Source organism: Myodes glareolus, chromosome 13 (assembly GCF_982192425.1).
Source record: "Myodes glareolus chromosome 13, mMyoGla1.1, whole genome shotgun sequence".
NCBI lineage: Eukaryota > Metazoa > Chordata > Mammalia > Rodentia > Cricetidae > Myodes > Myodes glareolus.
This window is the reverse complement of record NC_142038.1, coordinates 6,750,776-6,822,864: the sequence shown is the minus strand read 5'-3', so window position 1 is coordinate 6,822,864 and position 72,089 is coordinate 6,750,776. Positions and strand designations below refer to the sequence as shown.

The following is a 72,089-nucleotide window of genomic DNA, read 5'->3' as shown; positions in this document are numbered from 1 at the left end:
TTAGTTCCATGGGTAGAGATTAATGTTTAGCAATTAGGCCCAAGGCTGTAGTTTTCAATTTTTGATGTATGAGTTTAGCATAGCATTGGGAATGCCCCTTGTATTGAATGCCAATTTCTGATATCTGAGCTTTGGATCCCAACAGCCATTTCTCGGCCTCGGCCTTGCCACAGCTTTCTTTCTGAAACTCTGACCTCATGATGTCACACAGTGTAGCGTGGGCCTCCTGTGTTCTCTATCCTCCTCACTACAGAATCCCAGCGCTTGACTTAGGTGACCTGTGGCTTTAAATGTTCCTTTATTTGGCGTCAATGATGCCCACGGTTGCCTCGCTGGTCCCGTTTTCTTGTAGGACCGGATGCTTGCATATTTCGGCTGTCCCCTTGCACGTCTGGTGCCACCTACAGGTTTAACATGCGCAGGCAGCAGCTCTCATGGCTCCGCAGCCTCCACCCTACAGTCACTTCCAACCTCAGCAGCGAGGATGGACCGATTGTGGCAACTGCAGCTCCCTTTCCTCTCCTCCCCCAGTGAGGTCCAAGGTTTCTACTACAAGTCACAGCCTTTGGTAACACTCACATCAGCTCCACCAACCTCGCTGCCAATCATCCATCATTCACCCAAAAGACAGTTTCTACTTGCCCTGTGTTTATTCTCTATAGCAGCCAGCATAGTCATTTAGAAATTGTCTGATTGCCAACATCCTCCATGCATATTGCTTGCAGTGAGATAGACTGGTCCCTGGAACACTGTGGGTTTCTCTCCCATCCCTCCCCCCAGCTTCTCAATGCACAGCCATCATGAAGAGGCCTGTCCTAGCCACTGAACCTTTTCCTTTCTATCTCTGATGTCAATGCAAAAGCACAACCCTCACCCAGAAAGAGAGCTTATTCTGGAGCTAAAGACCGCAGCCTGGAAACACTGATTCAAGTCACCCCGAATTCCTTGTCTCCATGTGGTAACAGCCTGACAAGGCTTTTAGCTATTTTTTATTTTTGTGTTCAGGGAAGAGTACAAATACAATTCCCTACTGCCACAAATTATGCAGACAACTTTCCTGCATTAGGGTAAAGCACAGGGGTCAGCAGATCTCAAGTGTGACAGATGAGCCTCATCCTGGGGAGGGGGGTAACATCTTCTTGACCATGGTATCTCCCCTGACAAGTAGGCACTGGTAAAAAGTTCATAGTAACAGAGCAAAGCCGTAAGTCAAAACACTTTTCAAATGCATTCGTGGAAACATCAGAAAATCCCGTGACAGTGAAGTGGGAGGAAACTCTGCTAGAAGCCCCAGAAGCCAACAGCGTTCTTGGTCCTCTGGTTGGCTGGAAACAAGTGGTCTCTTCCTACACTCCAAGGGACTTACAGGGACTTACACCGTGGTGGCAAAGACACCATGTAACACAGAGGAGGGCCATAAGTGGCTACCAAGGAAATGGGAGATGGCATGAAATAACCCGACTCTCACTTGTGACGCCATAGCCTCTACACAGCATCAGGGTTCTAGTCAGTTTCTCGGCCTTGAAGAGGGGTCGGAGGAAGATGTGGTTCTCTTCAGGTGCCATCCTTCACACCACAGACATTGCTCCTGTGGAGACCATGGCCTCCACTGCTAAAAGCTCCTCAGCTAGGAGCGAACTAGAACCTTTGCAGAGAGCTGTGGCAGACCCAGAGGGAAGCAGAGTGCACAGCTGCCGAAAGCGTCCTCAGCAGGGTAGGACATGGGAGAAACTGGAAAATGGGTGGCATCCCTTGAAGAGATCTCAAGAAAATGACCACCTTCACGACAAGGCTTGGCGACCAACTCCTCCTCTTCCTGGCTCCAGGATAGGCACCCCAGGTTGGTTACCCGTCTTTGAGCTCTCTGCACAAGCAGCCTACTGCTCTCTTGCAGACTGCCTGGACCGTCCTTTAGTTTGCTTATGAATAAAGTGTCCTTGTCACTTTACAATCTCTGTGCGTGTCACCAAGTCTCTGAGCAAGATGTCAAGAATATGGAAACACTTGATTCCCCCACAGCAAACCCAGTAACCCAGGGGCCTGCCAGGAAGAAATGGGTTCTAGCAAGTTCATGTTGCTACTTTGACCTCTCCAAAGTTCAGAGCCCTTGGATATTAACCTCACCCCCCCATTTTTTTCCAGAGAAGGGGTTTTTGAGATAAGGTCTCATAGTGTAGTTCAGCCTGGCCTGAAACTCACCAAGTAGCCCGTGATGGTCTCAAACATCTTGCCTGCGTCTCCTGGATGCTAGCCTTACAGCTGATGCTACCAAGTCCTGCAGAGCTCAATATTTTTAGTAAAATGATCTGTGCATAAATATGAACATCTCTACTTCTCCTCTATCATCAGGTTCCCCAGGCGGTAGTGACAGATGGCCATCATAGGAAACACATTCTTAGTAAAACCTTACTAAAAGAATACGTAGAGTGAAGGAGCAGAGAGGAGAAGCAATGAGCCAGGAGGACGACCGTGGGTATCAGCCCTTGGTCTCCCTTCTTTACCTTTTCCAGAGATCAGGAACACTCATAAGTAGCCAAGGGCCCTGCCATGTTCCTCAGGATGAGGAGAGACCAACAGTGCCAAGGGCCCTGAAGTAAAGACATTAATGACCCAAGCAGTCAGGAAAGCAGGGATATTAAATCACTCCTGACTCTGGCGAGACAAGTTGATACCTCCCCACAAACCCTTCTGTAATTGACTTTCATCTGGATTATTGTCTTACTGTCTGCAAAACTGACTGGATGGACTTCAGTAGGTAAGACACAGGGGAATTTCAGACCCAGAAAAATAATATTTGTACCAAGCAGCAAGGAACACTTAAATTGTAAAAGGAATCCATGAGACAGTCCCAATTATGAGAACTAGCACAGCCGGGGGGGGGGGGGGGTGTTGGCACAGGCCATCTGTCTTCGCATTTAGTTTTCCTTCATACAGTAATCAGGTAGGAATATGCCTTATGGGCATAAGGAAGAAATTTCAATGAATAAGGATATAATAAAAAAATACGGATGCTCAACAGAGGCGGCTGTCAAATTAAAAATAAACCCAATTACATGAGGTGCTGCAGGGAAGGCGGCCCAGAAGCCTGTCGAGAGCGCTTCAGTCTTGGCAGACCCTCTGCTGGTGTGTGCCTTAGACCACCAAATGACAATAACATGTTATTAGAACGAAATTAGATGTTAAGTGCAGTTATCAAGAAGGGGAGACCATAATAAAGTTATGTACTTGGGACTCCTATTCTGAGAATTATATTTTTAGCCTGACAAATAAATCATAACGTTCTTGGGTGATTAAGCTGGAAAGAACCTAAGAAGTCACTTCCATATTTGTCTGTTAACCAAGCCCTGAGAAGCCCTGTGGTCACCAGATATCAGACAGAAATTTGGCGGCAGGAAAAAAATGGAAAGCACTGTGTCCCCAGAAAGGCTCTGCAGAAAGTTCTGGAAGAGATTTTCCCTCTCCTGAATCCAACACAGGCTCTTTGTATTGACAAGATCTGCATGTGAACCTCACTGTAAGACAGGTTTTTACTTTGTGAGTGTGTGTGTATGTGTGTGTGTGGTGTATGTGGGATGTGCTGTGTGTATGTATGTGTGTGCGAGTACACGTGCATGAGTGTGCGGGTGTGCGTAGAGCAGGAAATAACCCTGGGTGTCATTTCTCCAGAGCCTCCCACTTGGTTTCCTTGAGTCAGAATCTTCCACCAACCTGAGCGAAGTTTTGGCTGGTCAGCCAGCTCCAGAGAGGTACCTGGAGGCTTCCCCAACTCTAAGATGTCAAGGACTTGCCACCATGCCCTGTTTTTATAGTGGGTTCAGAGGACCATCTCAGCCCGCTGCAATTTTATGTGCTGAGCCTCTCACCAGCATTGAATAGCAGGGTTTTTTTTAATCTTGTCTTTTGGAGGCCCTTAAACACAGAAAACATTTAAAGGACTTTTGCCCATGTCACAAGAGACACAAAAAGAAATCCCATCAGGTTTGATGTAGTGAATCCTATGTTGGAAGCTACTGAGTATCACTAAGTAATGTCAAACTTTTCACACTTTAGGAAATGTGAGGCTGGAATATTACTGAGAGTATGTTCCGTGACTCTCTAGCAAACAGACTTCCAAATGCCAAGGTTTCTCACCTGGGAAGCAAGTTAACATCAAAGCAGGTACTGGTGGCTCCCCATCCAGGGTTAGTTGTTACATAGAAAGCAAGATGATACACTCAGCCTCCACAGAGGAGCCTCAACTCCAAATGCTGGGGCTCATAGACAGTAACTCAACAGGACAGGAGCCAGGAGTACAGGCAGGGTTTAAAACCGAGCGCATCAGCTGAGTATGGCTGACCTATGCGGACACCCATCTCTAATCAAGGCTCATGGGGGATGCTATGAAGTGCTGAGCTTCAACACAGAAATAGTGGGCTTTACCTCTGCACAGAGGTCGGGGGCAGCTTGGGCATGTGGGGCTGGCAGGAGAACTATGGCAGTCAGCTACTCGGACATGCTGTGGGGAGGGCAGATTACTGGTACTTAAAAAAAAAAAAACCCTGAGTGATTGCCTGGTTGAGGTGTCAAAGGACAAGTCCTTAGAAGGAAGTGAGACAGAAAAAATAGAGAACCAAGTAGGTGCCCCGTGGTCCAGTAAGCAGGGCCTTTATTCACTACTCCTTGTAAAGGACATAACTACAGCGTTTCTTTCTGCGTAAGAAGCCGAGAGCATCAGCTCACGTGCTGTCTTAGTCAGCGTTTCTATCGCTGTGACAAAACACTATGACAGAAAGCAAGTCAGGGAGGAAAGGGTTTATTTAGCTTATACTTCCAGATCATAGTCCATTACTGGAGTCAGAACTGGAACTCAAACAGGGCTGGAACCTGGAGGCAGGAGCTAGTGTAGAGGCCATGGAGGGATGTTCCTTACTGGCTTGTTTCCCCTGGCTTGCTCAGCCTGCCTGCTTTGTTTTGCTTTGTTTTACTCCCAGACCGGGTTTGTCTATACGTGTCCCTGGCTGTCCAGGAACTCACTCTATAGACCAGGCTGGCCTTGAACTCACAGAGACACACCTCTTCTGCCTCCCAAGTGCTGGAATTAAAGGTGTGTGCTACCACTGCCTGCCTCAGCCTACTTTTTTCTAAAACTCAGTACCAACAGCCCAGGGATGGCCCCACCCACCATGGGCTGAGTCCTCCCACACTGATCACTAATCAAGAAAACGCCTTACAGCTGGGTCTCGTGGAGCCTTTTCCTCTCTGGCTCCTTCCTCTCTGATGACTCTAGCTTGTTGTCAGGTTGACACAAAACCAGCTGGTACACCTGCCAAGTATTGTACAGCAATTTCCTCCAAGTCTGGAACATTCCATTCCACAGGGAAGCTTGTTAAGAAAAGAAGAAATTCTTACGTACATTTTTGGTTGTGAGCCCAGCCTTTAACAGTGTGTGGGGGGTGAGGGGACAATGACAATATATTGTATGAGAATAGGAAAAAGAAAAAGAAATAAGTGAATAGCTCCATATGTTTAAAGAAGAAAGAAAGAAGAAACAACTCAAAGCAGCTTCAGGAAGTCCATAAAACTGAAAAGTATGGCTAGGCCCCTCCCTTCCCAAAGTATGTAAGTAGCATGTGAATAGGAAGGACTGCTGAGAGTCGCTCTCAGAGGAGCCGTGCAGCCTGAAAGAAGCTGAAACGACCAGCGGGCTGCCTTGAAGAGGGTCAGATCAACTGAGCCCCCCAGGAAGGGCACCTGGGAAGGGCACTCTCCAACCTGCTGGACCATCTGCATCTGTGTACCAAGCTCCAGGTTCCCGGCCTTTGTGAGCTGTCATCAGTGCTGGGGTGGGTCTCGGGAATGCAGCTGTCTTTGAGCCAGTTCTCTTCCTGTAAGTCACCCCAGTGAAACTCGTTGGTTCACCAAGTCGGCCTTGAGCGGTATCCATGCTTGGGTCTGCCATCAGCTCCCTATCTGGGAGGAACAGACGTCTGCTCACATCTCACACACTGCAGCGGCGCAGTTTCCTTTCCTGTTGACATTTGCTAACCTCAGACACAGACCCACATGAAGAAATGTGTGGTAACACATGTGGAGTTGTGCTTCTGAGCTTGCTTTCTGCTTCTCGAATGAATAGTCATGATCCCCTTCAGGTAAGATCATCATTACCTATTAATTTGGAAAATGATGGTACCAAGGGGTACTTACAGGTGATTTGTAATTACCACCTGATCTTTTTAAAGAACGTATAAGGGAGTTGGGAAGATGATTTAGTTGGTTACATGCTTGCTGCACAAGCGCGAGGGCTTGAGGTCAGATCCTCAGGACCCACAGAAAAAGTTAGGAGTGGTAGTACTTGTCTGTCACCTCATTGTTGGGGAAGCGGATGTGGTCGCTCCCTGGGGCTTCTTGGCCAACCAATCTAGCTGACGGTTCAGGAAGAGTGCCTGGTCCTGAAGTGATGTGGAGAGAGAGTGTAATTGATGAAGACACCCCACACTGACCTCTGGCCTACACACACACACACACACACACACACACACACACACACACATATAGAACTGTTGGTGTAGCTGAGGGGTAGAACCTAGCACGCACAAGGCCTTGTATTGTGGAAAATTATTTTAAGGTGTGTTTCATTTGTTTATGTGGTGGAACACTTGTTTTAATGATGCAAAGATGTGCTGCCTTCTTTTATATTGCATTTGCTTCACTCTCTGAAGCTGTGATCTTTTGCCTGTCTTAAACACCTGATGGTCTAATAAAGAACCGAGTGGCCAATAGTGAGACAGGAGAAAGGCTAGGTGGGACTGGCAGGCAGGAAGAATAAGCAGGAGGGTAAGTCTAGGAGGAGAAGAAGAAGGAATAAGACAGAACAAGGAGAGGAGGACCAGGGGCCAGCCACACAGTCACCCAACCAACCATGGAGTAAGAGTGAACGTAAGATACAAAGAAGTAAGAAAAGGTAAAAGTCCAGAGGCAAATGGTAGATGGGATCTTCTAAGTTAAGAAAAGCTGACTAATAAACCTCCATGTGTGTGATCTATTTGGGGGCTGGGTGGTGGAATGCTTTCAAAAGAACAAAAGAGCAGAAAAGTAAAAAAACAATCAACTGCCACCTTAGATTCTACCCTCAACACCACAAAGGTAAATGTATGTGTACACAAACACTTTACGTGTGCACGATAAATGTGTTTGTAACAATGTGTGTATAAAGATACATTTATAAAATTATATTAATTATCAGCTTGCCCATTGTGCAAGTGGTTGTTGACGTTCATGGGAACAATGCCACACTGACCCATGAGCTAGAGTCAGACCTGTTTGTTGTCTTAGTTTCTTCTTCTGCTTCTGTGATTAAAATACTCTGATAAAAATAACTTAAAAGAAAGTGTTTATTTTGGCTTACTGTTAAAGGGTCAAGTCCATCATGGGAGGGACACCAAGGGAGCAGGAGCTTGAAGCTACTGATCGCGTGATATCTACAATCAGGAAACAGAGTGGTGAATGCATGTGCTACTCAGTTCCCTTTCTCTGTATAAAGCTCAGGATCCCAGCCAGGGAATGATGCCACCCACAGTGAGATGGTCCTCCCCCACCTAAATGTGTTCTAGACAATTCCCTATAGACAAGCCTAGAGGCTCATCTCCAAGCTGATTCCGTATTCTGTCAAGTTGACAACATTCAACATCACACCTTCTTTCTTCCCAGGCCTGTCCTAACCCCCAACAGTAAGAAGCAGTTACTGCTGTAGCCAGCACAAATCTTCAGCTACTACTGTTGCCAGCTGATTCTGCAGTCATTAAGCATGCTGTTGTGACAGGAGACTCCCAGGAGTAGTCTTGTGCATGCTTTGTGATGGACGCTCTCTCATTCCCACTACCAGGTATGTTGGCGCCTTCCCAGCTCTGCTGTAAGCCAAGTCATCACACGACCCTCACGACTCCAAGCTTATCCAAACACATGATTAAATCCTACATGTCCTAACTTCCTTTATATTGTCTTATTAAAATGGCCTGTCCAAAAGTAACTTAGGGAGGAAAGGGTTTATCTCATCTTACATTCCTCCATGGTCTCTACTGGGCATGTCAGGCCAGGAACTTTGGTCAGGAACTATGAGGGATGAACTACAGTAGAGACCATGGAGGAATGTTGCTTCTGGCTCACTCCCAGCTGCAATTCTTACATAGCCCAACCCACCTGCCATAGGATGGTGCTACCTGAATGGGCTGGGCCCTACATCAATTAGTCATCGGGAAACTGCCCCCATAGACATGCCCATGGACCAATCTGATCAAGGCAGTTCTTCCTATGAGGTTTCTTCATCCCAGACATGTCAAGTTGACAGTGAAGGTTAACCATCACAGTAGGTTTGGAGAGGAACAAAGGTGGTAAAAGAGACTACACATAGGTCATAGTGCTTTTCAGAAAAGCAGCTCATGCTGGTACAGTTGAGTGCATACATCAAGTATTTCCACGCATGAATGCCTCTATGGAGCCTGCAGGCACATGCAGAAGTCAGATCACCGTCAACAGGAAGATCAGTGCAGAGCATCAGATGGCTAACTCCTAGGATTTCCTCACAGATGTCTGTTGGTCTTCCTCGCCTAGATCCTTGTCCTACAAGGACAAGTTGAAGCTGACACCATCTTTGTTCCTTTCTGGTGAACTGGTTTCTGTTCTTACTTCCCTTTATATAGTCTCTGAGGTCATCACACTAACATCACAGTCTCCTCTTGTCACTCCCTTAGCTCTTACGCTGTCTCCTTGACTCCTTCCTCCTATGGCTGAGGTTTCTTACATCCTGCTCAAGGATTCCAGCTGGCTAAAAGTTTTGTAAAAAGACTTGTTAATCTTGCTCCTTTGGTTCTCTGCGGTCGTTTCTGGTCATTGTCTCTGAAGAACACAGATGGCTGTGTAGTTCTGTAGCCAAGTGTTGGGGCGACATTTGTCAGGGTTCAACCTTGACAGGTTCATACTTTCTAGGGTAGGGGCATGTGGATTAGAAATGTTGTACAAGAAAAACAGAGATATGAAAGAAACACAGAGACGTAGGATAGTACCAGGAAGGCAACCCAGTGAATCCTGAATATTGAATCTGCCCGTGTTTATTTTCCATATGCTTACATACCCCAATCCAAAAAGGGGGGAAGAAGGCAAAAGACTGCTTTAACATGACATGAAGGACCCACAGAACAATTACTTGCTTCACTACCTGAGACATCAAGCCACTCTTTCCTGAGTTAAGCATTCTGATGTATTGGGCAGGATATGCAGCAAATACACCTTAGACCAAGTATCCTGTAGGAAGCCACTCCCTGGGTCAAATCTCCTGTCTTAAAATTGAAGGAGCAGGAATAGGCTTGAATTCTTTGTCCTTTGGTCATGGTAGAGTGGACCCACTTTTAAAGGCCATCTTAATATCCAAAATACCAAGTAACTATACCCTAGGTCAGGATCTCTTGTTTGTAGCCACTCCTTAAGTCAGGCTTCTTGTTAATGACTTTGAAAGAGCAAGAGGAGGCTTAAGCTCTCTGATCTTCAGTCAAGGGGGAGTGGGCCCACTCCTGTGCTCCGCCCCCCCCCAGTGTAGCTCAGGTTTATTACCTGGTGGGACACATTTATCTCTCACTGTACAAACCCTTCTTCTCCAAGAAGCTCCAGGTGTAGACTTAAAAGTCTTCTTCCCTACCATTTGACCAACTCTGTTCTCTGAGTCAGAAGCGAGGGCAAAACTGTGCAAGACTATGCCCGGACATTTTCATCAGCTGTCTTAGACACACAGAGTTCTCCTGATCCTCCAGTCTGGACCACCAGGGCATAGAGTAGCTCTTAGTATCATTCTGGGTTTCCAGCATGTTCCACAAGGCAAGGATTATTTTATAGGAAAAACAAGAAAATTGTGATCAGAAATGAACCATCAGAGTAGCAGTCCCACTTGTTTGGCTTGCCTATTTTGAGAGACATTACACTGCAGATAATTACAGGTATCTGAATAATTTATTTAAAAAAATAAAAACAAAGTCTAAGATGAGTTGAATGGCATTAGAATTCCATTAATTTTTGGTTGCATTACAAAGATGTCATTTCAATGGTGAGAAAATTAGTTCAAGGAAAAAGTAACAGTGAATGTCCCCTTAGGTTAATTAGGTTAATCAATGCAGTGAGCTGATTTTTTATATTTAAAAAATAAAGCTCTATGGAGCAACAGTGCATATAATTATTCCATCCTGTCAGTGAGCTGGGAGCCTGTTTGATACTACACAACCTTCCCAGGTACTGTGAACCCTATTATCTGCCCCTAAGAAAAGTGTTCATCAGAGGCTGAGGTGATGCTTTAGCTGGTAGAATGCTTAGAATTCAATACGAGGTTGTGATTCAACACAGAGCCACTGTGAAAACACCAGGTGTGGTGGCACACACTTGTTATCCCAACACTGGGGAGGCAGAGAAGGCAGATTTCTGGGGCTCAGTGGCTGGTCAGCCTGACCATATTCGCAAGACCAAGGCCAGTGAGAGACCTGTCTTGAAAAAAAAAAAAAAAGATGAACAAAAATCTGAAGATTGCTAAGGGTCTTGCAAGACTGACTTCTGGCATGTACAATCAAATACGTGAAAACACATACACATACATATGAACACGTATACATATATACATATGAATAAAATAGAGACCAATTTAATGACCCCTGAAGTCTCTTTGGCCCTTGTCACGATTTCTTCCACTTATGTGATCATTTTACTTTATAAATGACTAGAATGTCCATAGCCAGCCATGTCTACTGCAGCAAGCAGGAGAGATTCATTTCTGATCCGTGTTGCCAGTAGGTCTTACATGAGACCTTTTCATCACTCAGGAAAGCAGCTGCCAGCAGCTTTGGACTTTGTTAGCAGTGAGACTATAAGGTCACGACTGAAGGGTTTATGAAGAAAATTGGTTCCTAGGGAGACCTGTTCCTCCATCTTTCCTTGTACCTGCGGAGTTCCTGTTCTGCACTACAGACGTATAATGGTTATTTTTCCCATCCTTGAACAGACACTTGACACAATAACTGAAAAGAATTTGTATCAGCTCACAGTTTGAGGGGTACAATATGTCGTGGCTGGAAAGCCTTGGCATGGTGCTGGTTGACTCCACAGTACTGGAAGTGCAAGGTTGAGACTCCTTACTTCTTCATGTCTTGGCAGAACAGGAAGCAGAAGCAAAATGCTGATGAAACTTTTGGTTTCTCCCTTCTACCTCCTTTTTCATTAGGAGTGATGCCATTCACATGTATGGTAGGTCTCCCTTCCTAAGTCAATCCTCCTTGGAAATATTCTCATAGATACAACCAGGAGTGTGTGTCCTGGGTGATTTTAAATCCAGTCAAACTAAGAGTGGGGATTGACCATCATGAAGGAGCATGAGTCCTGCAGGTTCTCACACTACCATGTGTGGTTCTGGACAACTGTAGTCATAGGAACCTCTTTGTGATGCTGAAGTCAGAGTATATGTGGAGACAAGCATCGACAAAAATACTTGCCAGGATAAGGGTGTGGGGATTTAGAAATATAAGTAAAGTGTATGAAGATGCAAAAATAATAAAACAGAAAACATAAATAATACCTGGAGGGAGTTTTAGTGAGTACTGAAATCACCCTTGTTTAATTTCCAATTGCTTAAGATACCCCAACCCCAAGAGGTAGGAGTAAGACAGAAAACTGCTTTAACATGATACAAGGAAGTGAACAGACCAGTTGAAGGACACGGGCTACATTCATAGTCAAACATTCTGTTGCTAGAACAAAACAAGTCACGCTCACACCCTAGACCAAAACATTCTGTAGGCAAACTGTAGGCCCATATTTCTATATGGTATGGCAGCCAGGCTCTGAAGCCATAGGCCCCACCTGAGGTGGTCACGTATCCTGCCAGACAGGCTGTCATTGCCCTAACAAAAGGTCAGGATGTTGTTGCTCCTTTCTTTGTAATTTGTAGGATGCCTGATAGAGATGCTGATTCAAGCCTATGTGACAGCTAGCATACACAGCAGACAGGTAGATGTGGACGTGACAAAACCATTCACCTGGTTACCTAGGAGACAGAATGCTGGTGCATTTCCCACTCAGTTTATGTTTTGGTATAAAAGCTGTTTAGAGAATAAATGAGGAATTCTTCAGGATGTGAACTCAGGACTTCATGAGGGATCACTGAGAATCTCCCTCCCGATAAAACCATGTGAGTTGTGTCTTTATTCCTGCACCCCCACGCCGGTCCAGAGAGAGTTTATGTTGGGGTGTGGTGGAGAGAAATAATTTATGGTCCAGGCTAGCACTGGACCCTGACAGCAAACCACTCCCTGGGTGGAATCCAAAGCTATCTCCTTAAGGGAACTGGAACTTAGTTGGATCCTTAGACTTTTGCTTGAGTTAGAAACATATCTACTTCTCTATTCCTGGGGTACAAGGTCTGGCTATTAGCCACAACTGTTGACAATAACCTTGAGAGAACAGAACTGTCAGATCAACATCTAGATGGGGCCTTTGTTTGAAATACAATAACCTTGAAGGAATAGAGGTAAGTTCCAACTCTCTGACCTTAGGTCAATGTGGAAATAGGCTCACATTTTTGGGTCTCCACAGTAACAAGCAATTTCTCCTTATTTTCATAGAAATGGAACTAAAAGTCCACATCTCTAGCACTGTGTCTGTGATATTCTGCCAGTGTAGCACTGAATGAGAAGGCACTTTAAAGTTCTCAAACGCTTTATCCCCAAGTAATTCTAAAATGTGAAATCTGCTCTGCATGCACAGAATGGGGGAATAAAAGAACAATATAAGCAATGTTTCAAGCCTTCTACTTGGAATTCCAAAATTTAATTGTAAACATTAGAACGAGCTTGGCAGAAATGAGGATATCCTAAAGGGACATGTATACCCTCCTTTTGACCAACAGACTACTGAAACAATGGATTCGGCTCCCATTGTGTTGCTGCGATAAAACACTCCAACCAATGACAATTGGGGAAGAAATGCCTTATTTAAAGTCACAACTGTACTGTGTGGCTTTGTGTGTCAACTTGACCCACACTAGAGTCCTCATAGGAAAGAGCCCCAGCTGAGGAGATGTCTCCATGAGATCCCTCTATAAGACATTTTCTCATTTAGTGATCAATGGGGGAAGGCTCAGCCCACTGTGGGTGGTACCATCCCTGGGCAGCTGCTCCCGGATTCTATAAAAAATAAAAACAGGTTGAACAAGCCATGAGATGCAAGGCAGTAAGCAACACCCCTCCATGCCCTCTGCATCAGCTCCTGCTTCCAGGATCCTGCCATGTTTTGAGTTCCTATCCTGACTTCCTTCAGTGATAAACAGCAATCCTGAAGAGTAAGGCTAATAAACCCTTTCCTCCCCAACTTGCTCTCTGGTTGTGGTATTTTGTCCCAGCAATAGAAACCATAACTAAGACAACAACCCATCAGGGTAGGAACTCAGGGCAAAAGTCACAGAGATAGCTTATTCCTCTTCAGTTAACTGTCCTGTACAGCCCAGATCCACCCATCTAGGAGTGGTGCCGCCCACAGTGGACTAAGCCAACCAACATCAATCCTTAGCCTAGACAATTCCTCACTGGTATGGCCACGAGCCTCTCTGGTCCAGGTAATCACTCAATTGACAAGCCCTCAATTGATTCCAGGCCTTGTCAAGTTGAGAGAGGAAGCTAACTAGGTCAAGGGATCACCAAGAGAATGAAATTTCCTCAGAAATCTCATGCTGGGAGAAGAAGGCTGAAGTCTGATGCTGGCTGGAGGAGGAACTTGTCTCTCTGTAAGAGACTACACACATTTCTGACACCTTGTCACACTGCTTTGTGGGAAAGACTGGAGTCCAGGCAATGGTAAGCCAAGGATGGATAGGGCCACACCTTGACAAGGATTAACAAGAATGCAGATTCCTTGCTTCTTACTTCAACTTAAATCTTCCTTCTGGGCCCAGAAGATGATCTTGGGAGGAAGAGCCACTGGACTTCTCTGTCCCTCTTCCCAATTTGGTCACAATGAATCTTGCTTTTTACTAGTTTACTGTTTCCTTATCTTGGTTTTTTTTTTTTTTAGTATTATTTGTTAGTTTATTGTGCTTATTGAGGGTATGGCCAAATCTGCTTGCCAGAGGGCGCGGCCCTGGCCCTGACTCCTGCCACAGCACCACACAGGTGAGTCACACACAGAATTGGAGGGGAGAGGGATGTGACATCAAGCAGTTCTTGATGACATGCAGAGCCATGCCCATGTCCTGCTGTCTGCTTCCAAGACAGACTCATAGGTTTGCTGGATTGTTTTCATTCTGGACTCTCCGGAGGGCATCAGTCTTAGTGTCCTGTTCACACTTATCAGGGCTTCATTTAGCACTGCTTCTGGCACACGCCAGGTATCCAAAATCAAGTGTTGAATGCATTGGTGGCCACGGCATGTTGGGGAAAGCTTTGCAAAGAATGACTTGGAGCTTTAAGGGCGCCCATTTTTTTTTCATGTTTCTAAAGGAACCGGACCCCAGCTGGGATATTCTCTTGAGTACAGAAAATCCATCTGCCCATGACAGTGACAAATACATTAGCCAATTTGAGAGGTGCAGGTTTGACTGTGATGTTTCAATTATGCAAAAGTGACAGCGAACAGAGCACGGGCAATCATGCCACAGCCTCGTTTGTCAATGCCTGCTGCTGCTGAGCCTCCTCCCTTGAGCTGCAGGGAGGCCAACAGGAGGAAATGATGGGACTAATTAAATATCTGGAGGGTTGGTGACACGGAATGAAAACCCATGCAAAGTTAACCACCAATTAAAACGGATTTATAAATGCCAGGCGTGCCGCCCAAACAATGAATGATGCTCCAATTGGGAGAGAACAGGGTGGGCTGAACGTGCAAGGATCGCCTCCAAACCAAATAATTCACTAAGCTTCTCTTGCCTTCTGACTCATTAGAATGGAGGAAGGATGCCTTCACCAGTTACACTTCCTCCAGGCAGCATGACCACAGGACCTACTGTGAGAGCAGAACACGGTTATCCACTGAAGCGGGCATCTTTTCACACAGAATCGAGAGATTTTTAATAAGCAAATGTTTCATTACAAACCACTCATACCATATTGTTCAACAATAATGTTAGCACAATAACTTTTTTTTAATGTAAAGTTACTTGATTACATCTTTTTATTAAACCAAGCGTGCCCACAAATACTGAAATTCTGCATGTAAATTATCTGAAATCACAAAATCCTCAGAGCAGAGTGCAGGTGAATTTTGATTAAGGAAAGACCTTTCAAAGCAAAAGACAAAAGGACTTAAAGGAAAATATTAATACATTCAGCTGTTTAAAAATGGCATTTTAATCAAAGCTACTTCCAAATTGGAACAAAAACACAGCAAACTATATAAAAGCAGTGTCAGGGAAAATAAGGAAATAGAGAAAATAGTCACACCATAACCCTGGATTCTCCACTACCGCTGCCTCCTCCGCCGCTGCCTCCTGCCTCTCCCACTGGATCACAGCAATCTTGTCTGTCACTTGATGGCTCCGGTCACTTCAGCCATGATGATCTTCAGTGTTCCCTTGCCTTCCTTAGACCAGGGTAAATTTTTCAATCTGATCCAGTCATCCCTGTGTCTGCTCCGTGCCTCCCCGCGTCTTCCTTGACTATCTCACTGGGTCCAAAAATCCCATAATGAGAACATGACTCTTTCTTCCTCTTAGTTCTAACAAACCACACCCTACTCCACTCATAGTGAACTTCTTCATCTTTGGATTTCACCCTCAAGGTGACCTATCTATCGCCTGTGAAATGCTGTCCTTCGGCATGCAATGAAAGGCAATCCTTTCTTTCCTTCTAAACGTCTCCATCGTAAGGCCCCTCCCTTGCTTACATTTATGACCCTCTGCTCCAAGTCTGTCTACTGCCGGGGGCTGCCCGCTCTGTGAGAGAGGCATACACTCTGGGTTTTGTTTGTTTGACACTCTGCCCACAATGTGAGACTTTTTCTAATGCACCAAGAACTCCCAGAGGTTCTGAATGAACACTGGCAGAATGATCTCACAAGTGTGTGGTACACACCAGCCATCAAGACCACACTAATCTATGCACGTTGTCTCATTGGACCCTCCTGGATCCTTATCAGTAGAACCCTGAGGTGTTGCATTTTCCAGCTGTGCTGTGACTCACTATAGACCACAGAAAGCGGTAAGCCTGCTGTAGATCGATGCGAGTCTTAATCAGTAAACATACTCTCAGCCAGGATACGTATCATGTCTTCACGTCTGCAAAACACACGTAAGGATTAACATCCATATATCTTTCTTTTAAATATTTTCGAAGTCTACTTTTGTTCTAAGTGGTTCCTGGAACTGTGTGCTAGAATCAGCTGCATCTGACCTGGCATCTGTCGATCTGTGCACAGGACACAGGGCCTGAAACACAGGAAGTGCTGTGCAGCCCTCACAGGCATGACCCGTGCCTTTCTTAAACGAGGTTTCCCTGGGACGGACTATGGAATATTCTTTTACACTGTGTAAATTACATTATGATTGATTTAATAAAGAAGCTAACTGGCCAATAGCTGGACAGGATAAGGTTAGGTAGGAAACAAGACTAAGGACACTGGACAGAAGGAAGGTACCAGCCAGACAAGGAGAGGAACCAGGAGGTGCAAGATGAAAGAGATGTAATGCCACATGACAGGATGTAGATTAATAGAAATGAGTTCATTTAAGTTGTAAGAGTTGGTTAGTGAGCTATGGGCTGAGTATTTAGAATTTATATTAAGTCTGTGTATCAATTATTTGGGAGCTGGTGAACAGGAAAGTAAAGTCTGCTTACAACAGACTCTGACCTGGAGAGTACTGCAACCAAGGCATGCCAGAATGATGGAAAGATGTGCCATTATCTATAATGCCTCCCTCATCCCCTGGGGACACCAGGAGAAGCACAGCCTAGCCACACTTCCTCAGGAGCATACTAGCTGTGATTCTGGGCAGGTTTGGTGGTAGAGAGATGTTGTCTGTGGAATTCTTTAAACAACATCCACTTGGTGTTGCAGACTCAACCCCAGATGAATCAGAGTTGAGTCCTTAACCTCCAGCGTCTGTATTTGGAGGAGGGGTTTTTCAGAAGGTCCTTACGAGTCGGTGAGTCAAAAGAAGTGAGACCTTCATGCAGGAGGATTAGTGTCTGTGGAAGCTAGTGAGTTTTCTCTCCTTATGAATGGAGGAAAGGCTGCCTGATGACACAAGTCAGCAGTCATCTGCAAGGAGAGCTCACTCTGGAAACCAGCCTTGGCACCCACGTGACCACGGCCTCCTAGGCTTCACAACTATGAGAAGGAAATTTCTATCTTTTAAGCACCTGTCCCGTGGAATTCTGTTAGGATCTTTACCAAGATGATTAAGACACTTCAGTGGGTAGAGATTGCTGGTGGCCAGGCTTGTGTGGTGTAGCTCCTTGAATCATGTACCTATCTGCCATGCAACTATCCAAGTAGCAACAGAATATTTTCAGGACTAAAATAAAACTACCTCTGTGAGTGATGGCATTCATGTTTTGATGGGTAAACTGTGTTACATCTGGGCCACTGCATGATCCATGATCATCTACCTCCCCCAAACCACTGAGTAGTAACCCCAAATTTCTCCAGGGCCTGCCACATGGTGCTTCTAACACGTTCCTTTGTAACATGAGGGCCGGCTTGTTGGGGTTTCTGTCCTGCCTGGTACCCCATAGGCGGCAACTCCCAAGGAAAATCACACACAAGACTCCATAAGATTATAAACTGATTGGCCCATTAGGTCAGGCTTCTTATTAACTCTTATAGCTTATATTAACCCATTATTCTGATCTATGTTAGCCACATGGCTCAATACCTTTCTCAGTGTGGCAGCTCACATGTTGCCTCTTCAGTGATCTGGGCAGGACAGCAGGGCAGCTTACATCTTTCCTCTCCGGTGGTCTGGGCAGAACTGGTGGAGGGACTTCCTCCTTCCTGGAATACTCCTGTTCTCATTGTCCCGTCTCTACTTCCTGTCTGGTCGACCTGCCTATACTTCCTGCCTGGCCAATCAGCGTTTTAATTAAAATACATGATTGACAGAATACAAATAATTCTCCCGCACCATTCCTTTAGGGTACAGAACTGAGCCTCCGTATGCAAATGCAATTCAAATGTAATTTAAGTAGCAGTAGTCAACCTACAGTGAGACTCTAAAAGGTGCCAGGCACTGTCTCAGGAATCTGGTACACATTATTTAAACCTTCCAGAAGCTCTAAGACACCACTGCAATCTGACTTAGAAAAACGGCACACATCTGGGAAGTGGTGAGGACACCTGATCCCAGAGCCAAGCTTCTCATAGCTGTGTACAAACAGGGGAAGGGGGAAGGTCCACGTGGCCCTGTATATCTCCTCCAGCTTCTCCATCTGCCCACAGGCTAGCTGTGCTCTGGACATTGGTACATTTTCTTTTCCGGTGTCTGCTCTGCGAACACAGGCTAGCAGTGCGGCACTCACCTTTTAAACTCCCTGCTTGCCATCCCTTCCTCTTGTACCATTATGGTCATATTCATCTTTTCAGTGAAGAGGGTACTTGGTGCAGCCTGTTAGGAAAGGTTCTAGTAAAATAATCCCAGAATTCAGATTCAGTTCTTGGCCAGGCATAGTCTTTCCATGGCTTTGACTGAGATTTTTTTTTTTCATCCTTGATCTCTGAGAGGACAGTCCCAATGATGCCACCGCAGATTGCCAAGACTTGCCATCGATATCCCAAATACCTCATCCTGTCACAAAGGAGAATAATTTCTTTGAACTAGGAACTATGAGAAGGAATGGCAGGGGTGTGGGTAAGGGAGAGGCTATAGGGAGAGACTGGCAGGGGTGAGAGGAAGGGAGAGACTGTGGAGAGACTGGCAGGGGTGAGAGGAAGGGAGAGACTGTGGAGAGACTGGCAGGGGTGAGAGGAAGGGAGAGACTGTGGGGAGAGACTGGCAGGGGTGAGAGGAAGGGAGAGTGCCCGCAGCACACATTCTGTTACACCCGCTGCTAACAGCAGGACTATGGAACAGTTTTCAACACACTCATTCACACCTAACCCTGACTGCACAGCTTGCTGAGCCTGGTGTGTTTTCATTTACTCCCTATCCGACCCTGTGATACAGGTGTTAATAACTCTCACCGCCTGCAAGGAAACCCAGGCTCATAGAAGGCACCGGACATAGGAGGAGACGCTCACAGGTAGTTAAAGTTCTGATCCAGGATCCAAGTTCTTTTTTTACTAGAGCTCATGCTCCCTAAACTGGTAATCTAGGCCACCAGAGTCCAGAGTCCTCAGGGTTGAGGTGAGCAACACACGAGTCAAGAAAACATAAAGCCCAGGAATTAATGATCTGTACACCACACACACACACACACACACACACACACACACACACCCCACAATGGCAAATAAAACAGCTTAACTGGGGTGAGCTCACTCCCAGGAATTTGCAAAAGAAACCTCACCTGTCTGCCCTGAGCCTCCACATCCACAGAGGGAGGGCCACAAATAAAAGCTAGGGAAAGGTGAGATGGATCAATGGCCTGTAAATCCCGACAAGTTCAAATGCTGCTAAGGCTGACACGCTAGCCTGCATGCCTAATGAGCTGTGTGGAGCGGCCATCAAGATAGAGGCATTGATTTTTACACCCCTGGAGAGCAGACAGACAGCACCCCAGTTGTGGTTGCTACACATTAGCAAAAACATATGGATTTTTCTATTTTAACAAACCAGACACCTGGCATTGAAAATGTTGTCACACTATGGCCCACAAAACCCAGGAAGAACAGACAGTAAATGTTTAATGCTCACAGGATAACTAGGTGCTTAAAACTAAAACCTGACAAAAAAACAACATATAAAAGAACTATTTCTCAATCAATAGGGCCTTGACTTTTTAGCCGTTTGAAAAAAAGAAAGGAAAAAAGCTATGCCTAATGGCAACTCCACATCTCATCATATTCCTTTGTGGATTTAAAAATAAGTAAGTTCATTTGGATTAATCACCAATAATCAATAAAATTACTCCAGCAGAGTAATAAATATCTATGATATGTACATATGTATATATATTATATATAAAATTTTTATATTTTTAAATTTTTTTATTTTATTATTATTTTTTTTATTTATTATTATTTTAAATTTTTATATTTATAAAATTTATATATTTTAAAATTTTTATATATAATATATATCATATGCATACGATGCCAACAAAGATACAGTTTAACTTACATGCTCAAAGTAGGGACCTATTTGGTCACCACTGACCATACTGTCATCAGGGTATCCTACAGGCTATGCCTATGTGTACAGCAGATGTCATGGTAACCAAATGCCACTGAGGATACCAAAAAGTCCTATCTCGTGTCCAAGGTTACACAGTTGCATACCAGGTTTTGTGTGGAGATCCAGGCTGCTAGACACTTCTGCAGGGTACCCTTTGTATGTAGGAGATCCATGCTGCTAGACCCTTCTGCAGGGTACCCTTTATATGGAGGAGATCCATGCTGTTGGACTTCTGCATGGACTTCTGAGCACTGGATTTCACCCACCCATGCCTGCAGCTATCTACACCTGATGTCAATCAGGTACTCAATGAGCACTAAGCACCCTCAAGGCTTAACACGTTGTGGTATATTCTAGGGACACAGGTGTGAAAGTGATGCCACAGACCTTGATCTCCCGAGCTTGCCATTTGGTAAGCAACAAAAATGGCCAAGAAGACTTCACTGAGTGTGGGATCAGAGTCACCCCCCAAATACACCTGATGTACCACTGTCCACCTGTGAGTCAGAACAGGCTTCCTGGCAAAGTGCCTTGCAAACTGAGACCTGGAAACCATGGGGGAATTTTAGTCTATAAATAGAAGGGGGAAGGAGGATGCCGGCAAAGAGGAAGCAGAGGACGCATGGTGTGTTAAGGGGAGACAAGAACTTGTGCAGAAGGCCTGGACTCCTGAGTCATCATAGGATAGGAGACACACCTGGTGTAGGCAGTGTAGGCAGAAGTGTGAATCCACGAGAGCCTGAAAAAAAGAATATCAAAGATTTATTAGGGAATACTCACAAGTAATGACAAGGTAGAGAGCCTCAAAGAAGCTCTGCCTCTATCGGGCCAGATAGCCCAATGTCATGGGTAGGGCTAATACCCACTGCAGACCAGAGCAGAGACTGTGCAGTCAGAGACAGCACCAAGGACACTTTGGACCCACAGTGGGAAGGAGGAAGACAGAAGACCACGGTAAGGAAGAACTTCCACTTACCTCAATGACTAGCCCTGAACACTGAGCATGAAAAAATAGCCTCCCCACCCCACCCCGTCCCATTTCTCTCTCCCCAGAAATAACTTAGAAGTGAGACAGGAAAGAAGACTTGTTACTTCCACAGTGTGACAATTAGTGTCGAGTGTCAACTTAGCAGGATCTAGAACCCCTGCGATATATGCCCCTGGGCATGCATGGGGGTGGGGTGGTCTGTTAGTTGGGGTAAGAAGACCCACTCACTGTGGATGGCACCATTTCCTGGCCAGGATCGTGAATTGTAGAAAACAAAGGAAACATGAGCACCAGCTTGCTTTCCGCTCTCTTTGCTTCCTGTTTGCGGATGTCATGTGACCAGCTGCTTCAAGCTCCTGTTCTCTTCTCCTCCAGGATGGACTACACCCTTGGTCTGGGAGCCTGAATAAGCCCTTTCTGCCTGAAACTGCTTCAGTTAGGATACTGCCTCACGGCAATGAAAAAGAAACTAGCACGCAAGGTGTGCCAACATCCCTCATATGCCACTGGGAAGAGTTGGGATGGTGATGATTCTTGAGTGGTACTCCACACGCTTGAACACCCTTCACTATCCTAACCTTTCCTAGCTACCCAGTAACCCTGAAGGAACAGACTTACTGGTGCATTTCATAGTGTGACATTTTTGCTCCCTTACACAAGGGCAAACTACATAGCCATTGCCTTCATGTCACAGTTTCTGAGTTAATGGGTATGGAAGGCCACCCTTGTCGCTGAGTAACCGTACAAACAGGAGAGCTGACTCCGTGTTGGCTGTAATAAAGCTGTGCCTACCCAATGCGTACTTAGAAAATTGAGGTTTTTGTTATGGCCCAAACACACACAAGGTTTCTGAAATGATTCTTGGCAAAAAAAAAAACCCAGCTTTTTAAAAATTCAAACGAAGCAATACTGAGCAAAATAAACAAATGTAAACTAAACAAAGCAACAGATGTCCCTGGCTCTTCCTTGCTGAAGGAAATTGCACTTGAGGATTTAAAGATCTTTCCAGAGAAGCTTCCTTTGCCAAACACTGGCTTTGTGTGGTAGAAAACAATTTATAAGTTTTCATTCAAGGACAAAGGTCTCCCATGAAGGAGTTTGAATTGGGGTTGTTTGCTCACGTCTAACACAAGACAAAAGTAATCAACCTCCAACACATGCCTTTTTTGAAATCAAAGGGCTGCCTTCCAAGCCAGTCTTCCCTGACAAAGGGAGTTAGGTAAGAACAGAGAACTCTCTGGGTGGCTGGGCAGCTGTGTGATAAACTAAGATAGGGTGCAGAGTCAGCAGCCAGTTCTAACAGCAGTCTGGTTTTATCTTGAGTCTTAGTCTGTAGCTTTCAATCCTCTACAACAAAAAATCCTCTGTTTTCTCGTCCTCTAAAACATTATCCAGGACTAAGGAGATAGCACAATGATTATAGGATTTTTTTGCCAATGTCTCTACATCTTCAGACACTTCCCCACAAACCAGCCCATCCCACAGCCCAGCCATGGTCCTTACGTCATGGTACATTGTGGCTTACAAGTCTCCAAGATGTCATTATTTATCTCATTCATCCTGCTCTTCCTGTTTCTTTGACTTCATCATCAGGATTGACCTCATATTGAGTTGGCTGACTCTTTTCTTGGAGGCTCTGGTCTGCGGCTTCACCCATCTAGCAAGGTTTCCATTTTGTGTGGCGTGCTTTTTTACTTCTTAATTTCTGTTTGTTTTCTTTGTAATCTCTGCCATTTCCCCAACACTCTCTACTTCTTGAAATATTATCCATGCACTTTGTTTTGTTTTGTTTTGTTTTGAAAAATCGCCTTCTTCAAATCTTTGAATATGTTTAAAATGGCAAACTTCAAGGCTCAGCCTAGGCTATGGTGTCATGAGCTTGATGCCCCGGCTGCCCAGGACACTGAGTCAGGAGTTTCACTTGAGCTGAGGAGCTTGAGACCAACACAGGCAAGATAGTAAAAATCAGCTTCTCAAAAAATAGATAAAAACTAGCTTTAATCATGAACTCCCAGCAGCTGTAGCTGCTTACATAGACCCTCCCCCCCCCACACACACACATACAAAACAACAATCCGATCTGGAGGGGAGGACTCAAAAGACCCCAACCTTACCTGAGGAGCTATTGACAAGTGTTGGCTCAGGGAGGAGGGACAGTGTGGCTCCAGGAAGGCTGGCTGTGCTGCAGGGGATAGCGACACAGTCTTGAGTATGTTTATATAAATGGATGACATTCAGAGGAAGATAAGAGAGCCAGGGGGAGATCTGGGAGGAGCTACAGGGAGCAGTGGGAGCAAGCACAGTCAAAATACCCTGGATGTACTATGAAATCTTCAACAAATTAATAGATATAATATATTAAACACAGCTTTCTTCAGGGAGCCATATGCCCGGCCTTCATCGGGGATGGTTTTGGCTGAATATTTTTCCATGTATAGCTCTTCATTCTTAGTACTTCTCTTACCTCATTTTTATTGAAAAGTAGACACTTTTAATAATAAGATGTGGCAACTCTGGAGAGCAAATCTTCCCTCCAAAAGCTGGTCATGGACGCTGTTAACTTTTATCGTTGTTTTGTCACTGAGTTTTCTAAGTTAATTTTATAAATAAATTTTATAGAGATAGGTCTCAGATTCCCAGGACTAATGAGTCTCCCATTTTCATTGCCGGGGATTTGGTGAATGTCAGGTAATACTTCCGGTATCCATTCTTGTATCTGGATCACTTCCTACTCATTCAAATCCTGAGATCAGCTTGAAGGGAGAGCTTCCCTGGTTTTCTTTGGTTGTCTTTTGAGCTCTGGGCTTGTACAGCGCCCTCTCTCTGCACACAGCACTATACCTGGGCATGGCCTCCGAAATCCCAGGTGTCTGAGCATTTCAAAAACATGTATAAGCATTTGTACTAGTTCCTTTTCCTTCCATTGTTAGTACAACAAGACACCCGAGGCTGGATAATTTATAAAGCCAATATATTTATTTAGTCTGTCCAATCAAGGTAGAACCTGCTCTATATCAGGACGTCCCAATAGCACACCCAGCAAGAGCTAAAACATAGTGAGACAGGAAACCAGAGAACCTGGAATGCCAAGCTCACTGTTTCATAACAATTTCATCACAGTTCACTCCTAGAACTAACCAAGCTCCCACAAGAACTACTGTACCCTTTCTGAAGGCAATGTCACAACCCAATCACCTGCACCAGGCCCCACCTCTTAAAAACAAACCGAGCAAACCATAGCTGCATCTTATCCCTCAGCTTCTCCTGAATTGCCTCATGCAGATGCAACCGGAAGGCATTTCACAGAGACTCTCTCAGCATTTGGGACTGGAGTTCGCTGGAGCTCCAAGTGAAAGCCTTCAGAGGTCTTGCATCTTTGCTGCTGATTCTGTGTGAGCAGCACCTTGAAGTTCTTTGCCCACTGTCTTGGTCACTATTCTATTGAGGTGAAAAGACACCATGACCATGGCAGCTTAGAGAAGAAATGATTTAATTGGGGGCTTGCTTACAGTTGCAGAGAATTAGCCCATGACCTTCTTGATACGGAGCATGGCAAGTCAGGCGGGGCACTGGAGTAGTAGTTGAGAGTTCACATCTGATCCATAAGTGGCTGGCAGAAAACGCTTACTGGGAATAGCATGGGCTTTTGGAACCTCAAAGCCCACTCCCAGTGACACAGGTCCTCCAACAAGGCCACACCTCCTAACCTTCCTAAACAGTCCATCTCATGGGGTCCAAACATTCAAACACAGGAGTCTATGAGGCCCATTCTCATTCAAACCACTGCAGCCACCATGGTGGGATGTATCTTGAACTGTGGGACAGAATAGGTCCTCCCTTCCTTACCTGACTTTTGTCAGAACAAGGAAAGAAATGGCAGGTTGTAAGGTAGTCTGGTCCCTGCCCTGCTCCCTCTGGTCCCCAGAAAAGGAGCTGTCATTTTTCCGAGCGGTGACTTGGTAAGGAAGCAGAGGGACCCAAGTAACTAAATTCCACAAGTCTCTTCTAATTTGCATCTAAAATTCAGGACTGTTTTGTCTCATTAAACTCTCTCTAGATTGCTGCAAATCTTTGACTGATTTTCACAAGTAGAAAACAAAACAAAAAGCTGGTTTCCAATCTTTCTTGACAAGGAGGCAGAGGTTTTTAGAATTTCAGTCTAATGACTCATTTTATCTTCTGCTTTTCTTAACTGATGCCCTTAATCTTGACGGGCACATATTTAAAAGCTTCCAGAACACTGAGAAGCCTCCCAGCACTGAGTTGCCTAGCTTCTGCTGTCCACATTAACATGTCTGAGTGTGCAGCCCCAGCTTCTGTTTTCTCAAGCTGTGTGAAGAGAAGCAAGGACAGGCCTTGGAGAAGGTGTGTCTGCGACCTTGCAGTTCACAGGGCTTTGCCACACATTTGTGTATTGAATTCATAGGCTTAGAAGAGAGACCTTTGCCCCTGCTCTTTACCCGTGACTTTGGCTAACTGGATAGCCACTATCTTTTCAGCTGAGGTAGAAAGAAGATCCCACTAACTTTCTAAAAGTCAAATCTGCTGAGGATGCCAGTGGCCAAATTCATCCCAGTCAGCTTCCTTGAAACTACATAATTGCATTCACGGGGGACAAGAATCAGGTATCAAATCCACCCTGCTCGTGCCTGTTTATTGGTTGACTGATGTAGGAGGGTCATCTGTCTATGTGTTACTTTCATTGGTTAATAAAGAAACTGTCTTGGCTTTTTGATAGGGCAGGATTTAGACAGGTGTAGTAGACAGAACAGAATGCTGGGAGAAAGAAGCAGAGTCAGGCAGACGCCATGATTCCCCTTCCCAAGATGGATGCTGGCCTGCTCCTTTTGCAACAGTTGACTAAATGGATTGAGGGTTCACTTCCATTAGCTACTATCTTTGTGTCACAAGTCACTAGACAATGTCACCTTTGCCAAGTTGTATTTATCAAAAAAATTATCTCATAAAAGAAAAGAAACCATAGGAAGATATTTTGTCCCCAATCCTATATACTAGTTCTGCTCTCACTCGGAAAGCAAACCTTGAGACTTACACAGCTATCAATGTACTATATGCTGTATACACAGTGTGACAAATGAAGAAACATGAAACCCCAAGAATTTCATTCATTTTCTCCTCCCTTCTTAGGAGAAATGCATCAGATCGCCTCTGAATAAGAAACAAAGGCTAGCAAACCACATTTCACGCCTTACTGGGATTTTCTCCTCACACAGCTAGTCCCATAGGTCAAGCATGCTCAAACCACATTCCACATAATAGCATAAAAAAACCACGAGTACCTTTAAGCATGATCATTTAAGCTTGCAGAATGAGCAAGAGTAAGTACTCCTCAGAATAGCTGTATTCATATAAAAATAGCCGCAGGCATTTTTTACCAGAGACAGCCTCTCTGACCTGAAACTGCAGCAGGTGGCTGCAGACCTGGTTGTCCAGAACACAACCTCATCAACAACCCGGCAACACCCTCAAGGACGCAGCTGACAGAGAGGCAATGGCCAAGGTAGAGAGAGCAGCAGGAACCATGGCAGGAAGAGTGTGCCACCCCGGGGGTCTGGACAGACAAGCCATGCCTCACTGCCTACAGCTTGATGGGTGCCCTACATATGGAATTCCAACCCTTCTGTCCCTGTGGTTAAAGGCCTCAAAAATGCCATTAGTGTAACCTTCCTAAAGGGAGTGAAAATATTCAGCAACGCTTGTGCCTCTCCCTTTGGCTATCAAATTACCGAAAGGAAAGATCTCCAAGGAACTGGGATTTCTGCAGAAATCTCATCCTGGGAGAAGGAGAAGGCTGGGCCAGCCAAAGGAGGGTCTTGCCTCCCGTGAAGAGATTTCACAAAGATCTGACGTCTTGTCTGACCACTAGGCTAGGGATAACCATGAGCCCGTGATGGGAAGGAGGAACTCCCTTTTACCAGGACTGCTTCATCATCCTGCCTCTCACTTTCTGTGTAAGACTGAAGCTAAGGCCAGGATCCCAAAGAGGGACTTGGGAACCACTGGACCTCTTTGGCCCTTTCTCAGTGTGAATGGCTCCCCTGTCACGTGGCATTACTGTCACGTGTCTCTTTAGTTCACCTGTTGAGGATGAGTGACTGAAATGGCTTCCTGGAGCTGCCAGCTCCAGTAACATTAGGAATAGATCTTGTTTTCTCCAGTACTAAAGGAAGATAACTTTAGATAGCACCTTTTTGTATTTATTTTTATTCATGTGTATGATGTATGTGCATGTTAATATGTACATGTGGGTGCAGATGCTTCTCATGCTCTGTCATGCTCCCCACCATGATGGCCATGGACTCACCCTCTCAAGTCCCCAACAAAGTCTTTCTCCTATAAGTTGCCTCAGTAATGGTGTTTTGTCACAGACATTGAAAACTAAGATAAGTTGTTTTGTCAGGATATTTTATCACAGAAAATAAACCTAATTTATTGCAATAAAAAAGATAAATGTGCCTTGTGTCCTGACTGAATCATTACACTGTGTGCTCACTCATCAGAACATCACAGTGAACCTCATAAATGTGTTCAACTGTTATCAATAAAAACACCCACATAGGGCCAGCACCCTGAAACATAAGTCAGTCAAAAGGCAGAATTCAACACACAAAAAGGGTTAATGTAAAAGAAAAAAAAATGTCCAATGTAAAAGAAAAAGAAATCCACTGGTAAGCAATCTGTCAATTTGTATAATACAGAATCCGTAGATAACTAAGGTTATAATAAAAATTAATTTTTTATAAAATAGGAAAATTATGATCTAAATAAAAATGAAGGCAAGAGAAGAAGGGATGGAAAGAACACTGTTTTCCATAGTAACCTTTAAATTAAAGTATAGTAACATCATTTCCTTCATCTCTCTCCTCCCTACAGCCCCTTCCATGTAGCCCCTCTTGTGCCCTCTGGAAATCATAGCCTCTTCTTTTTTAATTCTACATGTATGTAACCTGCTCAACCCATTTAGTGCTACTTGTATGTATGTGTTTCCAGGGATGACCGCTGGTTATTTCTACATAGCTAATTAGGGAACTCCATGGATATCTACATACATGAGCACACGTACAAAGTAATTAAAAATGAAAAATAATAAAAGTAGCCTTCAACAGAGCAAAACAAAAAGTAAAAATAAACAAGATGAAATAATAAAGACAAAGAAGAAAGTAAGAAAACATCTGCAAACACAGGCGTCAGCTGTCCGTCATCATGACCCCTTCTGCTTCACAGAGCATTCAGGACGAATGAAACCACATGCTTCAAAAACTTTTTATTGTGTTCTCAAACCTTAAAAAAAAAAAGACACAACTTCAGTCTGGTTGCAGTGGGGAAGTACACTCCAGCCAGGACACTTCAAAGAACAAATTTTATTTTCACTTAAAATCGGTACAAATAACAAAGTGTAAATTCCATGCAGAACATGAGGGTGTGGAGACCTCAGAGGGATTATTTGGCTTAAGTGCAGGAACACAAACTCTGGATTTTTGGTGGCTTTGCTCTGTAAGTTTAGTCGCATTCCCGCTGGAGCTGTCATTATGAGATACATTTGATTGACAGCGCCTTAAGGAACAAGGACAACAGCATCAGGTACCAGGCAACTCACACCACTGTTTAATAGCATCATTTAAGCAACATCACTAGTAAGTGTCAAAGTAGAGCATATATAGAACATTTTTTTACTTTTCCTACTTGTTGAACCCAAAGATTTAACTATAGAGAACCACGGGCAACATTATATGTATCTCTTGGAGATAATAATATCCGCAAAGACATGCACAGACTTAATTAACAGTGAGTGAAAACACTGACTTCAAAACTTCTTGTGCAACAATGTGAATACTGTTTTAAACTTTTGTGTTGGGATGGGAGTGGGGGAGGAAGTGCCCTTGCCATGGAAGCCTTCTTTTGAAGAAGATCTGTCATCATGTCTATAGTCCCCAAGCTTCAGGGAAACCTTGTGTCTGGGGCCACCTCCATGCCAGTAGCTGAATGGATATGAAGAATCTAATCGGTGCAAACAATAGAGATTTGCAGAGATTTAAATCCCGCCTCAACTCTGTTTTCCCCTAGAGTCATGAAGTTGGATCTTAGAGGGTCATCAATCACTGTGCGTAGTTCTAAACCCTGGACAGATGCAAGCCTTCTATCCCACACCCCAAATGCCCAGGGTCCCCCTTTACCCTCTGATCGAGAAGTCAGTTGGTGGCTCTTGACCTGTGAGTCAGATCAGCAGCATGGACACCACAGAAAATGCTATATATCGATACGTTCCTCCTTGTTCCCATCCACCCACAGACTAAGACCGGAAGGCCACTCCTTTTAGACCCAAAAGGAGTCCTCCCAACCATGCTCCTCCGTGCAGTGTGCATGGCTCTTGTGACTCAGGCAGAGAGAACTGGCAAAATGCATGGAGCTGTTAAGCACCAGACACAGAACTGGGTGTCTGTTCTATCTGTTGGCTTTCCAGTCTCCTCATAATATGAGGACATAAGACGAGACACTAGAAAATTAAAACATGGAAAATAGCATTCACACACCCCCACTTATAGCTTTGGAATATGTCTGTTATAATTAGATTTCTTTCTGGAGTTGTGCTTTTATCTTTTATCCATGCTAGCTCTGTTTAAAGAATATCTCCATCCCGCACTCCACTTACTCTTCACACATATAAAGAACATGTTCCTCACTAGCCGGGAAGCCAAGAGACCCCAAGCACAGGCCCCTGAGAAGCTTGTGTGTTGCTGCCTGCTCCTGAGCTTGCTTGTTCATGGAAACTGGTTTCTTTGCCACATCCATGTAGGCAGCATTCTCTGGAAACAAAAAAGGAAAAGGGAATAAAAAGCGCTTGCTTTCAGTCACACAAACACTCTCATGGTCACCGCTGTGTGGTTTTCACAGCGTTGTGCAATCAACACTTGTTCCCAGGGATTCTTTCTGAGATGGAGCCCCTCCTAGCTCTACCTTCTTGACCCTCAGCTGCTTGTAATTGAAGTCTTTGTTTCACCAGCAACACCTATGGTGGCAAGTTCAATAGCAAGATCACCCTGATTCCCCAGGGTCGTCAGGTATCCCTCGGGTCCTAGGCACCCACAGCTCATCTTGTCCTGTGGCATGACAGAAAGAATATGACAGGGGCTATGAAAACTCAGTCACCAGCTAGGATGTTCTTACAGAGGTGGACCCAGTGAAGGGCAGGGAATTCAGGGGTCTCCAGGGCACAGCGTGGTGGAGCTTGACCGGGAGACACTAATGACATGGAAGCCAGTTCTGGAGCTGAGCTTGCTCTCATTCTGAGTCAGGGCATTTCAGAAGTAACACACCAGAAAGAAGTTCTCAGAGGTACAGCACTCTCAAGGCCTAGACCCCTCTGTAGGGGTGTCATGTGTGTGCAACCTGGCTGGGGAAAAGATTTGATTAGCCACCTTTGATCTGTTATGGAAACAGTTTGCTGTTGAAGCCTGCACTTTTCACACTTCACTGTTTAAAACATAATTCCTGCTGGGACAGCCAAGAAGCATCCTATGTCCAGAGCAAACAACGAGGGTGTGGAACGCATGGCCAAGCTCGGGATATCTCTGACAGAATCTACCCAAGGGCAGAACTATGGCTAAAGCCAAGAAAAGAGCGGGAGAGTGAAATCCAAGGGGCGTTGAGAAGCGAGAGTGAGGAAGGATGAGAAAGATTCACACGGGCCAGCACACGCTTCGTGTTTGCTACTCTCTTTTCAGAGAAGTAGTTCCCAGAAGTCACCTACCAAAGCAGGGAAGTGGAAGCTGCTTGGCCAACAATCTCCTTCCCACTGTACTCCCATGAAGAACTCCCCAGAAGAGCAGAAACCTCAGAAGAAAGCCCTGGGACCCACCTGGAGTTTCCTGAACAGTTCAGCAAAGGTTTGAGTACTTGTAGTCCACAGATCCTGAGCAGTCCCAGGACCCTGATTCCTTGAGTGCCCACAGAAGGCCCAGGACTGGCACTGATTCCAGTCACTAACAAATCTCTTTCTTCTTAGGGCATGATGACAGGTGACCACATGGGGAAGAGTACCAGGAAAGGCTGGCCCCATCCGGAGACTACTCTATACGGAAGGGTTACCCACAGTCTGAAACAGGCAGTCATTCCTCTCCTGTCACCATGTGGCTGAGCAGCTTCAATGCCCAAACAAGCTAAGGGTGGAAAAGCTTCGCAGATCCACAGGCTCTAATGCCACATAAATAAGCCAGCTTTAGTAATCGGTGTCTAATCTTTTGAAGCACAATACTGTGGTAGACAGCACCTCAGAGAAACCTACAGCACTCAAAGTTCATCTAACAAGGGGTCATCACACTGACTCCCATTCTCCAAGATGCTAGAGAACATGCATGGTGGAGCCCAGACTCTATTTAAGCTTTTCAATACTTTGTTGTCTCTGACTGCTGAGAATCTATCTGAAGCTACATATGACAGTCTACGACGTCCTGAAGTCTGTTCTCCAGCAGAAAGATAAGGCTTTCCAGCCAAGGTAACATCATAAGCCTGATCAATAGGACAGACTTTTGTGAACCGTCCAACCTGCCGGCCCCAGGCAGTGCTGTGCAGCTTCAGAAAATCTAGATAGAGTCATTTCTACAGCACATGTAGAGGTGGAAAGCTCACTCCCTTCCCTTCTCCTCACTCACTCATGCGGCCGTACTACTGTCACTGTACCCAGAGCATCACTTAAGAATTCAGAATGCTCATGGGGCCAGCAAGACATGTGACAGGACACAGCCGCCAAGACCATCGAGGAGTAAATGTGTAGGCCTGCTAATGTTTCTGCGTGCCGTCAGACATAGACATCATGCCATAGACATGCAGACATGCCTCAGACCCACAGAGCAGCGTCTGAGCCTTTCACCCTAAAAAGAGAAGCCACCACGTAGAATCAGAGGCACAACATGTGCACAAGAAAACATCAGAACACCTTGACTACTGTGTGACTTTAAACACGCTAGCCTCACGCAGCAGCAGCAGCCTACATGTGCACGGGGAGCCTATTATCCAGTTCTTTATGCTCAGCTTTCCCACTTTAGAGGGAAGATATTCAAATGGGGTGCCAATTTAAGCCACATACAATTACCACTTGCAAGCCAATCAGCCATGATGAGGCTCCTGGGCCACCTGCTGTGTATGGTCATATAATAAGCAAGGTGTTAATTAGACAGGCTATTAACACATCATCCAAGAAACCCAGCATGCAACTCTTTAATGACCAAGGATCTGACTCACTTCCCTAGACAGTCGCTTGCAGATTGAAAACATGGGAAACATTTGCAACCAATGCCGCTAAGAACTGGCACATGATAGATAGCTGAGTTTCCCCCAGGAAATAATCCCATCCATGCATTATTACAGTTCCCGTAATTTGTGACACGTGTACATGTATGTAAAAAAAAAACCCTCAAAGCCAAGAGCAAGATGCAGCCACACACCCATCATTCCAACTATGCAATGAGGTTTTATGGCAAGCTCAAGGACTCTGTAGCCCAGTACAGAAGGAAGCAGGTACTTAGGCGGGTGGCCCTCTCCTACTGGAAGCACCCTGACCTGGGGCTTCACTTAGCAGAATGGGACTATCCCAGCTGGACCTCTGTCCCCCTGAGGGGTCAGGGAGAGCCGTGACCCACCCCCATCCTGATTTGAGGCAGAATCATAAGCAGCTCCAAGCCCTGCATGACTCATGAACCCAGCAGCCAGCTCTCTCTCTTCTGACACTCATATCCGGGGAAGGTGGGTTAATCCCATCAGGTAGGGATTTCTGGAGAGGTAGGAAGTTGAGACAAAAGGATAAAAGTACAAAAGAGGGACAAAGGGGCACAGGAAATTGTTCTATTCCCACTGTGTAAATAGAACAATTTAATCAAAAGCAACAATAATTTGTCTAAAATATTCAAAAAGGAGGCTCAGGCTCTTACACTGCTGAATAAACATGCGGTCAGAATAGCATAGAACGAGTCTATCATAATACCTCTTTGGAATGCTGCTGACGGGACTCCTCAGTGGGAAGCTGGAATAGTGGGGGTGCGTGTGTGTGAGTGTGTGTGTTTGTGTATGCAGGTGTGTGCACATGCAAGCGTGTGTGTGTGTGTGTGTGTGTGTAGCAGCAAGCATTCCTGCTATTTAAATATTCCCAAGTCCATCTCTCCAGGAAAGGTTCCGCAAAATAACAGCTGCCTCAAAGCACTGAAGCCGAAAAGCTTGTGAAGAAAACAATTTTCTGTGTGCAGAGCTCTGCAGTCACCTGACTTCAAAGACCCACATATTTCCTCTTCCGTCTGGCTGCAGGAAATGTGCCTGTTGTATCAGGGAGGTCGTCATCATCCAATGTGGGATGGAAGGGAGGTCGCCAGCATCCAGTGTGGGATGGAAGGAAGGTCACGAGTCTCCAGTGTGGGATGGAAGGAAGGTCACGAACATCCAGTGCGGGATGGAAGGGAGGTCATGAGCATCCAGTGTGGGATGGAAGGGAGGTCGCCAGCATCCAGTGTGGGATCGAAGGGAGGTCACGAACATCCAGTGCGGGATGGAAGGGAAGTCATGAGCATCCAGTGCGGGATGGAAGGGAGGTCGCCAGCATCCAGTGTGGGATGGAAGGGAGGTCACGAGCATCCAGTGTGGGATGGAAGGGAGGTCGCCAGCATCCAGTGTGGGATGGAAGGGAGGTCGCCAGCATCCAGTGTGGGATGGAAGGTGCCTCCAAACTGATCTTGGTAATCACTTATCAGCAAGAGCTATACTGCAAGAAGTTTGGCACATTAATGGGCTCTCCGGATACTCACCTGGGTGACTGATCTGACCCAGGTCTTACAGACACTTTCCAGAACACTCCATTTAGTCCCCTGTCTTTGCAGGAAGTAGGCTACAGTCAGGATCCTAAGCTGTTTTAGAAGTGCACTCAAGTTCAAGGCTAAGAGAAAATTAGCAGAACAGCAGTTCACAGGAAGTGTCTTCCCGCCGCAGGAGCAGTTTGAATTAATATTTAGCAAATTTGGGGGATTGCGGGTGCAAATTATCCCTTCCTTGCTGTAGCTCTGATCTTAGATGCTGCTCTCTGGGGAGGACACAGATACAGGAGCGGGAACACACTCACACCAACATGCCTTCTAGACAAGCTCTGCCTTCGCCACGGTATTGTTGAACATTTGCAGCTAAGATACCTCTGGCCACGACAGAACAAGGGAATTATTACAGCATGGAAAATCTCTCACACACAGGGTTGACCAAGCCCCTCTGCAGACAGCATGGGTGAAGAAGGTGTGCCAACATCTACACCGACAGTTTTGGGTCCCACCTATCACATGAGCTGTCTTGTTCAAGACAAAATACGTTTGCTCCTACGTTGAGTAAAGTACAAATGAACAAAACTCCATGCAAAGAGCTTACGGTTCTCTTTAAAATACCCGCCTATCCCAGCATGCTTGTCCTTCCCTGGTGACCACTGGAAACTCATCGCCCCGTAACTTTAACAGTTCTCCATTTTCCGTGGGCCTTTACAAATGTAAACACTGTGCACAGGGAGAGGGTCATCAACAGGTGAGCTAAAATGTTCACAGACCAAAAGCTCACATTACACTTGTTTTTAACCTAAATTACGTGTTTCATAGGAAGTCTCAATTCGGCACTGACACAACATCCTTTTTGGATTTAAAAAGAAAGTGTCTTGCTTTTGTTTCCTACCTCTTAAAATATATCAAAGTCTTAAGTTGAATCATTATTCTTCTGAGATAAGACAATTTAGTCTTTTCACAGCATTTTCTATGGCAAGTATAAAGAAACTTGGACTTGTCATGAAAATTACATTAGTAGGTCAAGTAGTAAGGATTCTGACTCTAAATTAACATTACCCTAGGGAATAATATTTTGGGAAAATGAGCATTAAACATTTGTTAGGACAAGTTTAATAAAAATATATGTACATGCAAGACAGCATTTCTCTAGGCGTGTGCATTCTCTCGTATGTTTTGTTGTCTTCAGTCCGTCTGAGTCAAATGTCTCTCCTGCTTTCTCCAAGGGGCATGGATATTACCCAGGATCTAATGAAATTTTGTCCAGTTTTCAATCCTGCCGAAGTTATTGGATGACTGGCTTCATAGGTTTTGGGGGGGCATAGCTAATATATATTGCTAAGAACATGCTAAAAGCTATAACATACTGTCTTCTTTCCCAAGACTCTCCCCCTGGTGCCTCTGCCAGATTCTTGGTCCTCGGCAGATCCCTGGGCATTGATTAGTTCACTCTAAACATTCCAGTTCACAGGCTTGTTCCAAAGTAGAATCACCGCTGATCTCCTGAAATGAACATGATGGCCTCACATTCCCAAAGAGACGTCTGACCACCCATAAAGACAAAATGAAAACCCACCTCCTCTGCCCCACTCAGAAGAGGTGCCTGTCTACAAAGGTTTTATGGAATAAAATTCACTATTCTGTGCCACAGTTGTATTTCAAAACACACAGGCTAGACTATTACCTCTCCACTCAAAGCTGAGGCAAAAAAAAAAAAACTTTCCCCCTAAGTTAACTAACTTTTAAATGCAGAGTTCTGTCGCATGCCTTTAATCCCAGCACTCAGGAGTCAGAAGTAGGTGGATCTCGGTGAGTTCAAGGCCAGCCTCATCTACAAAGTGAGTTCCAGGACAGCTGGAACAATCCCACAGAGAAACTCTGTCTCAAAAAATAATGTAGATTTCAAATATTCTTCACTGCTTTACAGAACTGGCCTTGTCCCATGGAATCTGAACTTATCTGTAGAATACTGTTGGATTCTCACTCCTTGAGAGACATCAACTCTACAGAATTTTCTTTTGTTTCAGAAATACAATTTTATAAGGAAGCTAATTGGACTTCAGTGGACCCGCGAGTTCCTCAGCAATCAAAGTAGGTTAACAGCTGTGGAACATAGTTAGAGGGCTACAGATTGTGGTCAGGAGAACGAGCTCCGTGTTTCGTCATCGTCCACTGCATCCTGTTCTCTCTAACCCACATGGGAGCTGGGGGGCAGGAGGTCTCAGTGCACCTTCACACGTGGGTACAGTTGGTGGACGGCGGGGTGTCTATTCGGCTCTTGTTTTCTTTAGTGTCGCTGGGGACTGGTTCATTGCAAATGTGGCACTTGAACACTTGCTTGTACGCCTTCCGGAAGTTTTCTGAGAGAAAGGCATATATGATGGGGTTCACCGAGGAGTTGCTGTATGCCAGGCAGTGGGCAGTGATCCTTAAGAAGAAGGAAGCCTGGGTCAACGGGAACACTCCGAACTCAGCCCAGAGGTGGACGACATGATGGGGCAGCCAGGATATACCAAAAACCACAACCACCACCAGGACGGTCTGCGCGGTCTGGAAGAGAGAGGAGCAATGGCAGAGTGTTGGAGAGGAAACAGGAGTTGCTTGAACATGTCGGTTACATCAGAAGAACACAGCACTGTAAAACACACCCCAATAGCATTCACGTGTACCCCGATGGGATGAAACAAAAGTGTTCAATTTGACCTCACATAACACCTCTCTGTTCATGATCTCAAGTCCCAGCTGTGACCTTACAGGGTCCTGACTCCTAGGCGTGTATTCAGTGCATGAGGATGTGATAAACGTGGGATTAGAAATGGATCGAGATTGAGGACTATCACTTCAACTAGCGGAATTCTACAGCCAAGAGATCCAGAGCAGGAGGAACCAGAGCTCCGAACCAGTGTGACCCAGACACCAGACCCTGATTCAATGGAAACAAAACAACAACAGAACAGCATGCCTCTTCCAGTGTGTGCACACCAAGTTCCACCGAGAGCCTGGAGCTCAGACAAACGCTGCACAAACTCGTGGGAGATGTTGGTGTCTCCTCGTTAAGCACTGCTGGTGGAGACTGGAGAGCTAACATTCCCACAGCTATTCTAGTGCAGTCTGTAGGCCAACCAGGCCTATTGCTTGCTAGCTCTTGACCTTTCTCTTGCTGCTCCTAGTTCAAAAATACTGAGAAATTTGGGGCAGGGGGTCTCCACGTTCCCTAATGATCCCCAATGGAGGGAACTGTCATTGGCTTGTGATCTCAACACAAGGGAACACACAGGAACTGAGCCACATACTGTGTGCACGGGTAAGGCCTCCCTACTGCCCACCAACCTAGGAAGCAGGGCAAACTTCAGAAGACCTTTTGTAAAGGACACTGCTGACAGGGATGTCATACATGGCAGGACTTCCTCTTCTACTTCTCATGAAAGGGTATTCTATTGCTCCAGAATGTAATGCTCCAGAGGAGTGCATGGCGCCAACTCCTAAAGAGTTTCTTGGCAGCAAGCTATAACAACAGGAGACGTTTATCACAGAGAATGATTGGAACCCGAAAGGTAATGAGAGACCAGGCTTCTGACCTAGAAGGCAGAGACAGGGACTAGCTGGATTTCAGGTCAAGAATATCAAACACTAGGAGGCGTGAGGTACAGGAGAGGAAACCTGAATTCACTATCAAGAGGCACCATGGATTTTGCAAGACTCACTGGCCAGACAACAGGTCTGTCCATCACCTTTGGAAGATGACAAAACCTCCCCAAGACTTGATTTCCTCATGAACTGATTGGCCATTTCAATGAACAAAGAAAACTAACCAACAAAATGATTCCTGGATCGTGCCTGAACCATGTGAGCACTAAACCAGCTCAGCTATTAAAAACCCACAGGCAGGTGTTACAAAGTAAAAGCTTACCTATTAAGTCCACTTACTGCCTGGGCCACAGAGCAAACGTAATTAGCTCACACGTATTAAGGAAGTGTTTGCTATCAATCCATTTGCCCATTAGTGTGTGAGAACTGCCATTCTCTGGTGCTTTCATCAAACAATCTAGAAATGATGATGTCCACAGTACAGGAGAACATAGCCTCCTCCGTCTAAGGTGATCAGGCCATCTCTCTATAGAAGTACTACCCTGCCGATATTCCATGCCTTCTTTTAGGGAACATGGGCTAAGCAAAAAACTAAGAGCAGATCTACCCCTTGACAGCTTACAGGGAAGATTTATATCTTATCCAGATCTGAAATGCAAATGGCTGTGTGGCCTGAATAAACAATATTTTTTATGACAGCCTTTTCTCTGGGTATTCATCCAAACATAACCTCTAAATGTTTGCAAGTCTTCTGTTTTTCTCAGAAACAGGCATATAAGACAGTGTGTGTGTGTGTGTGTGTGTGTGTGTGTAGTCCCCTGGCAGTTTTGAATGTAAGTGCCTGATAATTGATGATACAAATATAAGAACAAATACTAGATGTACATTCATACGAACTATCATCTACCTAAGACTGCTTCTATGAGAGCTTACTAATATGCTTCTGAGTCCCACAGTGGTCCAGCTGGGTGTCTCAGAGAAGATACTCTCTCCTGTCTGTCTCTTTGAGCACCAAAGTCCACATGAATGGATGCTTTTAGCTGTCTCACATGTCTGTGTCCTTCACACAAGCCCTGGGCTTTCCCAGTCTGGGAATTATTTTTCCTTCTTCTTCTTCTTCTTCTTCTTCTTCTTCTTCTTCTTCTTCTTCTTCTTCTTCTTCTTCTTCTTCTTCTTCTTCTTCTTCTTCGTCGTCGTCGTCGTCGTCGTCGTCGTCGTCGTCGTCGTCGTCTTCTTCTTCTTCTTCTTCTTCTTCTTCTTCTTCTTCCTCCTCCTCCTCCTCCTCCTCTTCCTCTTCTCCTTCTCCTTCTTCTTCCTCCTTCTCTTCCTCTTCCTCCTACTCTTTCTCCTCCTCTTTCCCCTCCCTCTTTCTTCTACTAATACTTCTGTTTCTTTCTTTATTTATTTTTCTTTCTTTATTTATTTATTTTTCACTCTTTCAACAAATGCTAGTGTATCTGAAAAGAGTGGAATTTAGCAGCAGAAACTCTGCCCTGATTATAAACTGTTCTTCTCAATGGATGATGGCTCCTCAAGAATATAACTCATAAAACAATATGTCTAGAATACATAATCTCAAAATTAAAGATCTGATCAGAATAATGCATGTGTTCTAATCCCAGTCTCAGGAATGGGGTAGATCATTGTGCCCAAGAGAATTCTGGGTCCTGTCACTCTGACTGACTCAGTGGCTAATAGTTATTAGTTACCTTGGAGTCTGCCTCTTTGCAAAGCTCAGGAGCTTTAATGATTCCCTGATGAACTGCATAAAAGCCACAATAAAACTGGGGTTATCTCGTGGACCTCAAGTGAAAGCAATTAAAAAGGTTTCCCTTGATACTGACAGCTGCAATAGCAGAAGCATTTCTACTCATAGACAAGGGGAGAGAAGCTGCCTCTGCTGTATCCCTCTAAATATCAGTGTGGAACATGGACTCCCCTGCGTGGGAAGCACTAGGCTGTAACAGAGACACGGCTCTGCAGGTTTTTAAAGTTCATTTCTAACCTTGTATCCCTGTTTCTTGCAAAACCATTTGTGCTTACAGAGCTGGTGTGATACTCAGCGTATACATTACTGTCACCTTTCATTCATGTGGAGCACAGAACCCTAGCTACCTCTGACAGAGAAGCAGTACAGACTCTTGAGTTTGTCCTTTATTGATGTGCTTTCTCTTTCTTTCTTACACTGGACTCATCTAAAAAAAAATTATTAGTCTTTCTTGAATAGCGAGCTGCTCTCTTCAAGCAGCCAGAGACATCTGCCTTGTCTTCAAAGAGTCTCACTCACAGTGTGGCTAAGGGAACTCGGCTGGGGAGGAAAAGTGAGCACAAAGGGAGAACTTGAAAACCCCGTGCCAGCTGTGCCGGCTGTGCCAGCTGTGCGAACAACAACCAGAAAGCTCGCTGGACACGTCAGGAAACAGAAAATAGCCACAAAAATGCATCTGTTGGAAGAGCTCGGAAGCTCACAGGACACCAGTGGCCTTTGACCAGCTTTCCCCCAGAAGCCCAGCCCAATGAGCTGCCCAGCCCATTCTACCATCCTCCCTGCAGTCCCGAAGGTTCCTGTCTCAGACGAGCTAGCCTCGAGCCAGAAGCATCTTCTGCCCAGCAGTGCTTCAGCAAAATCCTTAATAGGTTATTAAGCTTTTAATTATTTCTGCAGGACTGGAGAGATGGCTCAGTGATTAAGAGCACAGACTATTCTTCCGGAGGACCTATGATCAATGCCAGCACCTACACGACAGCTCACAACTCTCTGTCCAGTCCCAGGAGGGAAAGCCTAAACCCTCTTCTGGCCTCCAGAGGCACTGCACACATATGCCACACAGATACACATACAGGCAAAATGCCTGTACATAATAAATATATATATATATATAATGAAATTAGAAATGTCAATTGTTTCTGAAAAGAAATCCTACCTTCTTCCTGCATTTCCTGCCGCATGTGGCTAACTACACAATGTGTCCATCACAAAGGGTTGGACTAGACCTTCATAACTGTAAGGACTTCATGCAGAAAGTTCTGTCTGGTGACATTCCTCATGGGTTGTAATCTGATCAGCAAGATGACAGCATCTAGGGGTAAGGCATTGAGGGAGGAGGAGGCTGTGAAGGAAGAGCCCTCCAGAGTGGGGTCATTGTCCTTATTAAAGAGTCCAGAGAGCTGCCCACTCCATCCAACAGGTGTGAATGCAGAGAGAAGGCTGGAGCCGACAATCTACGAGCACTTGACCTTGGTCCTCCAGCCTCCAGAACTATAGGAAATAGATGTCTACTGTCTAGGAGCTACACACTGGGATATTTTGTTCTTGTCACATTAACTAATGAGTACAGAACACCAACACAAAACTGCTCAGCCACTGAAAAGGCCCAGAACTTAATGGTGTCAGAATTGAGCAAACTACCAAAATCTCCATTCCACTGGAACCTATTTCCCATCATTCCATTACCGTGCTTGGAATGTACAGTGTCCTCTAACCAAGGCTCACGGGTTTGAAGACTTGGCCCATGAGACAGGGCCTAACTGCAAGAAGCCAGTCACTGGGGGCCAACCTAGAGATCTCTCAGCTCAGCCCCATTTCCTGGATTTCTCTCTGATTTCTGAACATGACGCCATGTGACCAGCTGCCTCAGGCTTCTGTCACCATGCCTTCTCTACCGTGTTGGGCTGTACCCTCTTGAACTCTCAAGCCAAACAATCCTTCCTCCCATAAATCGCTTCTTTTGGAGTATTTGATGACAGTAACAAGGTGAGAGGTACATCTGTAAGAGGAAAGTGGCGGGCTGCGCTTTCGCCTGGATCCTGGCTAGCTTACCCCTGCAATAATTATACGGAAACTTTATTTATTTAAACACTACTTGGCCCATTATCTGTAGCATCTTGTTGGCTAACTCTCTCATATTGATTTAACCCATTTTTAATAATCTGTATCTTACCATGAGGTCGTGGCTTACCAGGAAATATTTAGCATGTCTGACCTGGCAGCTTTATGGCGGGCGGCTTTCTGACTCTTTTTTTCTCCCAGAATTTAGTTCTGTCTTTTCCACCTACCTATGTTTTGACCTATCAGGCCAGGCAGTTTTCTTTATTAACCAATGAAAGTAACACATAGACAGTTAACCCTCCTCCATCAGATACAGCCATTGACCATTGAGATGTGCATTACATCAGTCTCCATCAGAGTCCCATGCTGTCCCTCACACAGCAAGCACTGAGCATCTGTATCCTGAAGACCTGTACCAAGATCCAGAAAGGGTCCCCAGCAGGACTTCTGTGATGGGGTGCTGAGGTCTGTGCTGTTCTGGGCCGGAAAGTCTCAGTCTCTCTTATTGCTCCTCCATCTTCCTTCTCCTCGTCACCTTGCTTCCCTCTTGCCCTCTCTTCTTTCCTACCTCTTTCTTACACACACACACACACACACACACACACACACCACAGTCATGTGTATTTGTTCTGTGCAAACAAAAAAAGGCAATTAAATCTGTCAGAAGAGCCCCAACACCTGTTCAGTGTCAGCAGGGGTTAGAGTCTGAGAAAGAAGGAGAAACGTCTCCCTTTCCAGTCCTCAAACTTTCTTCCTCATATAGTGGGAATGAACAAAAGTAAACTTTACATAAACAGATATTCATTTTACATGTACAATATCATGGTCCATGGTACATGCTCACAAAATAATCACTATGTTCTTCTGATAAAATAAAAGTGAGGTTTTCCTCATCTTCTCCTACAGGCCTTGTATCATCCTTTAAACACATTGTTCTTTCTGGGACCTTGTCAGCTTTTTACCAGCATCTCTTCAAAGACAGACAGTCAGCAACTGCACTTAAAGAAGAGTCGTTGCAACCTCTTCATCAGAATGAACTTGCTTTGGTTTTGTGGTTGTAGGAATTAACCCTCAAGCCTCACGCAAGTCAGGGATAAACTCTACAATGAAACTTCAACCCAGCCTTTTTCCATTTACTTTGTATCTTTAGACAAACTGTGTCTTGTTAACTGATTCAGATTTGCCTTAAGCTCCAGATTCGGTATCTTCCTGTATCAGCTCTTCAAGTAACTGAGATTAGAGGATTTCACCACCTGGCTTAAATCTTTCGAATTAATACTAAATATTTAACTTAATTGGTAGGTATCTTCTTCCCTGTTGAATCCCAGTAAACCCCCTCTTCTCTAATTTGTCTGTGTGTGTATGTCTGTGCACACAAACATGCACACACAAACGTAGGCCACAGCTGTGAGCACGTGTTTGTGGAAGCCAGAAGACATCAGGTATCTTTCCTCAGGAACAATTCACCTTGTTCCTTTCTCAGGCAGGGTCTCTCACTGGCTTGTAGCTTTCTGACTAGGCTGGCCTGCTAGACGATGACCTCCAAGGATCTGCCTGTCTCTCCCTTGCCCGTACTGGGATTACAAGGGCACACCAACTTTTCTTTTTCTCTTTTCTTCTTTTCTTTTTTCTTTTTCTTTTTAGATTATTTATTTTATGTGTATGAGTGCTCTATCTGCATATATGACTGTATGCCCAGAAGAGGGCATCAGATCCCACTATAAATAGTTGTGAGTCACCATGTGGTTGTTGGGAGTTGAACTCAGGACCCTTGAAAGAACAGCTAGAGTGCTCTTAACCACTGAGCCATCTCTCCAACCCTCATCCTTTCTTTTTTTAAATGTGGATTCTGGAGATCAAACTTGGTTTCTCCTGCTTACATGTATGCCAAGCATCTTATCAACTGATCCATCTCTCCGGAAGTTTGTTACTCTCCAAACACTCATTCTCCTGAACATCTTTGGACGACCATGTTTTTCTCTTGATGCTGACCCCCAAAGGAAGCTAATTCCTTTTAGAAACCAGGGGTTGTCTTGTTCCCACACAGTACCTACACTCTATGAAGAGCCTGCCAAGGATAAATGACATCAAGTCCTTAATTGTTCTTAAGAACTCATTTTCCTGGGGGTGAGAAGTGGTGCTTAGAGGACAAAGCAATCAATAAGAGTATGTGAGAACTGTCAAAGCCCAGAGCTGGAGCAGAGGAGGAGACCGCACTATTCAGGGCTGACTCCTGTCGTGGAAATCATACTTCATCTACTGTTATAAAGAAAGATCTGCAAGCTTAAAACTAAACCCACCTAATAACTGCTGGGGGGGTGAGGGAGGGCTGGGGCAGAAGGCTGAGGCAGTCCTTTATTCTTAGGCAGCTGGTGTGTGTGTGTGTGTGTGTGTGTGTGTGTGTGTGTGTGTGTGATGGTATCCCAAGTGCAAGAGGGAAAGAGTCTCTTTGGGAGGCAGAGGCAGGAGAATCACTGCAAGTTCAAGGACAGCTGTTCTGCATCACAGGCTCCAGGACAGCCAGAGCTGTGCAGCAAGGCTCCGCCTATAAACTCGTGAGGCTGTGTTAGGGGAGTGCGAGCTCTCCACGCTGATGAGGATAAACAGGGAAGTCGAGCAGGTTGTTCTTAAGTCAAAACTTTCAGAGCAAATAGGATTATCTGAATGATTATTTACATAATATATATAATTGATTAGAGTGAGTATTTATAACAAAAAAACAAGGTATTTTAGGATATCATTGGTAATGTGTGTGGGCTAAAATGTCTGGTTATGTTCCCTCTAATCATATTGTCTAATAATTTCATTCCACTGCCTAAACCTAGAAATCACATGGATTTCATCTGAGTAAAAGATAAATTAATCGTGGCGTGTAAAACAGCGTCTCCTCAATGAATAGAAATGCACTGAATCCCAGGAAGTTAGAAGTTCTCTCATGACTCAGAAGACAGCATTAAATGGGATTCCCTAGTCGAGAAAAATAGTTAAGGAGGGGTAGGAACCCAGCAATTTTTCTTTCTGTCCCTTCTGTACCAAAATCAGTCCAAGTCTAGGGAAGCCATAAGGTGACTCTTTATTGGGCCTGAAGAGAACAACACACCAATGCTCTCACAGTTGAGAATCCAATTGATAGTTTTGAATCACTCCTAGGATGTTGGATGCTAAACACGGAAATTACATCACGAGCCCCTCTGAGCTCTCTCTGTGCTCAGCCCTCTCTGTGCTCACCCCTGGAAGTCTGTCTTTCCTGGCCTCCCCACCCTGCCCAATGCAGCCGAAGGGTGTTTAGCGACCGCACATCTCCCTGGCCTAACTTCTGCTCCACCCAAACCCTGAACCATTATGGTTCACAAAAGTGTACATCTCAAATATCTGGCTTTTCACCTGTGAATGGAGGTGAGGATAATTTAAAACAAAAACAAGCTGAGCTCTCCAAAATCAACAGACACAGCATGTTTGTGAATATTACCTTTTTCTTGGATGCTTCTGACTTTTTTGACATGTTCTTCAACTTTTTATGCAGATGATTAAGGACCTGCAAAATGCAGACAGATAAAAACGGTTTACTTCATGCTTTCGTACACATTGTCTCTTTTTCAGTGGCAACCACTGACCATTCCACTATGATAATACTATTCTTTATAAAGCAATAAGAATAGAAATGCAGCTCAGATCAAAACAGCCCTGAATCAAAGCCACTGAATGTGTTCGGAGGTGTCCCTGGAAAACAGACCACACCCTGACATGGATAGAGCCACAGAGAATGCTAACATGCTCAGAGTTTCTTGGAGAAAGACCCTCACCTGGGGTGGGGGTGGGGCTTAGTCATGCAATCCACTGTTCTACTTGCTTTGGTTCTTTCTGCCTAAAAGCACTAGGTCTTACTATACGTGGGATGCGACATCAGCTCAGAGACACACTGGAAACAAGAAACCCGGGCTGTGGGAGTTCATGATCCAGTGCTGAAAGCCAAGTGAACAAGGAAGAGAATACAGCCTGACATTTGACATTTCGGTGTGCTCCCCAGACCTGCACCAGTTACTGTGATTGCTATGCACCCCACCCATTACAAATCTCTTAGAGCAAAGAGCAAGCCGGCAGTGGTCCTTTCTTGTATAATTCAAACACCGTGTGGGCTTCAGACACTCCCTTTTAGGAATTCGGCATCACTGGTGGCTGCAGGTTTTGCCCTGACCATATGTATCTAGGAGATAAGCTAGCTTTAATACACTGAGAAGCCATCCTGTTCTCTTGACACTGTCATATTTGGGAGATATGATTTGAATATTGTTGTTGCTATTATTTATAGGAATTCACAATCTGAACTTGTTCCACTTGCTCCATGGTGCCTACCCTGCAGAGCTGGTCCCAGGTTTGTTTTCTCTGCTCTGATGGAGACCCTGAAATAAATGACAAAGCGCTTGAAATGGGCTGCAGATTTCTGAAGAGGCACTCAGGACATAGAGGCATGTTCCAGCCACTTGAATATTCCCCTCCAACACCGCAGCATGGAAATAATTTAATTGAATTGGCCTTCCAGCCGAAGCCTGCTCCAATCCTCTGGAAGCAGCACCATCCGTCACGGCCTAATTGAGAAACCTCAGGATTCATTTACCAGCCTTCCCTCCCCTAGCAGCCAGAGCAGGCAACCTAGCAGCTGTCTCCGGGTGCGAATCGCTGTCTTCCTGCCCTGTGGAGCCCTCTTCTAGCTGCTGAAAACACCTCAGTGCCTCTCAGCCACACAAGTCTTTGCTGGCGACGGGAGCAAGTGAACAGCTCGCTGAGACACTGACGCTGAAGTAGTTCTGTTCTGCCCACAGAAAATACGTAGAAGGCAGTAAGCCAGAAGTTTGCAACAGCCGCAATGAGAAAAACTTGTAAGAGGAAGGTGAGGGCTGGAGCCAGGAGGCCATTGTTGGAGTCAGTACTAGGGAGCTAGCTGGCAGCAGCTGGCAAGTTTGTAAATGCCCATATGTAACAGCAGCAACAATATTTATATTCTTCCTCACAGGCATGAGAAGAAAACAGAATGGCTTCTAAGCAACTACTCTAGGTGGAAACATGTTTTGCAAAGATGCTAATATTTGCAAGCTTATTAAAGCTAGCTTATCTCTCTGACAGACATGCTAAGTGCAAAAACTGCAAGATAGTCATAAATCACCAGTGACGGTGAGTTCCTAACGGAAGTTGTCTAAAGACCATAGATCACTAGGGATCACAGAGGGTGGGAATGGGATAGAGGAGATGCCCCCCCAAAAAAAATCATGACAGGAACATCAGTAGCTTCTTGATATTACTAGGGTTTACACAGTAAGGCTAACTAAACTGAGTCCCAGTTCATCAATTTTGCAGCACCAAAGAATACTGAATTTTCTAAACAGTCTACAGAGATGATTCTAGATATATTTTTTGTAGCTCTGCTTCTCTTCTACAGCGCAAGCTACGAGCACAAAAGGGCACACTGTGACAGATCTTAAGGTCCTGCCATTGAGAAAGAGAATATAGACGTTGGGATCCATTATGGTTTCATCTCCCTTGAGACTGTGAGCGTAACAGGGGTGTTTCCTCACTTTGGGCCTAGGAGGGTTGTAAGCAGAATGCATGCTGAGGGAAGAGAGTGGCAGCGGGAGCCCTACAGTGCAGAGAGGAACCACCTTCGGGAACATGGGGCTGCTCCGGGGTCTTTCAGGTCTGTCTTGTTAAACATGGATAAAAAGATCATCTCTGGGATGCAACTCATTCATTGATTGTAAAAAAGAAAAACCTAAAACACTTGGTAATTTCAAGTGCTATTTTGGCCATCTGTGGTTCCTCCCGTTGGCCATCAGCCCCAGTCCTTGATCATATACAGCCAGTTCAGAACCTAGCACCGAAGTTTCAGAGTCATTGACTAGACGGCTCATACTTAGTGCTAGACAGAAAACAGCAACGCCCGGTGATTTATCTCCAGCTGTCTGCGGCCTGGGATAAATTTGCAAGTATTAACATTGTCTCAAAAGATGTTTCTAGCTAGAATACTTGCTGAGAAGCCAAGTTTTTCCGGATGAAAAAAGATTCAAATGATCATCTATTAATTAATTCTTAAACCTTGTCTTCTGTGGAACTTTGGTAGACTCTTTACTGACAGTCCTAAACGCTCACCTTTTTCATTTCTACAAAGGATGAAATGATTTTCCTCCCCTTAGGGACTGTGGGGAGAAATGAAGGAAGCTCATGTTTCCTTTTCAAAGAAGCAATTAGGAATTTCAGAGACCAATATTTTCGGTAGGGCTCTAGTTCCCAGCCCCTTGTCCTCCAGAGACCAATTACTTGTCACCTCCAGTCTCACTGTCTGGTCAGTTGCTGCATCCCTCTGAAGTCCCCTTTCTTAATAATAAAAGAGAGGTGGCAGTTCCCACCCACGCTCACAGGACAAGTTACTGGGTGTGTGTCCACACCCCGCACACAGCTCACTGTGCATAGCAGCCTTTGCTTTGCATTTGAAAAGACCAAATGAATAAACCAACTACTTTCAAATAGCTAGGCTTGAGTAGCAGCTTTGGAGACAGTGCACTCATTCACGTAATACAGCCATTCAAAAGACACACCGCTCATATAGATGTGGGGAAGATGGCTTCTTTTAAACGTATTTTTTCTGGGGGAGATGCATCTTAAGAGTGGAATGTGAGAAACTATTGCTTTTCTAGACAGGTTATGTATGGTCCTACTGTCACAGTCCCAAAGATCGGGAGTCAGGGAAAGATAAAGTTGCATGGAAACTTTAGAACTTGTCCTGAGGGATTTTTTTCCTTCCTGGTTCTGACAGCACCCTAAAAGGAAACGTGACACTGAGGCAACCTCAAGAGACACATCAAGTGGCTACTAAAAATACACTCTGAATTAATGGAACATCAAACGGTATCTAAATAGTCTAAAAGTCTAAAGACTTTTGATTAACATAAATGTCCATTGCTCTGTAATTCCTTAGGAGCTGTGAGCCACAGGTCCTTCTGGGCACATAAAGACAAGATAAGCTCACAGCTCCCCCAGCTGTGTGTTCTTGCCCTCCCTCTCCAGAGGGAGTTCACCACCTGAATCCCTAACACTATCCATAGACCCTTGCCTGGAGAGAGCACCTGTCCTTCCACCCACGGTCCCCTGGGGACTTCAGTCAATCAAGTCTCTTTGGAGAAGTAGGGCCTCCCGCTTGGAATTTAGAACGCTAAGCTAAAATCCAAAACCCTGGCCTGCTGAGCAGAGTTTTACAGAGGAAGAACTCCGAAATTTCCTGAGGTGCAGGAGCCAAGGAACTAAGTGGGAAGACTACTGCCTTAACAGCAGGTCTCAACAAAGAACTAAGAGGGGGGCAACTAGAGCCCCTGCTGGCTCTTGGAGGAAGCACAGGCTCTCTGCAGCCCCCTTTGTCCCATTGTATTACTTTCTGGGAGTCCTCGAATCTTGTTTAAAAACCGCTGAGACTGAGGCGGGGTTAGCCTTTTGAGCAGATCCGGGACACATAACTAGTACCTCTATGCTCTGCCAGGCGATTGGAGGTAGAGCTGCAGAGCCTTTGAAGAAAAGCAGGGAGGAAAATCTCTACCCAACTTCTAGACAGGAACCACAAACTCTCCCCAGCACCTCTCAAACTCGAAGTTAACTTTCTTGAGCCACAAATCATGTCTGAGCAAGCTGAGACAAAGTAGAGTGGAGAGGGAAAGAGAGTAGAGGAGTAGGCTGCGAACTCAGTCAAGGGACAAGAAGAGCTGCCTGAGAGCCGCCCAGAGAGCGCTTCCCACTCACCTTGGCATAGCAAAAGCAGATCAGCAGTAAAGGCAGAAGGTAGCCAAAGACGAAAGTGCACACCACATAAGCCTTCTTGTGGAGCTGGTTGGGCCAAAGCTCCCAGCAGAAGGTTTGGTTGCTGTTCCGGTAGAGGCGTTGGTGGTAGGCCACTGGCGAGGCCATGGCAATGGACAGCGCCCAGATGAAGCCCACGCCCAGCAGCGCATTGCGGGACACCCTGAGAGAGGAGGAGCGCCGAGAGTGCACAATGGCCACGTAGCGGTCCACAGACATAGCGGCCAAGGTGAAGATGCTCACGAGCATGGAAACGGTGAAGAAGTAGTGTGTAAACTTGCAGATGAAGGCGCCCAGCACCCAGGTGGGCAGTGCGTACACTGTGGCCTGGAAGGGGATGCAAAAGAGCAGGTAGGCCAGGTCTGCGATGCTCAGGTTGAGAATGAACAGGTTAGTGGTGCTGCGCGGCTTGCCAGGTTTGCTGCGCGCCAGCACAGTGATCACCAGGCTGTTGCCCAGCACGCCCATCGCGAAAATCAGGCCAAACACCACCAACGTGATGAAGTTCTCCACGCCGATGCCGAACAGCAGCCTGGACTCATCAGCGGGAGGCTCTGGGTCGCTCCCGTTCCCCGCGCTGAGATTCAAGGTAGCCAGTTCCATCACTTACTTGGACACCTCTTGGGTGTCTGTGCAACGGAGCGCGCTGGGAAGGTGTGCCAAGCGGGGAAAGCGGGCTCTGGTGGCAGCCAATGATCACCAGGTGGCCCGCCACAGGGCAAGGAGAGCCGGTATCTCCAGCCGGAACCTCCCGCAACCCGCAGGAGAGCAGGGGGTAGCGTCCCGTCCTGCCTGGTGGAACTGTCCTCTATGCCCAGCCTGGCTAAAGAGGGGGCGGTGCTGCAAATACGGAGTTGAGCCTTCCCATGCGGGGGCGATGGGCTCCAGAACACAAGAGGTACGAGTCTGGGCGACTCCGATCGCTGGCAGTCTGCGAGCTGGGCGGGTGGGACTCGTCTGCGCGATCCGCAGGTGGAGAATCTTCTGCGCCTTACCAGTAGGTTCTAATCCCTTGGTAGTCCTGTCCTCCGGCTCCTGCAATGCCTTGGGGTCGCACCTGTTGCTCAGAGCCTCTTCTTCCAGCCGAGCTCCCAGAGCTCTGTGCTACACACCTTCAGTAGTGGAGAAAGTGCTGAGCTTTCCACACTAACAGCCACCTCCCTGCAGCGCTGACGCTGGCGCTGCGGCTCCCTCCGACCTTATCCTAGGTCCTCTGCAGGGCACACACCTCACTCAGGGGTTCCTAGTAGTGGGCAGAGTTTCTGCTGCGCGGGAGGGACGGTGAGGACTCAGTTGTGTCCCCTCTTTGCCTCCCAGGTCCGGTCTGAAAAATCACAGCTTGCTCTCTGAGCCTGGGCGCCCTCACCCGGATGAATGGCACCCCACCTCCTTGCTGTAACTGGGGTACTGGCTCTCAATGCAGTCCTCCTAGTCCCACGAAGGCCAGACTGTTGGCACTGGGAGCCGACCTGAGTGCGCTCCTGTGCCTGTGCGCAACTGGATGAGGTGACAGGTTGCGCAGCCTTTCTGCCAATTGGTGCCTTTGGTCTTTCCCTCTCCCAGTAAGACCAGAAATAAACCCCACGGAAATCAAAGGTTGGTCCAGCTACCGGAGGTTCTGTGACATTCGCTGCCTCCTTCCCTCCCTCATCCAGTCACAAGCGAGGGAGGGAAGAGGCAGGGATCAAAGGAGCACCGCCTGGGTGAGTTTTCATTAGGAGCGTGTCCTGCTCACACCGCCTCGGGGAAGCAATCATTTCCAGCAGACATTACTCATCTGAGTGACACAAACGGAAGCCTTGACAATGGATGTGTTTGCAAAGAGTCATTTGAAAGTGTTGAACGTCCACCACCGCTGAAACCAGGGCACACCAACCAGAAACAGCTGTGTATCCGTCAGCACACATCTAAAGAAAAGCCTGCCCTTGCTGGTACTCCGTGTCGGTAGGGGGTAGTCACATCGCTTTCAAATAACACCACCATCCTCCAGCGTGTAAGTGACCACAACTGCTGGGCACAGGGCCCGAGGAAGAGCAAGCACAGAAGGGTAGGACAGGGTTCCTGGAGCAGCTGAGTCCCGGAGATTGGCATGTAGCACCAGGACTTCAGGGAAAGTGTGCAGGACTGTGAGGGAGGAGTGGCTTTTCCTTGGGGAATCTGGGGCCAAGCAGGACCTCAGTTCTCCCCCTCACCAGCTCTCTGATTCCACACTGCTTGGGAAACTCTTTAGTCATGCTTTGTATGCTGGCTAGTTCTCTGCTCTTCTGCTTAATGCAAGGAGCTCCCTGTTTACAAAAAGATTTTGTATCCATTTTATGGAGTATGGAATTGTCGTCTTTCCCAGCATTCACCTGCCCTAGAAGGATGGAGCTGTGTTACCAGTTGCCATGCCTTTCTTTCTCCCCAGCAACGCTCTGCAACCTGCAGCTCCCCGGAGTTCTGTTCTGTCCACAGTTCCACTTTAAAGGCCATATATAATGTCTTGGGGGAGTGGCTTAACCTTGGGGTTTCTATTTTGCTTTATTTTGGGTTGGGGGGGGGGGCGGGGGCGGCGGCGGTGGACCTGGGAGCTGGTTGTACCCAGGGCTTCAAGCATCTTGGGCAAACACTCTACCAGTGATCAATATCCCCAGCAAGAACTTAATGGATTTTGCTCTTGTTTTTGTTTTCATGTGATGTAAACTTTTCATTAATTATGTGAGTGTGTGTGTGCATATGTGTGTGCGTGTGCAGAGTGTGTCTCCGTGTGTACTCATGGTGGTCGGAGGAAATCTGTCAAGAGTTGTTTCCTTCCTTCCACCATGGGCTCTGGGGTTAGAACTCAGCTATCAGGTCTACTTGGGACATGCTTTTTTCCCACTGAGCCAACTCCTCAGCCCCCTATGGATAATTTTTGACATAAAAAGGCATATCATGATATTATATCATTCCTACAAGTGCACCACCCAGCTTAAAATACTTAAAAACTTACCAATATCCTTGAAGTTATTTCATAAACTGTCTAATGACAACCTCCACCACAGCCAGCTAACTGTGTGGACCATTGCTCATTTCCAAAGGTACATGTGATTGATACATATGTTCTTCAAAGACATTCTCTAGTGGGGATGGAGAGGGGGACTTCATTTTTCCTTTAGTAGCGTGAGATATGGTTTGCCTTGCGATTTACATTTTGTCTCGGTTTGCCTTCGGTAGGTTTTGTCTGTCCTTGTTTTAGATGAGCCATCATTTAGTGAAAAGCATCTGTCTCTTTTTTTTTTTTTTTTTTTTGCACTCCTCACTCATCCTGTGATAGCTTCAGAGCAGCACACAAAGGAGAGACTCAAATCCAATGTGCCCATCTGTTCCTAACTGGTGAGTTTGGTCCATTTCTGTGTGTTGCTGTCATGGATCCAAGTCCATTGATTTGTTGACATTCCCTGGACACTTGGCATCTCTGTTTTGTCTTCCACAAGCTGCTCCCTCTGGTGTTCTTTCACTAGAATGTTCTAGAGTCCCATCATGAGAGCTTTCTCCTGGCTTCTGCAAGATCCTGCCCCAAGGTCAGCTTCTCACAGGGGTTTCTCCAGACCATCCTGTCATTTCACTCCCAAGTTACTGTGTCTCCTTGCCTTTCTTTCTCCCCCTTCTGCAGTCTTTTTAGATGCCTTCTCCACAATAGAGATGGGGTTGGCAAGCATGAAATGTACAGGATAGTCTGGAAATCATGCAACACTCAGAGCCAGATACATGCATTCTATTAGAACCACTATCTTTCCATTAGATAATAGAAATTAAAAATTACTTTCTGTAATTCACTCCCAGTTCAGCCTCAGGTTGGTGTAATGCCCATCACCCCAGCTCCCCTGACTCTGTAGCCCAGTTGCTTTCTGAACTCCCCTCTGCTGGAGATCATCACTAAACTGCCAAAGCCCATTTTCTTCACCCAGAACTTGTAGCTGACTGCCTCCACCTCCTCGACTGGCCCATTGGAAGCTCTTCTCCCTTGGTCACAGCACATTTCAATTCTTCCTTTAGAGGAGAGCAGTGGTGGGAAGTGCTTGGTCTTTATTACCAGCAGCACTTGACCAAATGGTTCTTTCCTTAGCCCTTGTTTTTGTCCCCAAGACATAACAAAGTTGATTTAATACGGGTGCCTTGGGACGTACAAAGAAGAATTACACTCCAGAGAAGCACAAGGGTCCAAGACCCCAGAGAAGAACCTGCTCCTTCCTCCTGATCTCAGAATGCCAGCACAGCTCTCTGGTTTTCCTTTCATAATTTGCTTCCCTTGCTGTCTTGCTGTATATTCATATAACCCTGCCCCCCCTCTATGAGCTCCATCGGGTACAGAAATGATTCACGCCCACTCCCAGCAGGCTTTATTGCACTCAAGGAGCAACTCCCAAACTTACCATGAAAGGTTCATTTTTCAGTCCCATCAAGAATCTGCCACCGTGAACAACTCTCTCCTTCACATAGTGACATTTTACCTCAGCAACAAGTCAAGTCAATTACAACCACCAAAGGTTATTTCTTGTTCATGCAACATTTAGCCTTGGGCTAGCTAAAATTCTGTTCTTCATCCCGTGGTACCTGTTCTGCATGAATGTGCTGTCATCCGACCGTAGAATGCCGTAGCATTTCACACTATTCATTAGCTCTGCTGACCTCAGGGCAACCTTGTCATATGCCTCTAGTGTTTATTAATCAATTAGTCATCATGGGGTTCCTTCTCTAGGATTGAAGTGCAGGAAACTCAGAGGGACAGAGGAATTCATGGCACAGCTTTTCTGAAGTAGCATGTCGTACGTCAAATGGTGATGAACACATACATAAAAGTACATTAATCATAATTCTACAAGTCAACAATTGTTCGAGGGTCCTGTAAATGTTGCTGAAAGCTATACTTATGCATTAACTAAAAAAAATGCCAAATGCTTCAAAAAGGGGATTTGTACTTCAAGTCATACACTTGCACAAGCATCTAAGGGGAAGAAGGCAAGACCCCTCTGGAGATCGTGGCCTCCTTGGCAGCACGCTCCACACTCTCTCATCAAGCAATTTGAGAGAGAAAAAAGCAGGATGGTCAGGCTGTAAAACATGGAAGCTGCCTGAGAGATAGAAAGGGAGAAAACCGTGCCTTTTAAATTGAGGTCCAAGAAAGTCCACCGGACTCAGCAATGTAGCTCAGCAGGCAGCTGCATGGCAGGACATGGTAGAGGGTAAAGTTTCATAGAGAACAAATGAAAAGGCCCAGAGTGTCAGGGAAAGCCTGCCCTGCCTCTGCTCAGACAAAAAGGACAAGGCTTTCTGAGTTAGGAAAAGTAGGCACACTGGTGCCGTAGTCCTCCTGGCAAGTGGGCAGGCATGGCCAGCAGCAGCAGCAGCCAGGCCCTCACTCTGCACTGAGACAATGCAGGGGACTGGCCGGTGTTGCTGTGGCTCTTTCCAGCCGTGTGGATTCAACCACATGGTGTGATGCCCCCTGCAGTACAGCATTGACTTCCAGTTAATTAAGATGAAGAAACGACTGTTTTCCAACTTACATAAGTGATATTTTTATCTTCAACACTCTTTGGAAACAAGGTTTGTTTTTTTTTTTTCCTTTGATTTTGTCTTCTCTTCTTTTAAAGCCAGTGTGAGTTCCAGGGTTTAACGGGAACGGCGGCTTTCATCTGTCCAATTATCTTCATGAATTCACTCCCTGTCTCCTCTGTTACATGTCCAGCTTTGCATTACAGTAATTGGTGGGTGGGATGTCATCTCTGACCACAGGAAAAAAACACCAGAGAGGAACAAATCCCTCCTCTTGTTATGCTTGACAGCCTGGCACACATCTATTTTGGGCGTCCTGAGCTGCCAGTCCTGCCTGGCCTGGCGGAGCCCCTCCTCCACACACAGTAAGGGCACTGAGTCATCAGGAGGTACAAGGGATGGAGGACATGTGCACTGTCTGTTTGGAGCTTTGGCAGCTGTGGTGACATCCCTTAGGAGCTAGGCTTTGGCTGACACGGAGAATGGGGGAAGAATGTAGGGAGAAGCCATGCCTTCAATCTAAGGTTCACATTTATCTCCACTGCGCCACCGTGGGGAGCCTTGGTCTCCTCAGTGGGACACCAGGAGGGACCGTCTTGAGGTTGAGTTTCCTTGAACTTGTCACTTGCCTGTCACTACGTCAGAGTATGTTTGCGAAAACAGAAATAATAAAACATCCATATCCCATGGCAACAGTCTCTACATTCCTGAGTTTGTTTTTAATGGGTAAATTAATGAATAATTACGAATAGGGGCTGGCTAGATGGGTCAGTCAGAAATAGCTTACACTGCCAAGCCTGACAACCTGAGTTCAATTCCCAGGACCCATATGGTGAAAGGAGAGAACCAACTTTTAAAGTTGTCCTTTGACCTTCATACCCACACTGTAGCAGGCAGGCCCACATGCATGCACACACACGTGTGAACACACACACACACGGAATACAATTTTAAGTGCAATAAAAAAGTAAAGAAGCTATTTTTACAAAGTAACACAGAATGTGAGACCCTAAAATTAACACCTCTGTTATTTCTGAATTTTTAAAATATTACAAAACCTCTTTTCTTGTTTCTGTGGTGTTCTGTAGGCTTTTTGTACCTATGTGGGCATCTCTTTCTCTAGGCTTGGGGAATTTCCTTCTACAATGTTACTGCTGACATTCTCCATGCTATCTGCATGGTATTCTCTATCTCTGCCTGTGATTTGGCAATTTGATCTTTTGTGGGGTCCCAAAGTGCTCCTGAGTTCTGTTCATTTGTTTTTTTAATTTCCCATTGACCTTTACTAAGTGATCCAATTCCTCTACTTTGACTTCCCACCATGACTCTGTTTTTAAAATGGTCCATTCTATCAATGATGTTTTCTACTGAGGTGAATTGGCTTTTTTTTTTTTTTCAGTTTGCGTTTTCTCCTGTTGTGAGCTTCTGAACTCTGGCCGATGGCTTCTGGACACTTCTCTCCCTGCATGGCCCACAACTGACAACCTATGCTCCTGTCTCAGCCCAAGAAACCCAGACCGACTCCTGCCCCAAGGTTGGTGGACAAGTCTGCGGAAAGGGGGAAAGAATAGCAGGAAGTAATCAAATACAATGATGAAATTCAAAATGAGATCGACAGACTGAATAAACAACCCAACAAGGAAAATTTAAAAGTAGAACAGAAATGTAGGCTCCTCCATCAATTTTTTTTTCCAGAAGAGGTCAGAATTGATTGCCAAAATCCCAAACTATGGGTAGCAACATTTGTCAGGCATCCACAGTGACTGCCCTACTCTGGGGAAGACTACAAACAGGTTCTATATTATTTGTCCAGAGTTGAAATGACAGAATTTGAAGACATAAAATCAGATTACAGAAGAGATTTCTATTTTGATGATAATCCTTCCTTTGAAAATGAAGTTCTCTGCAAAGCATCTGAATGAGAGTGAGTGGTGATCCTTCTTGAAAGTCCGCTGAAGTCAAATGTAAATCTGGAATGGATGTAATCAAACACTCAGGTCACACAGAAAGAAGCAGTGTGAGGGACCAGAGCAATCCTGTGGCTGGTATACTGACCGCCTACAAAGGTGCAGGTGATCTAGGAGACATCATCAAAGGTGATGTTTGATCAAATCCCTACAAGAGAAAGAGAAGAAAGAGGAAGTGGAGAAGAGCCAGGGAAGGAGGAGGAAGAGGAAGGAGAGAGGAGGAGAGGGAGAAGGAGGATTGGAAGATATTAGTGAAAGGGGGTTAAGGACTCAGTCAAGGAATCAAGTACTGCGGATTTTCCAGTCCTCCAGCCTCAGCTTGGCTCTGTAGTAGACCACCTAGCTGCAGCCCCCATTCCTCTCCACCCCCATCTCCATCAGATCTCTTAGATCTGCCCCTCCAATCTTCCTCCCCACTCATCCTGTTGTTCCAGTCCCCAACCCTAGCAGGTTTTCTCTGAAATCCTGCCAGCCAAGCTGCAGGAGAGGCCAGCTTCAGATCCTCACTCTCCCTGTTCCCCTCCACATCCAGTTCCCAGGTCTCCTCCCCAGCTCTCTAGCAGACTCCCTGCTCTGGGCTGTCCTCACTCCCTGTCGTTGTTCCCAGGGATATAGGTAGATCCTAGTAGGATACCCTGCTTTCCTGCCTCCTGTGAACCCAGCAAAATTTTCAACCACAATAAATGGAAAAAATAAAGCATTCCATGATAAAAAAATATTTAAACAACATCTATCTACAAATCTAGCTCTACAGAAAACAATAGAAGGAAAACTCCATCCTAAAGAGATTAAGCACACCAAAGAAAATACAAGGAATAAAATAATCCCAGATCAACATATCAAAAGAGGGGAAACACACGCACACAATAACAGGAATCAACAAACGCTGCTCATTAATATCTCTCAATATCAATGGTCTCCGTTCCCCAGTAGAAAGACATGGGCTGACAGAACAGATGCAACAGAAGAGTGGATCTTTTTTTGCCTCCAGAAAACATACTTCAACATCAAGGATAAATATCACCTTGGGAAAAGATATTCCAAGAAACTACACGTGAGAAACAAACTGGTATAGCCATTTTAGTATCTGACAAAAGAGGTTTCAAACCAAAACTAATCAAAAGAGACAGGGAAGGATGCTACATACTTAATCAAAGGAAAAGTCCATCAAGGGCACATTATAATTTTCAACATTCATGCACCAAACGCAAGGGCATCCAAGTTCATAAAAGAAACTCTACTATGTAACATGATGGGCTAGCTTGTTGGGGTTTTCTGTCCTGCCCAGTTCCCATAGCTGTTTAGCCCCAAAGAAAATCACACAGAGGTCTCCATAAGTTATAAGCTAAATGGCCCATTAGCTCAGGTTTCTTAATAGTTCTTATGACTTATATTAACCCATTATTCTTATCTATTTTAGCCATAGGGCTCGGTACCTTTTTCAGCTGGCAGGTCACATTCTGCTTCCTCAGTGGTCTGGGAAGAACTGGAAGGAATGGGCTTCCTCCTTCCCAGAATTTTCCTGTTCTCATTGCATCACCTCTACTTCTTGTCTGGTTTTCCTGCCTATACTTCCTGTCTGACCAATCAGCGTTTATTTAAAACATGATTGGCAGAATACAGACAATTCTCCCGCACCACTACTATACCTAAATCACACATTGACTCTCATGTATTGAAGTGGGAGACTTCAATACCCCACACTCCCCAACAGACAGGTCATCCAGACCAAAGCTCAGCAGAGAAATGCTGGAGCTACCTGACATCATAAAACAAATGGCCTGACAGATGCTTACATTTCATCCAAACACAAAAGAATACACCTTCTTCTCAGCACCTCAAGGACTTTCTCCAAAACTGACCACATCCTCGGTCACAAAGCAAGTCTCAATAGATACAAGAAAATTGACATAGTACTCTGCATCCTATCTGACTACAACAGACTAAAGTTGGCTATCGATAACAACAGAAAACTTACAAACTTGTTGACGTTGAACAACTCACCACAAGTGATAAATGGGTCAAGACAGAAATTAAGAAAAAAATTAAAGACTTTCTAGAATTTAATGAAAATGGATACTAACATACCCAAATGAATCTATCAGACACAATGAAAGTGGTTGTAAGAGGTAAGTTCATACCACTAAGTACCTACATTAAAAAGTCGGAGAGATATCATTAGTGACTTGACAGCACACCTGAACGTCTAGAACCAAGAGAAGAAATCACACCTAAAAGGAGTAGATGTAAAGATATTAATAAACTCTGGGTGGTGGTAGTGCACATCTTTAATCCCAGGACTCAGAAGGCGGAGGCAGGCAGATCTCTGTGAGTTCAAGGCCAGCCTGGTCTGCAGAGTGAGTTCCAGCACAGCCAGGACTGTTACACAGAGAAACCCTGTCTCAAATAAATAAATAAATAAATATAAAAATGAAAAAATAATCAAATTCAGAGTTGATATCAATAAAATAAAAATTACAAAAAATCAATAAAACTAGCAGCTGATTCTTTCAGAAACTCAGTAAGATTGATAAACTGCCAGTAAAGTTAACTAAAAGATGGATAGAGAATATCCAAATTAACAACATTTTAAAAGTGGGACATAGCAACAGACAACACAGAAATTCAGAGACTCCTAAGGGCATAATTTTATAACCACCAAACTGGAAAATCTAAAGAAATGGGTAATTTTCTTGATAGGTACCACATACCAAAGTTAAATCAGGATCAGAGAGTAATTTAAGCAGACATCTTTGTTAAATAGAAGTAGTCATTAAAGTCTCCCAATCAAAGAAAGCCCAGGGCAGATGGATTTAGCACAGAATTCTACCATGTACCTGGATGTTTTTCTTTGTATCACCCTGTACTGCTGGACCAGTTTCTCTCCCGCCTGCTGGTTCCCAGAGCCACTTAAAAAATAATCATTCTAGAGCTGGGTTGTGGTGGCGCACGCCTTTTTAATCCCTGCACTTGGGAGGCAGATGCAGGCAGATCTCAGTGAGTTCGAGGCCAGCCTGGTCTGCAAAGTGAGATCTAGGATAGCCAGGACTGTTACACAGAGAAACCCTGTCTCAAAACACCAAAATTAATCATTCTGAGGCTTAGTATTAATTATAATGGCTTGACCAATGGCTCAGGCTTCTTTCTGGCTAGCTCTTACATATAAATGAACCAATTTCTAGTAATCTGTATATCACCACATGGCTCATGGCATTGCCTGTTCTTTGACCCTCTTGTTGTCCCTGTGGGTCACTGGCCTCTCTCTTGATCCCACCCTTCTTCACCTGTATCTCTGCTTGGATTCCCCACCTGGATGCCAAACAAACCACCAAAGTATCTTTATTTGAAGATGGTATGACAGTATACATACGTGACCCAAAAGATTCCACCAGGAAACTTCAGCAGCTGATAAACACTTTCAGCAAAGTAGCTAGATACGAAATTAACTCACAAAAATCAGTAGCCCTCTATACACAAATGGCAAATGGGCTGAGAAAGAAATCAGGGAAACTACACCTTTCACAATAGTCTCAGGATCACTGCCATGGACTTGTACCAGGATTTTAATCTCAGTTTGGCATTTTTAACAAGATTTTAGTTACCTGGATATTACAACAGCACCCACTGTGGCACAGATCTATTGCTCTAATGCCAGCTGCACATGGAAAAGCTGGTGGCATGTTTTCATTGGCAGTGAACTGGCTGAGAAATTGACCTCACAGAGCCAGAAGTTGGTGTTGATGGTCAGGAGGATTCTGTCTCCTAAGTCTCAGCTATGTAGTGAAAACTCTCAGATGTGACTGTGAATCTGGGTGGATAAAGAGCTTGGTGTGCTCATTGCCCTGTGTGAAGAATATTATTTTGGGAAGCTACCAGATGCATGAACTTTTCAATGCTATAAAATACAGGGAAATTAAATGTCACTTTTTCAGAGATGACAGTCTGGACAAATTCAAAAGTTTTTTTTTTTTGGATGTATGGAACTTTATAAATGGAACTATTTGATCAATAGGCAAATGTAACCAAAATCTGTCTAGATGGATACTATGTAACTTCTTTACAGGACCTTGTTTAGTAAATATATCATTGTATACATCAGGAATTTTACTTCAATAAGGAACATAAAGATTTGCCTTAAAACTTCAAACTGTATGTTCGTATCCAGGATTGACTTCTCTATTTCACTCATCTGTTTGCCTTTATCTACTTTGAGTTGTTTAACCACAGTTATGATTATTCCTTTGAATTCTGTCTGTAAGTTCTTCGGGTCATTTGCATTAGGAACCATTACTATGGAGTTTGTAGTTTTTGGAGGAGATATATTTGTGTGTGTGTGTGTGTGTGTGTGTGTGTGTGTGTGTGTGTGTGTGTTTCTGCATTGGGATGTATGTGTCTGTGGTTAGGTTCATGTTCGAGTTTTTCTTTTTTTGTCCCTTTCTTCTCTCAGCAGAGGTGTTTAGAATGTTCAGGGGATCTTGATGACAAATACTTGAGTCTCAGAACATGGAGAAACCAAGCTGGTATTCACCTGGAAGCTTCATCCCCACAGGCTAGCTTTCACAGTGTTGGAGGGCACTCAGCATGTTACCGGAGGAGACAAGCAATCACCAGTCTTTCCCAGCTTTGAACTCAGTGAGCTACAATATTGACTGGCTTAGCAAGGCATGCATGCTGATGCAATAATGGCATGAATGTCATGGAGTAACCAATGACTTTCTAGTTGTATTTAAATCTTACTGCACAAATTGAAAGCCATGCTTGACTCTGTTATCCGGTCAAGGACCTGTGGTTAGAAAAGTCATCGGACATGGAAAAGAACCCATTGAATTACTCTCCTGAATAGGCCTACTAGTAAATCAACTCCTGTGACGTACTGGTATACCCATAGACCATAACATCTCACAACCCTCATCAGAAAGCTTCTTCATGTAGTAGATAATGAGGAACACAGAAGCCCACGGCTGGTCAAGGTGCCGATAATAAGAGACTAGAGAATGCTCTGAGAATGCTCTAAGTGGGACAACCACACCACGCCTCCTCCTCTAAAGACTCAGAAATCATTATGAAAGAGGGAGGAGAATGATTGAAAGAGTCAGGGCAGCCGATGGCTACAGGGAAATAGTGTTTTCTGGATGCAGTTATGCAGTTGCACATATGAACTCACAGCAGGTATGACAGTGTGCACATGACGTAAGAAAACTTAAGAGAGACAAAAATCCCAGCATAGAGCTGGAAGCTGGGCATGAAGTCTCATCCTTAGCTAAGGAGCTATTGACAGTTGATAGCTACTGGAACAGGGAGAACCAGTTTTCTTGAACGGTGTGGTCCTTAGTAGAGGGACCATGTTCCAGAGGATTGCCATATATTTAGGAAAAAAGTATTGAACATAAAATTGGGTTTACAGAGAAGGCCAGATCTTGGAGTTTAAGGTGTGTTGAATGTGATTGAAACACATTTTATGAGATTCTGTAAGAACTAATAAAAAGAGACAAATTTTTTTAATGAAACACTATAGGATCACAGAGTTTTTTCCTGTTCTTTATCCAGTCTACCCTCCTGGCCCTAGACATATGGAAAATATACACATACACATAGAGCTACATACACACCTCTATGAAGATGAGGGTCAAGAAGCACTTTTGACCAGAACATAGTTTCCCCAGAAAACACTCTAGCTCTCAGAGGGAATGTAGGTGACATGCTCTGGAAACCACAAGCTTAAGGGTTTCTGCCAAATGGGTCCAGAATAGTTGCTTTCACAGTTGTTGCCAAAAGAGGGTCCAAGGGCTTCATATCCCTCCTATCAGTCAACCGTGTAGCATATCACGTAGGTGAGGTTTTATTCATCTGTCCATTGAGTGAATAAAAAAAAGCTTTCAGACTGCCCAGGTGGGATCAGCCAGTCATGACTTTACTTGTAAATAAATCACAAACTGTGTGTAGAGTCAGAACATGTATGACAGCAAGGGGTTTGGACTGAGAACTTCACAGAAGGCCATCTGTCTGGTTAAGGAAATTCATTCCTGCCATTTTGCTTTACTTACAACAGTTACCTATTGGGAGTACAGTCAATGCTGCCCCCACAAAAACTCTCTGAAAAGTACTTGGAACTCGTGATATTTCCTAAAGCAAAGGGAAGGTATGGGGAGTGAAGAAGCCCATTTCATAATGAATAACAGGTACTGAGACTGTAATAAAGGTACTGAGCCTCAGAGCATGAAACACCACACAGTCTATGTTATGATCTCGCAAGGCCATGGGCAGACAGGAGGACAAGCCCGATGAGAAGCTGATGGCCCTGGACACTGGTGCTCCTCCGCTTCTTCACTGAGTACCCGGGGAAGGATGTAGAACCCTATGGGTCACCTGCCACTTACATCTGAAGAAATAAGACAAATTTCTCAACAAAGACCCTGTGTGGGTTGATCTCTGTGTTTTACATCCTGATTATTTTAAAGCTTTTTCAGCTGCCTGAAGTGTGTCAGGCCCTCCTCCGGGTGTTGGGCAAGCTTGGCCGTTACTAATTTTCTCTCCGCTCTTCTAGTTTGAGTGAAGTAGTCAGACTAACAGAAGCCAGCAGGGGTCTGGTGTTTTCTGTTCATCTGTGGTTGGATCTAAGCTCATTCAAAGCACTTTTGTCTTGAAAACGGAACATATTTTTTCTCTTAAGGAAGTGAGGCAGAGAGACCGGTGAATGTTGAGAGCCAGAACAACTCCAGACTTCCTCAGAGGCCCTGATGAAAAGAAGTGAGCATTTCTCTGTGTAGTTCTGGCTGTCCTGGAACTCACTCTGTTGACCAGGTTGGCTCTAACTCAGGGATCCGCCTGCCTCTGCCTCCCAAGTGCTGGGATTAAAAGCGTACACCACCACCCCATTGCTGATGCTGTACTTCTTAAAAAACTTGCATAGTCACCAGCTTTTGCAAGACCTCGTGGTCCCAGATATTGCTTTTGTCTTCTTTATTTCTCAATCCCGGTCCTCCCTTCCAACAACTCAGTGTTCAGGACCCTTGTTCCTGTGAGTAAAAGTCAGGGGTGACACTGTTGACTGTAGTAGCCAGGAGTGGACAGTCAAAGTTGAGGGTTCTCAATTCCTCCTTCTGAAAGCTTCACCCACCTTCCCCCTTATCTCTGTCTCTCTCTCTCTCTCTCTGTCTCTCTCTCTGTCTCTCTCTCTCTCTGTCTCTCTCTCTGTCTCTCTCTCTGTCTCTCTGTCTCTCTCTCTCTCTCTCTCTCTCTCTCTCTCACACACACACACACACACACACACTACACACTACACTGCAGGATTCCCAGGAACTATATTCTCCCCACCTCCACAAAGGCCCTCTACCCATGGCATCTTTGGCTCAAGCCTCAGACAGGGGGAAAGGGCAAGGAAAGATCATTCCTCAGAGGCTGCCTGACCCTGCTCACTCAGCCATGCCTGCCCCTTGCAGAAAATGCTTTCTTGATTAAGCAGAAGTAACACTAGGCAGCTAGGCTTGTATGGGGTCATTCTGAAGACTCAGCAAGCTTATTCTATCAAATGCCAAGCATGGTACTAGCATAGAACAAGTACAGGAGAGGTGATGTTTTGAAGTTTTGTGTTGATTTCAATTGTTTGCTGTTAAAGGTACGTACATTAATCATGCTAGCATTTTCTGTTTTTATAATAGAGTCACCTATGTTATCTTAAGATCTTTACATCCCTCCTGATAGCAGACTCTTTCATAAAGCAGGAACCCCGAAGGGTCAACTCACCTTTAGGCAAGTTCAGCAGTCATTTCTCTGTGGGTCCTGCGTGTCCAGTTCATCGAGCAGTTCAGGCAAGAGCAGTTCCTTGCCCCAGTGACTAACTAGTGCCATAAGGAACCTCTACAGTGTCCATCATCCTCTTGAAGTAGATTGTAGCTACCAGGCCAATTTGTCCCTTTCCAAACACAACAGTCACAATTGCCTCTATATAGGATAGAAAATGAAGTGGAACTCTTAGAAGAAGCAATTTCCAAAAGAATGAGGAGACATCAACATGCCAAATGTTTTAATTGTGGTAGAAGAGGACATCTGAAAAGGGGTTATAGACAAGAAATTCCTAGGAAAAATGTCTCCTCTGGGATGGGCAAGATTAGGAAGACTCAGTCTTCTGGTTTAGGTAGTAGGTGTGGCAAAAGCCGACATTGGACCAATGTAGATCAACAAAAGACAGACAAGGCAACCGGATACCATCGGGAAACTCCTTGAGGGCCCTCTCACAGGACCTCAAGTCAAAAGTGGTCCAGTCATTCCCAGTCATTGTGGAAGACATGTCTCACTAGGAAAATTAAAAAGCCAAAGCCTGTAAAAGAGCATACTGTTCTGGATGATGGAATAAACATGGAGGATAAATCAAAAATTCAGATAGAAAATAGGAAACATATATTGTGGCAGATTTATATAAATGATCAAAAACCAAAGCTAAGAGTGCATATAAATGGTATTGTAATTGTTGGTTTGACAGGCACAGGTGCATACATGTGTATTATTACTCTAGAATCTTGGCATCCAAATTGACCTCTTTAAGAGGCAGATGTTCAATTACTAGGAATTGGAACCATATCTCAAGTTAAACAAAGCATGAGATGTGTTGACTGCATAGAGCCAGAAGGTCAGAGAGGGAAGCTGAGGCCATATGTGGCTAATACTGCAGTAAATTTATGGGGTTGCAACCTGCTGCAGCAATAGAATACCCAGATTAACATTCCTGCAGTTCCAGGAACTCATAATTTTGTCTGTGCAAGAACACAAAGCAACTAGCAAGCCCTTAGAGGTACCAACAGCCCTATCTTTTAAATGGTTAACTGAAAAAACAATATGTGTTAAACAATCACCTTTAACAGAAAACAAACTTCAGGCTTTAGAACAGTTGGTACAGGAGCAACTAGATGCTCACCTTATTGAAGAATCTACCAGCCCTTGAAATTCTCTTGTATTTGTTGTTAAAAAGAAATCTGGTAAATGGAGAATGGTGACAAATCTAAGGGCTTTCAACAAGGTAATTCAACCTATTGGCCCTCTACAATCTGGAATTCCTCTACCTTCTCTACTACCAAATGATGGCCTCTTATAGTTATTGATTTAAAAGACTGTTTCTTCACTATACCTTTACAAGAAAAGGACAGAGAAATATTTGCCTTCCCAGGACCTACTTATAACAATTCTTAGCCTACTAGGAGATACAAGTGGACAATCCTTCCACAGGGAATGCTCAATAGCCTCACCCTATGCCAATACTTTGTAAGTCAGTCATTGGAAATGATATATATAAAAATTCCTAAATCTATAAGTTACCATTACATGGATGACATTTTGCTATCTGATTCAAACATAGATACTTTAGAAAGATTGTTTGAAGAAGTAAAGAAAGTTTTGCCAAAATGTGGATTACAAATTGCTCCTGAAAAAAATACAGAGAGGAGATTCTGTCAATTACCTATATTATAGAATAGGTTTACAGAAAATAAGAACACAAAAGGCACAAATTAGGAGAGACCAGTTGTGGACTCTTAAAGACTTTCAAAGATTGTTGGGAGGCATTTCCAGTCTAGGAATGGCTGTTGGGATAACACCTGATCTATTAATTCATTTAAACAAAACCTTAGATAGTGATAAAGACTTGAATAGTCCCAGAGAATTGACAGCTGATGCCAAAAAGGAATTGACAGTTCTTGAGGAGAAATTATAGGAGACACATGTGGATAGGGTGAGTCCAAATCTTAATTGTATTCTAGTCATATTGCCTTCCAGAATTTCTCCTATATGAATTTTAATGCAGAGAGATGATATTATCTTAGTATGGAATATTTTTACCATGTAAACCAAGTCAAAAATTGAAAACTTATGTGGGAAAAGTCTCTGAACTAATTATAAAAGGTAAATTGAGACTTTGTAAATTAGCATGTACAGACCCAACAGATATTATAATGCCTTTTACTACTGATGAAATAAAAAAAAAGTTATGGGAAGACAATGAACCATGGCAAAGAGTTTATGGTAATTTGGGGGGAGAAATTAATAGCAATATGCCAAAAGTGAAAGACTTAACCTTATAAAGAGAACTTTTTGGATTCTTCCCCAAATTGTCACGTGATGCTCCAATAACTGGAGCCCATAAATTTTATGCTGTTGTGAATAAATCAGGGAAGGTAGGTTACAAATCACAAGAATTAAGTAAGGTGGAGTAAAGCCCTTATAATTCTGTCCAAAAGGCAGAATTATATGCTATTCTCATGGTGTTAAGGGATTTTAAAGAACCTCTTAATATATTTACTGATTCATAATATACAGAAAGAGTTGTTTTACATATTGAAACCACTGAATTTATACCAAATGATACAGAATTGACTTCATTATTCATACAGGTTTAAGATATAATCAGGAATAGGCTGTTTCCTATATACAAAACACACATCCAATCCCATACGGGTCTGCCAGCACAAGGTAATGCAGAAATTGATCAGTTACTGATGGAAAGTGTGTTGAAGGCCTCAGAATTTCATAAGAAGCATCATGTCAATAGTAAAGGTTTAAAGAAAGAGTTTTCTATTACATAGTAACAAGCTAAGGAGATGATAAAGAGATGTCCTACTTGCCCTTTCTATAACCAAACACAACTACCTGCAGGGACTAACCCAAAGGCTACTCAAAGGAATAAAATCTGGCAGATGGATGTGTATCACTTTGCAGAATTTGGAAAATTAAAATATGTACACCACACCATTGACACTTATTCAGGTTTTCAGTGGGCCACTGCTTTAAGCTCAGAAAAGGCTTATTCAGTAATCACACATTTATTAGAAGCTGTGGCCATCATGGGTATGCCTGCACAAATAAAGAAAGATAATAGTCAAGCATTTGTCTCTAAGAAAATTAAACAGTTTTTTTTTGTTTATTATAATATAAAACATATTGCAGGTATACCACACAATCCTACAGGTCAGGCAGTTGTAGAAATGTCGAATCAAACTATAAAGAACATGCTAAACAAACAGAAAAGGATGGAAAACACCCCCAGAAATAGATTACATAATGCTTTATTAACCCTGACTTTTCTTAAGGCTAAAAAGAAAGGAACAACAGCAGCAGAAAAACATTAGATAACAGGAAATTCTTCTGAATTAAATCATCTGGTGTATTTTAAGGATGTGTTGACCTCACAATGGAAGCCAGGAGATGTGCTATGTTGGGGAAGAGGTTTTGCTCTTGTTTCCACAAGAAAAGAAAAACTATGGAAACCACTAAAATTAATAAAAATTCACTTTGAAAAGGAGAAATCTCTTGAGAAAGAGAAATGACAGCTCATCCACAGAGGTGACAACCATACAAGTGGTAGGGAAACCATATAGGGTCGGGGCAGGGTTCTGCTCTTGTCTTTTCAGAAAAATACACATCTTCAAAAATTCAAGAGACCCTGGATGTTTGGATGCTGACTGGAGGAAAAATAACTATCCAATAAGGATCATCAAGAAAAAGAAATATGACTTGTAAGGACAGGTAATCAAAACATATACATTTAAATAAATATCCATATAGAGAGCTGGCTTTGGAGTTGGACAACAGTTCTGTCCTTCTCTAAATCCAAGCATGTCATTAAAATAATAATTCAAAGTTTCTGTCTCATGTCAAGAGCCATCTGGCATGAGACAAAAAGAAGAATTTAGAAAAATGTTACTTTTCTTCATACCTATTTTTGTTTCTATTGTACTTTTCATTGGAATATATGTCTGTATATGTCTATATAAATAATGTGCACATTTTCCACACAAACAATGAATTTTCCTGCAGTAATCTTTGAAGTTTCCAGGAAGAAGATGGGGCCCCATATCAACAACTCCACCTAGTTGATATGACGTCATGACCTGTTTTTGGTACCAGCTGCTCAAGATGGTTCCAACTTGGTTAGCTTAAATGGTGCACTTTTTTGCAATGTTCTGGCCAGAATTCCAAATAGGAACCTCATAAAAACCCTACGAAATACTCAGAGACTATTTGTAATTATACCAGACAGTAATCTTGAAACTTAACCATCATTTTACTTTCACAGGATCCCACAGAAAGAACATGGCCCCCATGACAGCTGGAAGCAGTTCTAGAAGACGACGTCCCCTCTCCCAACAAAGTTTGTCCTCAGGGTTAGGGGCATCATTTAGAGGTTCATTATAATTGGTACAGGGTTGGGGGTTGGAGGGAAAATTATGTAGGATCGGGGATCTCTTTGAAAAAAGAAAGGGAAATTGAATGGGGTAATAGATTAGTGTGAGCTTACTCACACAAATAATAATAGTGAGTAATAGAGTGAATACTTGTGAGCTATTATTTATAGGCAATTTTTATTGATATGTACTCTTGTATATTGATATAAGCTTAAATTATATTGACTATGTTCCTTTTTTCATCTACAATATTTGTATACCTAGGCAAAGTTATTTTGTCATATTGTATGCATGCATGCTTCTATCTCTGCTTAACACATTTTGTATATTGACACAATTTTAGAATATATATCATATTGGAATATACATTTCTAGCTCTGATCAAGGTACTTATACATTGTTTACATTTGGAGGTCAGTGTCCTCATTTGTTGCATAGTCATTTAAAGATTGTTTAATATTCTAATAGAAAGTCTTAGTCTTTAAATTATATAGTTATTAAGAATGATAGGTCAATAGTCATCCATGTTTGTCATACTTATAGTTAGGATAATAGAGATTGTATTCTACATAGATAGGTAACCTTCAATCACTTCAAAGAGCTGTAGAATATGGCACTTAAATAACTCAGGGTTCTGTGGATATGAGAGATGATTGCTCCTAGCAGCACTGATCTCTTCCCAAGAGAATACTGAGCGCTGAAGACACTCCACTTGGAACTTGTTTTCTTCTTGGCAAACCTGGCCTTTGGTCAAGGAACTGCCCATGCACTGACGACTGACAAAATGCATGCTGTCCATACAGGACAAGCAGGATACAAGAAAAAAGACTGTCAATCTTGCCAAGACAAGTTTTGAAAAATTTCCTGTCTCTGAAAACGGTCTGTCAGTTACTCTAGGCCTTAGCCAAATTTGGTTGCTCCAGTGTTGCAAATTAGACTTTGGGTGATTGCACAGGTAGTCAGTTGTCTCTGTCATTTGTCACACATTTTGGAAGTTGCTTGATTACTCTTCCTGCTTACTCAAATAGTATTACTTCCCTTCTCGGGTCTTCATTGGGCTTGAAGACTAGATATTTGTAATTACTTTCCTCTCATAACTTGGCCAAGTTATTTATTATATAAGACTCATTAGGATAAGATAATTATTGACGCATTTATTACATGTTTCTTGCTTGATATTGTTGTAATTCTAATTTTTATACCCAATATTTGTTCTTATTATATATAACTTTGTATTAGGTTTAGAACTTTCTTATTTAAGCAAAAGGGGGAGGTGCTATAGGAATTCCTACTGCCAGTAGCCTTTAAGTTACTGGCCCACTTGGGTGTGGCCTCTTATACTTTATATGCCAATGTAAAGCATGCATCTGGCCTCTTTCCCAGCTGCTGGATTTGGTTGCTGTTCCCTGTTTGAGCAGAGGATTGTGATCTGTGAGTCTATCCCTAAATAAATAATCTTTTATTATACCTAATTCTGAGCTAGTGTGGGATTTCTTTTTTAGCACCCTTATTCATGGTTTGTTAGTAATTCTGAAACATTTCTCTCATCAAAGCCTTGCCTTGGCGACCCTATGTGGTTTTGAGCCACATTGCCTCAACTTCTCCCTCCTCTATTTGTCTTCATCTCTCTCTTTGTCTCTTTTCCCCAGGTTTTAACAAGCTGTGGATAGCATGGGCCACAAAAGCACCATTACTGCCGAAGAGAGTCTGCTGTCATAGCTGAGTCGAATAAATGTGACTAATTTTGACATTTTGTGCTGCTTTTAGCAAAGGGCTGGTACTCTCAGTGGTGAAGAAGACACGTTTCTCTTCTGAATTTGATATTGCTACAAATATCAAAACAAAAAGAAAGATTGGCATCCCAAATAATATCCAAACCTTGAAGGGAAGAAAAGAGACAAAGGTGGAGACAGAAGGTCACAAAGGTGGCCACAAATACTTCATTAAATTGCCTCAACACATGGAGGCAAGTAGGTGAGGAAACAAGGAAATAAAGTTGGCTGTGTTCACAAATCCCAGTACTTCCTCATGGAAGGCAGGCAGAACAAAGTAGAAATCTAGATGATGCTTCCCATTACCTAAGAGCTGGACAGCACCTTGCAAAAGACACCTGTCTTCCGCACCACTTGCACTCTTTAAATTCCATCGCGCATCCCCACTCACCAGTGATGTCAAGCATTCGGAAAATAAATGAAGCAAAGTAGACCAGAAAGAGGGGGTCCACTGTGAATAATCATGAGATGTGTTCAAAGGAAGACCTCCACGTGTAAGGGGTCAGAGGTCAGGCTTCATGGCATCCGTAGACACCGAGGATCTTCCAATGAGTAAAGAGACAACAGCTATACATCCAGCGTAAGAAGCCAACACCCCTACGCAGGATCAGCCCAGAACAATCTGCCCAGTGGAAAGAGGTCATTCAAAGGCCTGAGATGCACTGGTGACATGCAGGAGCAACAGAGATAAAGGCTGGCACATCGTCAAACAAAGCCAGATCATTCAAGGTCTGATGAAAAGCAGCCCTCAAAAGAGAAGACTGGTTGAAGCTTCCAAAGAAACAAGAAGGATGCATGATGCACAATGTACATGCTCAGATCAAAGGAAGTGTCTCTATGCCTAGACTAAGGTTCCTAAGGCCTTCCATCAAGAAAACATGGAGACTGCCCCAAGGTCAGCATTGCCAGGGTTAGTGAGTGGTTGCTCTGCTCCCTTGGGTGGTCATCAACCAGAAGGAAGGCTGCAATCGAGACTTCAGATCTGAGAATGTGTGATGTCCTTCCTTCCTTCCAATGCTAGCAGAGGGAGTTACAGAAGGGCACACCTTCTATAAAAGATACTGTGCTGCCCACAGTGCACACAGGAGACTGGTATCCTCCATGAAACACTGGAGACGCGTAGTTCTCTTGCAAGAAAAAGACAAGCAGGAACTCAACAGGAATTCATTAGTCTGACAGAATTTCAAGCCTGTGGTGGGAAATATTCTTGGGGGAAGGAACTCACTGGTGTCTGTACACTGCCCTGACCCAGCAGTCAGAAGCCTATTTGCTTGCTACATCCCC

At 44.4% G+C, this 72,089-nt stretch overlaps 1 protein-coding gene, 1 non-coding gene and 1 pseudogene across 2 annotated transcripts; 1 reads left to right on the top strand and 2 right to left on the bottom strand.

Moving 5' to 3' along the window:
* Window positions 1-1,002: 1,002 nt before the first annotated feature.
* On the bottom strand, window positions 1,003-1,172 carry LOC125390661 (U1 spliceosomal RNA). The gene has a single exon (XR_007228834.2). It is a non-coding gene; the product is annotated as a U1 spliceosomal RNA (small nuclear RNA).
* A 27,501-nt stretch (window positions 1,173-28,673) lies between these two features.
* Window positions 28,674-51,052, bottom strand: Galr1 (galanin receptor 1). Its single transcript, XM_048419535.3, has 3 exons — window positions 49,323-51,052; window positions 45,013-45,078; window positions 28,674-36,676 (listed from the first exon to the last, which is right to left on the bottom strand). The coding sequence occupies exons 1-3, from the start codon at window positions 49,980-49,982 to the stop codon at window positions 36,359-36,361; spliced, it is 1,044 nt and encodes a 347-aa protein (XP_048275492.1). The 5' UTR covers window positions 49,983-51,052; the 3' UTR covers window positions 28,674-36,358.
* Window positions 51,053-56,301: 5,249 nt separating this feature from the next.
* LOC146891859 (protein SET-like) lies at window positions 56,302-60,894 on the top strand (annotated as a pseudogene).
* The last annotated feature ends 11,195 nt before the right edge of the window (window positions 60,895-72,089 follow it).

Bases quoted from the DNA above. Each gene is read 5' to 3' on its own strand.
- Galr1 (XM_048419535.3), bottom strand. From the start codon at position 49,982: ATGGAACTGGCTACCTTGAATCTCAGCGCGGGGAACGGGAGCGACCCA. The intron at 45,079-49,322 runs GTGAGTGGGAAG...TGCATTTTGCAG, and splicing joins TCTGCTTTTGCTATGCCAAG to GTCCTTAATCATCTGCATAA. The intron at 36,677-45,012 runs GTAATATTCACA...TCTCTCTTCCAG, and splicing joins CAGAAGCATCCAAGAAAAAG to ACCGCGCAGACCGTCCTGGT.